The 72,089-nt window shown below is 33.7% G+C and overlaps 1 protein-coding gene across 1 annotated transcript; it reads right to left on the reverse strand.

The window, feature by feature from the left end:
• Positions 1-11,971: 11,971 nt before the first annotated feature.
• Positions 11,972-50,738, reverse strand: LOC117020507 (triadin-like). Its single transcript, XM_033103041.1, has 11 exons — positions 50,713-50,738; positions 45,208-45,267; positions 43,888-43,935; positions 42,613-42,630; positions 38,800-38,820; positions 36,842-36,868; positions 35,799-35,837; positions 30,621-30,644; positions 19,830-19,871; positions 17,667-17,705; positions 11,972-14,829 (listed from the first exon to the last, which is right to left on the reverse strand). The coding sequence occupies exons 2-11, from the start codon at positions 45,245-45,247 to the stop codon at positions 14,690-14,692; spliced, it is 438 nt and encodes a 145-aa protein (XP_032958932.1). The 5' UTR covers positions 45,248-45,267; positions 50,713-50,738; the 3' UTR covers positions 11,972-14,689.
• Positions 50,739-72,089: the final 21,351 nt, after the last annotated feature.

Consider the following 72,089-nt stretch of genomic DNA (forward strand, 5'->3'; position numbering starts at 1 on the left):
GGCTCTAAGATTGAAATTATAGATGGTTAAGAATGGGTTGATTTACGGAATTCTTGAGCTGACTGGAAGTGGTACTGTTTCTAACCTAAACCTGAAGCTGATTACTATACCCTGCTATAAATGTTAAAGTTAAAGTAGGAAAGAGTTAGAGGGATATATTTTGGACTACTTAATTTGTTGGAAAACGATCTTTAAGGCCCAATAAGAATGTGTTTTTGTTGCTCCTTCTCCACATTCCTTTGGTTTTTCACATCAGGAGACTATCTATTGCCAAAGCTTAAGCTCCTTTGAGTACTGTTTTGGAAAGGGTTCTAGATTCTGTGATCTGCTTCCTTGTAAGAAGGAACACTTCCTAGTAACAAGGCCACTTCACGAGAAAGTTGAGAAAGTTGAATAGGTTACACTATTACTGGAACATTGCCTTCATTAAAATGAATTATTCTTCCTGGGCTTGATTTTTAGCAGAGTTCTTAATTCCTTAGCTCTGCAAAACAAATACAAATAATCTCTGAGACCAAATACCTCTGGCATTTTCCTCATTCAAGTCCCCTAAAGTCAAAACAATAATTGTGGAGGGCAGAGTCAAGAAACAACGGTGGTCTGTAGAGAAATGGGCAGGCAGAAGCTCTGGCGAGTCCTAAAGAAACACCTGGAAGGTGATATTAGATGTTGGGAGTCTCATGACCGGCTAAAATCAGAGTGCTTGTGAGAATCATATGGCTAAAGAACATCAGTGGACCAAATAGCAATAAATGGACTGAGACACTGAAGAACAAAGCAGGGTGGGCAGGGCATTAGGACCAATAAGAGGAAATAAACGGTAGGGATACAGAACACTAACCTTTATTAAATATCTATAATGTGCCATACATGTGTTTTCTCATATAATATTCCCTATAAATCAATGGGATGTAAACATTATTGACATGCTTATTTTATATAAGAAAACTATTTTTCAAAAAAATTAAGTAAATTTGCTGAAGTCAAAGGTTAATAAGATTCAAAACCAGTATCCAAAATTTGCAGACTTGAAATAACTTGAAAGCCAAGTTATTTCTGTCATAAACTTTTCTGAAGTATATTTTCTGAAGTACATTGGGATTAGATATTTCTAAGTGGGAAAAAAGCCAATGATGATGTATGACCCATCTCAGGCTTGCAAGTGCAAATGGATACATCCGACCGAAGGAAAAGGAAAAAAAACTGAGTCAGGGTAGATTTAACAATTATGCCCTCATTGTGAATAAGTGATATATCAGGGTTTAGATCAGATACTAGCAGAGGATAGAAGAGCACGAAGATGTTGATAAAGTGATATGTATAAGACATAAAAGACACACACAAACACACACACACACATACACACACACACACACACGTTGAAATAACTGCTGACTTTTCCCAACAAGTGATTGGAACATTAGGAATAGCCTTCTTCCAGATATGGATACATACATATATATCAGTCTCTATCTACCTCTATCTCTTTATCTGTCTATATCTCTATATACAGGAAGCTATGCATTGTATACTTAATAAAATGAATTAGGGATGCATTTAGAATAAAAATGTGTTCTGTAATTTCTGGAAGTGAGATTGTATAAAGAAGGACTTTGTTAATTGATAGATAGTTGAACCCAAAACAAACAGTGACAGGACTGGGAGGGTCCAGGTGGAGGGCCCTTAGTCGTTTTCTTATTAACTAAGAATCACCCCTCTATGTTTTTCCTCAGAAAGCTGAACTTCACATTGCAGCATGAGCCAGTGTGATGCTAGCTCTTTTCTTTAAAAAATGTCCCCAAGGAGGGTCTGCATACTTAGACTCCCAGCCTTTTTCAGCCTGGAGAGGCTGGCCTATTGTTGTATTTGGATTCTGACTTAACAAACAATTCCGGATAGTTGATCAAATCATTTTTCCCCCTGGGCACCTTCCACCTTGTGTGCAAACATAGAAGCATTTTATTACTCAATTTATTACTCCAGAATTAAAATTGCAATGAATACATTGAAAAAATAGTACCACTTAGGAAGTTTTTTCACAAAATTTCATATTCAAACAAATTACTTTTAATTTCTATTACACATTAAATGATAATAAAAAAACATTATGTACTTTTCTTTAGCATTCTAAGCTCTATAAACTCTTGCTAATTAGGCTATTCCCATTAAGTGACTATACTTTTAATAAACAATAAATTCATCTCAGGGTACAGATAGTTATCCCTGAGTGACTTTATACCTAACTTTCTTTTTTCTTTCCTATAAAACATATTTTAAAATGTTTACTTTCATTTTTCCTTCTAGCCCCACTCCTACCACACACTAAAACTTTGGGGTGTTATGTGAATGAGAATCCATTTTTTACCTGGTTTCACTCTTATACCTTAATGATTTACAAGGCTCAGCCTGAGAAACAGGCTACCTTGACTACTTCCCTGGACCTCATGTCTTCTTATACCTCTTCCTTTTTGTGACTCTGTTAACCAAGTCATTATCTCCTGATATGGTTTCATAGGGTTATGACAAAAGAAATTTAGGCCTAAAAAGGCTGGCAGTACTGATACTGTGTTTCCCTGAAAATAAAATCTGGCCAGACCATCAGCACTAATGCGTGTTTTAGAGCAAAAATTAGTATAAGATCTGGTCTTATATAATATAATTATATAATGTAATTATATAATAAATATATTTATTATATAAAACAAATAAATAAAAAATAAATATAATAAATATAATATAATTATATTATATAAGACCAGGTATTATATTATATTATATTGTATTATATTATATTGTATTATATTATATTATATTATATTATATTATATTATACCTGGTCTTATATTATATTAAAATGAGACTGGGTCTTATATTAATTTTTGCTCCAAAAGAAGCATTAGAGCTGATGGTCCAGCTAGGTCTTATTTTGGGGGAAACACAGTAGATATTGTGTAAAAATTGTGAATGCGTTTTTAGATCTTGACTTCTAAATATAATGGAGTAATTGGTATCATATTTGCTCTTGCACCATAAGCAACTAGAAAACTGATGGAAAAAATATGGCATAACTGTCTTTGGAAATGGGAGAACAAGTTGAGCAGAACATGACTCATGACAGAAAGAAAGCAAATCATATAAGAATGATCACCATGTCATTCTGTTTGGAGGAATTTTTCAAACAATGGTTTATAGAGGGAGAACACAGGAAGAATGTCAGGATGCATTAAGGAAAAGAGAGCAGGTCCAGGTAAACTGAAATGACAGAACTTTGCACAGTAGAGCATCTGAGAGGAGGTACAAAGAAAAGGAGTTTCAATAAATGTGCATGGAGTCAGTTGCTGAATACTAATCTATGCTTACCTAGAGTGGCATCCATGATATAAGAAAAATAACAGCTAGAGCATTGTAACCTGAGCGATTCCCTGAGCATTCTCAGTGGATTCTGACCATCCAGAGAAGAGACTCCTCATTGAACATCAGGACATTTAGTGGAGATAACAGTGGGTAAAAAACTAAAGTATGGGTAATGAAGGTTAAGGCTAAGCCTTAAAGGAAAAAAAAAAAATGATTCATAAATAACTTGATTGATTTCCAGAAAAAAACTTGAACACTTTATAGGAAGACACTCAACAATGTAAAATTTATTCAGCATTAATTAAATATTATTCGATAATATAATAAAACAGAAAAATGTGGCCAATGTCAGAAGATCAATCAATAGAAACAGATCCAGAAATGACAGAGATGATTGAGTTAGCAGAAAAGGACTTTAAAATAGCTATTATAAATATGCTAAAGTATTTTTAAAAAGTCATGAGCATAATGGGGAAGAAAATGTGAAAGATAAAAAAATAACAAAAAGGGTGAAGTTAGAGAAAAATTATAAAATATCTGAAATGAAAAATTCACTGGGTGTGCTTAGCAGCAGAATGCATATTGTAGAAGAAGGATCAGTGAACTTGTAAGCACAACAATAGAAAATTTTCAAAAAGAGGCACAGTGAGAAAAAGACCTAAAAGTTATGTGTGGGACAAAAAAAAAAAAAAAAAAGGGAGGGGGTCTAACATAACTATAATTTGGGTCCCAGAAGGACGGAGGACAGCAAAATATCTGAAGAAGCAATGACTAAAATTTTCAAAATTGATCAAAACCATTAACTCACAGATAAATGTCTTCAATAAAACTGAAACATGATAAAAACAATGATCAAGAAGAGAGATCCCAAATGGCAGAGTAGATAAACACTGTGTCTGTGTGCTTCCGTAACCACATTAAAATTACAACTAAATTATGGAACAATAAATCTTGAGAACCATCTGAAGTCTAGCTGAACAGAAGTCTTTTAACTAAAAATATAAAGAAGAAGCCGTGTCGAGACTGGTGGGAGGGGCGGATATGTGGAATGTGCCCCAAACTTCGTTGTGGCAATTGAGAACCAAGAGGAATATTTTGTCTGTGGAGGTTCCCCCTACAGGAGTGAGGGACCCCAACCCCCTGGAGTACTGGTGCCGGGGAAAGGAGCCCCACAACACCTGGCTCTGAAAAATAGTGGGGATTCCAACCATTTGGGTGGGGCAGAAGGCTGCCCAGATATCCTTTTAAACAGGCCACGCACAGACTCATTCACAGGCACTCACCTTGGGTTCTAGCAGAGGGATGGTGACTCAGAGGGCTTCAGAGACATATGGAGGCAAACTGAGGAGTGCGGCTTCAGGGGGAGGACTGGGGGACAGTTGGCATTTTCTCAGTGAGAGGTCTCTCACGGCTACTCCGCAGCCAGCAGGTGAGCATCATCTTTCTGTGTTGAGCCTGCCCCTACAGGCCAAATTTGAATCTGCTTGGCCTGTTGAGCTTCACTGCTACATCCAGCTGACTCAGCTGGGAACTGCCAGAGGCACTTTCTCTATGAGCAGCAGCTCCTCCAGCATTGCACTCTTTCTTAGAAAACCATCAAAGTCCACGAGCCCCAGGTGGGAGGCGACTGGCCTGGGTGTGCTCTGAGACTTTTGCTAAGTAGCTCCAGGCTCAGCACTGGCACTAAACCAGAGTCTACATTAACTTGGTGACCACAACTCTTCCCACTCTAGTCACTCCATGAGACCCTGCCTCACCCAACTTGAATACCGCATGAGATTTTACCAGTGGTTGAACCTTAGGGCAGCCGGCAGGTGGCAGCAGGCCTCCAGGTGTCCTGGCTTTGTGCAGAGTTAACCGAGGCCTGGTATTGGTAGCAGCCATCCTTGGTTTACAGCCTGGCCTTCCCCATGCACCTTCAGATTTAGGCAGTGAACAACTGCAGATCACTTTGTGGCTTTTACCAGGTAGCCCCTGGCCAGTCACAAGCAGTGGGAAACATGGGCCTGTACTGGAGCCCCTCCCAAGAGGCCCCAGAACCAACATACCTGGAGGTTGGCTTCAGATCACAGCAGAGCACTGCCCAATTAGTCTCATGAATGGTACACACAAAGGGTGGTCTCAACAGGCACAAGAACCCACTGGGGCAAATCTCACACAGTGAGGTAAGCGTCCCACACAGCAGCCCATAAGCTGTGGATGTGGCCAAACTCCACAGCCAGTCAGCCTGAGGGTCATTCCCACTCACTGAGATAGCAACAGCAATCAAGGCTCAACTATAACAGGAGAGGACCCACAACCCACACAAGGTACATTCTTGGAGCGCCCTGCTCAGGTGAACAGGGACCTGTGCCACTGGGCCCCAAAGGACACCTACTACATAAGGCCACCTGACCAGGCATAGCAGATGATTGGGAGACATAGCAGATCTACCTAATACATAAAAACAAACACAGAGCAGCAGCCAAAAATAAGGAAACAAAGAAGTATATTCTATGTATTTCAGGAGAAAAATCCAGAAAAAGAACAAAACAAAATAGGGGCCAGCATCCTATCAGAGATAAAGTTCAAAACAGTGGTTATAAGGATGCTCAAGGAACTTAGTGAAAACTTCAACAAAGAGATTGCAAGCATAAAAAAAGGACATAGAAGCCATTTAAAAAAGTCAGAAGTGAAGACTATAACAACTTAAATAAAGAATGCATTAGAAGGAATCACCAGCAGACTAGATGAAGCAGAGGATCCAATCAGTGATTTGGAAGACAAGGTAGCAGCAAACACCCAATTGAAAGAGAAAAGAAAAAAATCCAATAAAATGAGGAGAGCTTAAAAGACCTCTGGGACAACATCAAGCATAACAACATTTGCATCATAGGGATACCAGGAGAAGAGAGAAATCAAGAGATCGAGCACCTATTTGAAGAAATAATGACTGAAAACCGTCCTAACCTGCTAAAGAATATAGACTATAAGTCCAGGAAGTGCAGAGAGTCCCAAACACGATAAATGCAAACAGGCCCACACCAAGACACATTATAATTAGAATGACAAATGTTACAGACAAAGAGAAGATCTTAAAAGCAGCAAAGAAAGGCAAATAATTCCTTACAAGGGAGCTCACATAAAATTGCCAGCTGATTTCTCAACAGAAATTCCGTAGGCCATAAGGGATTGGCAGAAAATATTCAATGTGATGAAAAGCAAGGACCTACACCCAAGACTACTCTACCCAGCAAGGCTATCATTTAAAATTGAAGGACAGATAAAGAGCTCCCCAAACAAGAAAAAGATAAAGAAGTTCAAGCAATATTACAAGGAATGTTAGAGGGCCTTTAAGAGGGAAAGCAAAAATTAAAATTGTGAATATTAAAATGGCAATAGCTACAAAACTATCAACAATTACTTTCAAGGTAAATGGATTAAATGCTCCAATCAAAAGACATAGGAGGGCTGAATGGGTAAGAAAATAAAACCCTTACATATGCCGCCTACAACAGACTCACTTCATATTGAAAGACACATGCAGACAGAAAGCAAAGGGATGGAAAAAAGGTATTTCATGAAAATGGAAATGAAAAAAACAAAAAAAAGTTGGGGTAGCAATACCATACCAGACAAAATAAACTTTAAACAAAGGCTATAAGATGAGATAATGAAGGACCCAGTAATCCACGTCAGGGTATTTATCCGAAGAAACCCCAAATGCTACTTCGAGGGAATGTGTACATCCATATTTTCATTGCAGCATTGTTTACAATGGCCAAACTATGGAGGCAGCCTGGGTGTCTGTTGATGGAAGAATGAACAAAAAGGAGGTGGTACATATATACAATGGAATATTGCTCGGCCACGGAATGGAATGAGTTCTTGCCATCTGAGGTGGCATGGATGGACCTGGAGGGTATTTGCTGAGTGGAGTGTCAGGCAAAGAAAGACAGATGCAATGTGATTTTGTTTGTATGTGGAATCTAAAAACAAAATTAACAAAGAAAACAGAAACAGACTCGTACAGAAAACATTTTGATGGTTGCCAGATGGGAGGGTGGTTGGGTTGTGGGTGAAAGAAGGGGAAGGGATTAAGATGTACAAATAGGTTGTTACAAAGTAGTTATGGGGATCTAGGGTATAGCATAAGGGATATAGTCACTAATATTGTATTAACTATGTATCGGGTCAGATGGGTACTAGATTTGTTGGGGTGATAGATGGGAGGGGATTGAGGGACAGGGTGTATAAAGTGAAGGGATTAAGAAGTACAAATTAGTAGTTGCAAAATAGTCATGGGGATGTAAAGTAAAGCATAGAGAATATAGTCAATGCTATGGTAATAACTATGTATAGTGCCAGGTGGGTACTAAACTAGTCGGGAGATCACTCTCTTAAATTAGATAAATACCAAACCACTATGCTGTACACCTGAATTAATACACAATAACAGTAAATGTCAACTCTAATTGATAGATTTAAAAAGTGGGGGGAAAGGGGAAGGGGAAAAAGAGGTCCAAGTTTTGGGGCATAAAACAACTAACTCATGTACAACATGGGGAATATCGTCAATAATATTGTGATAGCATACTATGGTGTCAGGTGGTTGCTGGAATTATCATGGTGATCACTTCTTTAGGTATATCAATGTTGAATAACTATGGTTTACCCCTGAAACTAATATAATATTGTATGTAGCTATATTTTTTAACAAAATCTTTGGAGAAAACACACAAGATCACCATATCAAGGTATGTGTAAATCAAATTGCTAAAACCAATGATAACAAGAATCTTACAGACAGCCAGAAAATACACATTGCATATACAAAACAAAGATGTGAGTCTGGAGATTTCTCATCAGAAATAACACAAGCCAAAAAAAATGGAATGACATATTTAAAGAAAAAAAGCCAAACTAGAATTCTATATTTAGTGACTACATACATTATTAAAGTAGAACAAATAATTTTTAAAACAAATGAAACCTGAGAGAATTTGTTGCCAGCAGACCAGCACTTAAAGAAAATTCTTCAGACAGAGGAAAAATAATAAGAAACGGAAACTTGTTGATTGTTATTTTATAAAGATAAATGTCACTTTACATATAACCCAGAAATTCCACTAGGTGTTTACTCAAGAGAAATGAAAACATGCCCACACAAAGACTTACTTATGAATGTTCTTAACATCTTTATTCAAAATAGCCTCAAACTTTAAACAACACAAATGTACCTCAAAGGTGAATGGATAAACAAATTGCACCATAGTTAAACAATGGAATATTACAATAAAAAGAAATGGACTGCTGACAAAATATTATGAAAGAACTGTATAAAGCGATCATTCCCAAACTTTCTTATGTCACAGAGCCTGTAGTGTCTGTGATTTTTTTTCATGGCCCTTAGGTCAAAAGAAATACACGAAAGTTTGATTACGTATTTAGGTTGAAACAATTCATAAATATTAATATATTAAAAGTTTAGTGTCTGTTTGAAAAATAATATACATTAATTTAAAGAATATATATATAATATATACACATATTTTATATATATATATACACACACACACACAAACACATAAATATATACATATTTTTATTTCACTCTTTAAAAACACAATTATTTACTAATTGGATTTGTGGACCTGCTGGGCACCACATAACTTTTCATGATAGAATCAGACTGGACAACACCACCCTCACTTCCTCTTGCACATTGATTTTCATGCAGTACTTATTTTTTTTTTATCACAGCTAAAAATCCAGCTTCACAAAGATTTTGTGTCATCAAAAGGAATGTAACTCAATTTTATGTTGAAATCGTGTATGACTTCAAACTAGTAGGCCACACAGCTTTTCTCAGATGTCACCATGTTTCCCTCAAAAAATCTAAATCTGTGATTCTCCTGTGAGTTCTCCAGTCTCCCTGTGCATAGTTTTGCAAATAAGATAAAAAATTATGTCAAATGAAATAAAAACAGCCCAAAGAATGTGCATGTATGCACTGTATAATTCCATATATGTGAATTTCTAGAAAAGGCAAAACTCAACTCTAGTGTCAGGAAGCAGAACACATTTGTGAGGAGCCAAAGCTAGGCAGAGATTTCACAACAAGGAGGCTTTTAAGACAGGTTTTCTATAACTTTACTGATTTTATTTCTATTTTTTAAAAGTATAATTGACATATAATGTTAACATCATGTTAACTTCATGTGTACAACATAATAATTCAATTGTAAATGTTGCAAAATGATCACCACAATAAGTTTTGTTAACATCTGTCACCATACATAGTTACAAAAATTATTTTCTTGTGGTGAGAACTTTAATATGTAGTCTTTTAGCAACTTTCAAATATGCAATACAGTATAATTAACTATAGGCATCATGCTGTACATTATATCGCCATGATTTACTTATTTGATAATTGGACTCAATTTTTAAAATATTTTTCATACCTAAATGTTCCAAAGATAAAAATAATTTATTTGCTATATTGTTTCCTCAAAATGCTGGAGATTAGGGTTATGTTTTTTCTATAAAATATTGTTTCTTTTGGAAAGAATGCATCTTCTGTTCAGATCATCAAAACTCTGTTCATGATGTTATCAAATGTATAGAAATGTAATATGATTTTCATTCCATTCTGAATGTGTGTGTGTGTGTGTGTGTGTGTGTGTGTGTGTGTGTGTATGAGAGAGAGAGAGAGAGAGAGAGAAAGACATATTTCTTATGCTTCAGTTGGTATTTATTTTGACAATATCTTCACTTACATTGCTGAAATGCTTTCAGACCTTCCAATGAATGCTCTGTTCTATGGCAGTGTATTGGAGTACGTGAGTCACTTGGCATTCCATCCTAGCTTTCCATTCAGAGTGTCACTTTTCCATAGGCATCTTACAAGCTTTGTGTGTTCTAATTCAGTGGTTTGAAGGATATTCTGCTGTCATTGATTCATAGAAACTCCATTAAAGTGACACAAAGCTGTGGATTTTTTTTATTTTAAAGCAAAATTGGTTTTGCCAGTGGCAATATTCCCATTTCAGTGTTTGACTCACGCAGACCTGACTTTCATTTGCTGCTTTGGCTCATGCCACTTAGCAACACTAGGTCCTCGGTGCAAGGCATAGCGAGGCATTTAATAACAAAACCAGAGGGACTTTGAATGCTCACAGCAATAGCATCACCTTACAAGGTACTTTCTCATAACCATCCTCCTCAAAGATGAACGTCCTTTTGCCTGTAAGAACTTTTATTTTCACTTACAGATGAAAAACTGAGAGACAGAGAAGCTAAACAACCAGAGTGATTCCTAGAATTAGAGTCTGACCTTGGGTTTGAGGGCTCCTAGTCCACTGGGCTATCAACCACAGCACACTTGTTCTGAAAACACATCTGGCCTGGCAACTCCACTCAGAGGAAAGGAGTATATTCTTGACTTGCTATTAAGCTATTGAAGAGAGCTTTGGAGGTGTTAGGGGGAAAAGTAAAACAGCAATGATGACTTGATGCAAGCAGTTAGTTCTTGCTAAAAGTTCAACGTGGAGCATAGACATAGGAAGTGACGATCTTGCAAAGGGCACATGGCCGGTACCTGGATGTGGCTGTGTAAAAATTTCTTTCTTTGCTATTACCACTTTGCAAACATGTGCTTCTTACTGGAATTTCTCTGACACTTAAATAGTAATATGCATTAATTCACCTCCTTGTTTATTCTGAGCTTTCCTTTAGAGCCTAAATGTGCTTTTATAAGCATTTGTTTTTCTTACCTAATTTATGAAACTATGTCTTTGGATGAGTTGTGATTAAAGAAAATTGGTTTTCGTTTTTTTGTTTGTTTGTTTTATTTGGGGCAAACGTCTGAGGTCTTTCAATAACTTACGCCATTTTTTACAGTTAAATTATATGGGGAAATAAAGTTATTTATTTTTATAACAAAGGAAAGCATCTGCATGTTTTATATTTAGGGTTAATGAGGGGCAAAAAATACAGGGTAGCAGTAGTATAGGTCTGAAAGGAGTGAAACCAAGAGTGTCATCAGAAGGCCAGTTCCTGGAAAGTTGTGCTGAGTTTCCATGCCCTTATGAGTTTGCAAATTAGAGAGAAGCTTATGAAGGTAGAGACATCATATAGAGTTGCCCAGGGTTGGGAATATACCATGGAGTAGAAAACAGAAGATTTGAGTTCTCAGTCTACTTTTGTTACTAACTAGCAACATGACCCTCAGCATGTCACCTAACCTCTCTAACATTCTTGATCTCGAAAGCAAATGAATATGGCACACTTTTAAGGTTCTTTTCAGCTCTCATGCAGAAAAAAAATCAAGTCTTTCTACATAAGGCTACATATCTGACATTGATTATGATTGAAACAAATGGATATGCTGGATAAATTAGCTAAGGCTTATAATAACACCTAGCAATATAGTTAAGGGTATTTGGGAGCTAACAGACCAAGATTCTAGGCCTGGCTTTGACTCATTCAGTAACTTTCAAAAAATGTATGCATTTCTCTAGGGATTATGTTCATTTTTCTATATGTGCCAGTTGGGTTAGATGGTCCATGAGTTTTCTATTAATATTCATTATCTTTTTTTCCCCAATAAAATAACTCAAGGAAATAATCTGAGTCCCTAAATATATGAGTTTCCAAAATATTTCTGTGAGGAGTTTTGACAGGGATATACCAGAATGTATCAATATACAGGTGCTTTTCAAGGGCATTATTCTGGAAAAGCCTTGCCATGTTTGAATGATAATTTGTCAGGTTTTATAGAAACTAAACATGAATCAAAAACCTTAGGTAGTTATTTATTTTCTACAGACCTTCTTCTATTAAGAAGAGGTGAATTATGGGAGAGAGTAGAGTGTTGGGGAGGATGGTTCATACCAATTGAACAAAATGGAGAACTAACACAATTATTAAATGCTTACATATTTATGACAAATATGACATGAATTATAAGTGAGCTACTAGAGACAAAGAGTTTTAACCAACCATTTCCTTTTACAATGGAAAGCACAAACTTGAAAGGACCAGAAATACTTTATTTGGTGGAACCATACAGATAGATGAGACTTTAGTTAATCTTTTTCAAGTGCTACCATCACTGTAACTTTAAGCAGATAAACCTTAACAATTCTTATGAGCAATTAATTATTATTAACAAGTAATCATAATCTGTCTAAATTCTAATTACAATATGTTGTCATATTTTACTTTTTATCAAGTAGTTTTCATGGTAGTAAAAGAAACAATAATATAATGTAGAAAAGCACTCAGAGGGAAGACATCCAAAAGTATTGCTTCAGAAATTAATTTTGATGTCATATCCATAGTAAGAGATTTTATCAGTGTTCACAGTATATCTGTGTATTAGGTTGTTTGTCTTGAAATCCTTATTTTACATGGGAAACAAGCATAGTATGTTTAGTACATTTTCTAAGGTCACACATTGTGTCAGAATAACACTGGGAACAGAATTTGTCTCTGATATTTTTTTTATATTGTCCCATGCCTAGCACAGTGCTCTAGAAAGAGTTAAGTGCTCAGTTATAGCTATCGAATGAAAGAATTAATAGATAAACCATTCTGTTCTATAAAATCTAAAAAAATCTACCACATTTTCTCTCTATGCCTGTACTTATTAAATTGGACAAGCTAGAAGGACAGTTAAGCAATAAAATCTATACACTCTCCTACCCACCAGTTTCCATTGCTACAGGAAGGGGCTTTGCAAGATGGTACCATCTGTTCAGTACTGAAAATACACACTTTCAGGCCCCCAACTCCCATAAGGAGTATCATTGATCTTGGTTCATTGTAATCTTGGCTTTTGCGGTGTGAGTTAGGTCTACCATCATGTGGCCAAGACCAACTTCTTTCACAAAAGTCACTGAAAATCCATTATTAATAATGAGTGTGTTACTGATACCCTAGCTTAGTGATATTTTAATAAAACAGTGTTCTAAATCTTGGACTTAAGAACTTAGTTTCAATACTTGAAAATAAATCACTTGGCTAGTATTGGCTCTGGTTGTCTCACCAAAAGGTAATCATAATGTTAGAAAAGATAACTTTTTATTTCCTGAGTTAATTTGTCACAAGTTGAGTTGCAACTGTTAGCATGAAAATGTCACAGTGGCATGGCTGTTAGAATTGATAGAAAAATGTGATAAAGAGCACAAGTTTATATCACCAGGAGACCAAAAAATGGCAAAACCATAATAGTCATTCCCAATGATGCATCGTCAAGTAAGTTAAAGATTGTCATTCTGTCATTCCTTTCACTGGCACTGATAACCAAGTGCCTATTAAAGATTGTCATTCATTTCATTGGCACTGATAACCAATTGCCTAAAAAACAAGTAAGACATCTCATGGTGCACTTACGTTTCAAATGTATTCCTTCAACTTTGATGACATTCATGTATTTCCTTGTTGAGAAAGAAAACCTAGTTATATCCACAGAAGGATCCTACGAAAGTGAATTGAAAATACTTTTGCCTGTGTCACCCAAATTTAGTAATTGATCTAAAATTTTACCCAGGTGACATTGTCATCAGGGCGCAGTCTAGAGACATCTGAAATTTCTACGTCTCATTTGCTTATATTTTAAACAAATGATTCACCAGACCTCCCTAATTGGATGGTGTATTTCCACTGGAGTGAATGTCCTAATTGTAATTCAAGACAAATCTTAGAGATAAGATTCATCAAACATTTCTATTCCTTCTTGTCATGTCTAAAATTCAGAGATATTTTGAGCTCTAAAAGAGCTCACAAGAAACTTACAGCACTCTTTGGTGCAACTGTAACTCATCCGTAGAGCATAGAAATAGACATAAATAAAATCAAACTATTATAGATCAACTTGCTGCATAAATTGAGTTTATATACCCACATGATGCAGAAGAGTAGCTTTTATATAAGTTCCTATACCCTTTGAACGTAAAGCATAGTCTGTGTTTTCATTTAATAATAAGTGCCTGTCTGACTGATGAGGAATTCATTTTATGATTGTGTCTATTGCATTTAAAAGACCATTACTAAGTAAACTTTAAATTAATTTATGAACAACCCTACAGTGAGTGGAAATCGAAATATATAAGCACCTATGCTCAGCAACAAACACAAATAACAGATTCTTGAGCACCAGACCTTACATCATGTCTGCTTAGCAGTCAATCTATTTGCCCACCTTTTTTTCTCTACATCAGGCAGAAAAGTAAAATATTTTCACAGAAATTCTCTGAATTCCATTATTTCAATTGCCTGTGCCACTGTGGATAAATGGCAGATCCTATTTTTAAAGTCGTAAAGCACTTATCATGACATGCATGTGTGTCTACTGTCCTTGTTCCGTCTGTCCTGGAGAACCTGGTGGGCCAGAGCTCTCTGCAGGGCGGTGTGCAGGAGTGAAAGGAAACTGAAATCCATAGCCATTGTATCCATTCAGGTAGACACATTGAAAGAAACTGATGGGGCCTAAGGAATAGAGCATGATAATTTGTTAAAACGAGCAGAATACTAGCCAGAACGGAGGTAAAACATAACATGGCAGTATAGTCAAATGCATGTGGACATGGTTTGTGCAGCCAGATAGCCTTGGCAATGACTGGCAAGTTATTAAACCTTGCTGTGTTTTGGATTCCTCATGTGAAAAATCAAGACATCAACAAAAACCTTGAAGAAGTTGTGCAGAAATTAAATAAGTAAATAAACATGAAGCACTTGAAATACTAACTGGTACATAATAAAGCCTTAATAAAGGATAATGAAAATGATCTGGTGTAAAAAGTCAAAGTGCATACTTTATAAGAATCTACTGATACGTACAGCCTTCAGAAAAACTGTTATATAATCACGAGGTTCAAACATGAATTTATCAATATGCAAACTAACCAACTTCTTTTTCTTTTTAGCACTTTAATAATACCACAGAGAGCCTTGTGGTCCCCAAAGTTTGGAAGCATTCCAGTTGTCCTTATATTGGAGGCAAGGGCTCCCCTGAGGTGGCATCGTCAATCATTCAGGCCATGCTTCCAGCTAGCAGCTCTGATGTCAGAGCAGAAAGCAATACAGGAAGGGAGTTAACGCTGAGGGAGGCAGTGTACCCAGTGGATACAAGCATGAGTTTTAGGCCCAGGAAGCTGGCGCTCCCATGTAGCAGCTTTGTTCAGAGATAGTGAGTTTAGCTCTCTGCACAGTCAGGGGCAGCTACTGACTCTTTAGTGTTTTCCATCCTGTTCATTTGCAGTCGGTCAACCAACCACAGACATTTTGCCGATGGCCAGGAAAGAGAGTGACAATGAGCCTACTACATAATCTGGAGAATATGGGGAAGCTGGCCAAATCCATATAAACCTAAGGGTTAATGAAGTAGAATAAAGGAAAGCCTGGCTAGAGAGAACCTGAGGGAAGCAATAAAAGATTATCCTGCTGATTTCATCACCCTGGGTATCCGTTGATTTCAATGACTGGGTATTCAATGATGAAAATAGTTTTGGGGAAATCTTGAATTTAGTTTTTTTTTTTTCTTTCCACTTCATCTCATCCAGAATTATTTTCTATTTTGTTCTAGCATCAAGAAGATGCAGTAACACAACTCACAGGTACCCCCAAGGTTGTCGCAGCTTGGGGGTTAGACAGGCTACTGAGACGGCTGGCGATAAAGCTGGACCTGCATTAAAGAGGAATGGTAGCACCACTGCTGAAACTAAAAGAGTCCATTGAAGACAGATCACCTTCCAGCTGAACGTTGTCATATGTAGACTCTGTTCTGACACATTTATTTAGTTGATGTTGAATAGGTTATTAATGAAAATATCACTATAGCTGCAAAGTTTAGAGCTGCAAAGTTAAAATATGAATATCAGACTACAGAACTACTTCACAGTAAGGTGACAACAAGATATGTTGTTCTGCTACAGTAAGTCTTCCAAATGAATTTTGAAATATTTGATACCTTTTTACTAAAAATATTGAATTGTTTTACTCACTGATATTTAATTAATCTTTTTTATTTTAAGGTATTTGCAGATGTTTTTGTATACAATTATAAGAAATAACGCAGAGAGATCCTTTGTACATTCATCCAGTTTACCCCAATTAATATATTTGCAAAATTATAGTACAATATCTCAAGTAGGATATTGGCATTGATACAATCTACCTCTCTTATTGAATTGTTTTAATATTTATTTATAAAATAAAGTACATCAAGTGTTTATGTGATATAACCACAAATTGTTACTAGTAGGTAAAAAATTGGAAAACTGTTGTTCTATATATCAGAAACATGCCTACATTGACTTTTTGGATTTTGCAATAATATCTAAAAGTATTGTTAAGACAGCTTATGTCCCTATGATTCTCACAACCTGATAATTTGAAGGGTTATAATGAGTACCTCTAATATCTAAACAGGGTTTGAAATACAATAAGCACTTAATATTTGTTCAATGAGTCAAGTACTAATACAGAGTAGGAGGCATTTGCTATTATAGAGGACAGTTTTGTAATTTCCTGCAGAAATACATTGAAGAAGCATTGTAGAACCCAGAGACCATTGACAGCATGTCCTCAGGTAAATGCTTGTTCTTCACTTTAAAATCATTATGTGACACAAACTATAGTTATACCTGTTTTAAAAACTGCTTCCTTTATTCTGTCCAGCAATGACTTTGAGGCATACAAGGATGTGAATCCAAAATTGGTATTCAGGTGGTATTGCTTTACCATCTGATGAAAAATGTCTAATTTAGAAATAGTGAAATAATGAGAACCCTGGACATTGAATTTTTAACTGCATATGAATATTGATTGCATTCTAAAATCAATGATCCTCAAAATTGAATATTAAGAGCCCACCGTATATCTAGAAAAATCAAAAGAAACTTTCAATCTTAGAAGTGATTTTCTAAGCAATTGAATTGCTGATACCTATACCTACATCTTTTCTCTTTTTGATATAAAAAAGTTCAGCATACCACTTCAGCTGTTTTTTTATAAAGCAGACAGTAATACTTTTCAGCACAGATACGGTTGAAGTGCTCAGAACCAGAGCTGTGTAGAATGGCTTGCGATAAATGCCACTTCAGTCATTACTTTGTAATTCCTCTAAAGGCGTGCCTCTTGCCTGACACAAAAAGTGATGAACTTCTCTTTGAAATATAAATGACCTACTTTGATGTTATTCTTCATCTCTCGGCTAAATATCTTTTTCTTCTAATGCTGATCTGAAGAGAGCTTAGAGTTTCAATTTATATGTACCATCTCTAATATAGAATGACTTAATAGTTTTAATCTAATTATAAACTTACTTTTTTGCTTCTTTGTGGAAGACACATCTTCAGCTTCTTCTAGTGGATACAAAAATATGAAAGTAAATAACTTGTATGTTCACAGCTATTATACAACAAATCTTTCAGGGACTGAAAATATCTAAACAGGTGCAAAGTATGAAAGACACAGGGGCTACTTGCCCTCCTTGTGATATACTCTAGGTTCTCATTCAGATTCTTTCTATAAAGTTTAGTAGGTAAGAGCCAGTGATAGAAGAGGAGCCAGTGAAAGGAAAGAATGTAGTAGTATGCTAATGGCAAGGGTTCAAACATGAAACTGTTACTGACGTCTTAGATGTTGTTGGATGAGGGCTAGCGGATACACAGTTTTTAGAAGAGGACTTTGATACTTAAGGTTATAATATGGTAAGGGTGGAATCTGGCTATAAGGTGACCATTTTAGTCAAAATAATTCTAAATTAGTGACGGTCATACGTTTTCAGTGATCATCCTCTCCATGAAAGAATACCAGCAGACTGATAGCCTAGATCCTTTCCTTTGCTCATCTGACACAAGGACTTTTGATATAGTGACATGTACCATGTGTTTATCTAACGACAGATGACTTGAAGCTATTCATTTGAACTCTTCTCCTGGGTAGAAGTCCATCTATAGATGGACTTTTGGGGGGTTTCCTGTAAAACTGTGAAATGTTAAGATGTGAATAAGTGTGTGTGTGTGTGTGTGTGTGTGTGTGTGTGTGTACGTGTTTCATCAAAAGTGAGGTTTTCAATTTTATCAAATTCTAAATGAGATCAAGAACCTTCCTCCTTAAGGTGTGATGATCCATGTGCCAGTAGTTTCACCATTATTTGGAAAATTAATATAAATGCAGTTTTTAGGCACCAACCCAGACTTATTTCATTTTACAAGATCACCAGGTGATTCACACTGTGAGAAGCAGTGGTGTAGAAGTCAAAATCATATTAAGAGTTGTTCTTAATAATTAACTTTTTTTCAAATAATTTAAACATTCAGTATTCAAAAATGTATCTTAAGACAAGTGTAAATCGTTTTTCATAAGACTCAGGTACCTGTTTTCTTGTGTCTTTTCTCAGAGCACTATTTTCTACCCTGTTAATTAATTCTGAGCACTGCCACAAAACTTATATTTTGATGGTAAGAACAACTCTTAGGCAAACTCTTACTATCCCTAAGTAAGTTTGGAAGGAGAATACAAAATATTGATTATATAACAAGTCAAACTAGGAAGTCAGGAAACCCTTCAGAGAAAAAGAAACACAAAACAACAAAAAAAAGCAAAACAAATTAGTTGAAACACTTAAAATACAGAAGAAATTTAGTCCTGGAAAGACTCGCTCAAGATCATGCCTCTGGTTGTAATGGATTTTTCTGAGGTTTGAGGCCTTCCTCCTTTCCTCCCTTCCTTCCTTCTTTCCTTCCCTTCTTCCTTCCTACCTTCATGCTATTGTTACTAGTAAAGGTGAATTTTCTCAATTTTTCTTAATTAAAATATGTCAACCTCATATTTGAACATTTTTAAAATTAAATTTATTAGGGTGACAATGGTTAGTAAAGTTATACAGGTCTCAAGTATACAATTCTGTAATACATCATGTATATATCACATTGTGTGTTCACCACGCAGAGACAGTTCTCCTTCCATCACCAGATATTTGAACATTTATGTGGTCCTCCTGCTGTCAAATAACATCCCATTGATCCTTGGTGATATGATAATTTTGAAATACTGCTCTATAAGCAGGTTGACAAATAAATGCATCTAATAATGGCTTATAAATAAACTGGTATCCAACTAGTTCAGTATATATATATATATATATATATATATATATATATATATATATATATATCATTTAGCTGGAATGAATATATATATATATATATTTATATATATATGAATGTATATATGTGTGTGTGTGTATTATATGTGTATATATATATTCATATATATATACATTCAAATATATATATATATACACATATACACATATATTCCAAATAATGTAAAAAAGCTGTTTGTTTAAAAATAAGTCTACTGTATAAACATTGCTTAGGCAAAGGTAAGGGCTAGATCAAGAATAGTTGAATAAATCAGACAGTCAAAATATTACAGTCTTGAGAGAAAACTCATAAGTAAACTTAAAATAATAAGTTTACCTTTAGCTTTCTTTGAAGCTGGTACATCTTCAAAAGCTTCTCCTAGAGAGTAAAAAAAGGACACATTCATTGACAGTCTATTTTCTAGATTCCCCAAAGAAGAAATATTATATTTAAAGGGTTTTAAGAGTCACAGAATCTCTTAATTTAGCATCTAGAGTCTCTACAAACAAGAGCCTTAGAACAAATAAGGTGACTCTCGGACTTGGAGAGATCGTGGGGAAGGGAATGAATGGGTTAGGGTTAGCAAGACAGCAAAGGCTGGCTGAAGCAAGGAGGGCCTACATCAACACCTCCCCTTTCAAATCCCCCAGCAAACATGCCCTTCCTTCTCTGACTGCTAAAACTCTTTCCCAAACCACCACCACTTTGGAATTGAGAGAACTGGAGGTAAATGGATTCACATACACAACATAGGTCAAGAGGAAAATATACATCCACATATTTTATTAACAAACTGATTTCTGACAATTGTAAAGGCAATTAAAAGATATTAATAGTTGAATTAAAGCTGAAATATATAAACAATGACTCTTAGGATGCATTATGTATATTGCTTAGACTTTTGTGCATTCTATTTAAAGGTACATAATAAGAGAATGGGGAAGTGATTTTAAGTCAGAGAAAATTCCAACACAATGTAATTAATCTTTAAATTTTCATTTCAACTTTTTAGCACTTGTAATGATGTGAAAGAGGTTTTGTATTATTTATTCACATTTTGCATACCAGCTGTTCACAAATACATAGAAAAGGAGTAAAATAGGTTAGTATGCAAATTCTCTTGAATAGGAAAGACATGTGACCTTTAGAAAGAGATGTTATGTTAAAAAAATGGAAAAAGAAACAAAATTAGTAGAATTTTTTTTACAGTGAATTATTAAAGTTTTAACCTGGTGTTTAAAAGGTTTAAATACAATCTTAACTCAAATAAATACTGGATTAAGTGACCACGGTCTTCAACTGAGAAATCAACACCTATAAATAAAGGTATGGTATAAATGGTTACATGTATTTTGAAGTAATTAATACCTATATTTAAAAAATAATGTCAGACTTGTAGATAAATCAAATAATTTTAATTACACAATAAGAATCTGCTAATATCCATGGAAGATGTTTACAAAATTAAAATGATGTAAGGTCCTGTACACAAGTAATACATATTTTATTTTTGTAGATTATAGCACACTAGAAACTAAGACTCTAAATCAATTTGTTACCCCTGGGGAAATAAATGTGAGTAGATAAAAACATTAGCTTCTTCTCTTTCCCAAATCCTAGTTTCACAGTCGAGACGAAGATTAAGTTTTCCTGTAATATGTTCATTTAAGATATAGTTACTTTTTTCAGCAATAATGATAATTACAATGAGCTCTCTTCTTATGCCATGTACTCTTCTAAGTACTTTATATATCTTTTCATGTAAGCCTCACAATAGACTTATGTAATAGGTAGAACAATATCTGTTTTACAAGAGAAGATTGAGACTTGAGACTCAGCGAGTTTAAAAAAGAACTTCCCTCAAACAACACATTTTATAAAGTGCTAGAAGAGGGTCTGAAGCTAACTTTCTTCAACTTCTAGACTCTCATGATTTTAACTAAACTATTCTATCTCTGCTAGCAAAGCACTTTGCTATGTGCCCTGGAAGAACCCAAAGGAAACAATGCTACTTGGAAGTAATTGCAGTCAAGTAGAGAAAATGGACATATTCTCAAACAAATATAAGATACTATAGACCTCAAGGTAGTATGTGACAATTGTTGAGATAAGTGCAAGATGTTTTCAAGGATGGAATGGTCACTTCTTCTTATGGAGATTAAAGAAGTTCTTTTTGAAGCTATCCATTGGAGATAGACTTTGAAGGATCATAAAGAATTAGAGATAGACTTTGAAGGTTCATATAGTCAGAGGTGGGAAGAATATTCCAGGAAAAGAAAATGACAGGACCAAAGATTTGGATGCAGGAATATTAGGAAAACAGAAATTTGAAGTAGGTTGGAACCTGTGATAGGTATAAAAAATGATTAGAGAAAACATGTTTAAAATGTAGTTTAAGCCTAGATCATAGAAGCTCTAGACCCTCAGGTTAAGAAATGTAGGATTTATTTTAAATTTGCCTTGAAGAAATATTGAACATTTGTTATATAAACAGCCTAATCAATTTGAAAGATTAAAAAACTTTATGCTAGTAAAAATGGAAAGGAAGAATGACAGAAACCAGAACGAAGCCTACTGAAGAGTGACTACAATGGTTCAGAGGAGAAATAGTAAAAGCCAGTATGACTTTGCAACTGGATTAGGGCCAGAGACAAAGAATAGTGAGTCATCAAAGTAGAATTTTAAGTTTTACGTTTAAGTTCCTAAAAAGAATGGAAATCAGGTGCCGATAGAAGAATTTCCCTTTGGGGTTTGCAGAGGGTAGAGAGAGAAGTGAAAGACGAGGAGCAAGATAGGAAAGTCAGTTATAAATTTGTGCCAACAAAAAGTGAAGTTGGGAGTTAAAAATGTGGGACAAGAGCTGATAAGGTAGGTTAGGCTTCGAAAAAGTTGGAGTCTTATCCACAAAGAGGTAGATAGTAAGTTTGGATGACCCCACTGAGGAAGAGTGCTGAAGAGTACAAATGAGGGTAAACAATGGAAGAACTCAACCTGTGGAAAAAAGCAGCAGAATCCAAATATATTCAGATTGGAAAAAAAAAAAAAAGTCAGATAATATTAAAGCCAATAGAAGGAAACACTTCAAAAAGGATGGGAGACCAACAACGCTGAGTGCACTAGTGTGGCTGAGAATGGAGAAGTGAGAAACGGTAATTAAGCTTTGCACTTTGGAGGTCTGAGTGGAATTTTAAGTACACTATTTGAGGGAAGTGTCAGGGCATAATATTCAGGTTTCCTAAAGTTAAAGCTTGTAAAGGTGGTGAAGAATTGGTGGGAGGCTTATTTCAGAAATGTACTGTAAATGAAAGCAGAGTAAAAGCACAACAGCTTCAGGAAGCACAAAGGGTAAGGGGAATTATATATGAGAAAATCATCCGAAGATATTTGTAGGCAAAGAGAGGAGGATTTCTTAGAGTAGGAATTTAAGATGCATGATTGAAGAGCAAGTATCAGGGAAGGCAAGAAGGGATGGAGTCAAGGAGGACATGAGTTTTGAAGAAGCAATGCTTCATCTGAAAATGGGAGGATAGTGTTGGGTAAAATAATGGCAAAGATGAAAAGAAATTATAATTTGGAGAGATGAAAAAGATTAAATAATCCACATTGGATTGTGGCATAGATTGTTGATTTAATTTTTTTTTTATTTTGTAACATAAAATATCCTGTGTAGTGCCCAATCTGTTCTGCATATTCTTAGCAAAAATGATAAATAAATAAAAACTACCTAAATAATGCATGTGTGTGTACCAGCAGTTATTGCATGTTTGTTCATATTAGCAGTCTATCCTGACTTGTGCAGTGTCAAGAAATACTCATAGGGAAACATCTGGGGTCCTCATGCACAGACACAAAGGTAACCTAGCATGGATTTTTGTGTTCATCCTTATATCCTTTTTCTTTATCTAATTCACTGCACCACTTCGTCTTTGCAGAAATACTGAAAACTTCAATTAATTTTTTTCAACTGATTTGCTGGACTATGTATACATAGTTTAATGGGCTATTATATTCTAAGGGTACATTTTTCTAAGGAATCCTAAGAATCCATGGTAGTTCAAAGCTACAGTTGACAGCCAGTTTACTTTTGCTCTCAGGTGTGAAAGTCTTCTATACATGTTATTATTTTAAATGAGCATTTGTTTTAAAGAAAATTAACCGGCACACTGAGCCATATCGCCAGAATTCTTGAAATTGACCCCAGGGGGTAATAAAGTATGCAGAGACAGTTCACATTTGGAAATTTGCACACAGTGAAGCCAAGTGTATTCAATAAACGTGTGCAGTCCTTCATGAGTGTCTGTCCTGTCGCTCTGAGCATAAAACACGACTGACTGTCTTAAGGGCAATGTCAGGACAACTTAACATCACCAATAAATGAATGTGGCCACATTGCTAGAACCAAAAGACTAATAATGAACAGTGACACACATTTCACCAAATGTGCCTTCTACACAGGTTTTCTCTGGGGTCTAGCAAAAGAAGTGAACAGAGAGAGTCAGCATGGCAGCCGGTACCTACTTAGCAGACCTCAGCCAAATGTAACTGCTCCATTTTTTTTTCCTCCTGGAGCAAAATCTCCATGAATTTAATCACCCTTGCTCTAAAAAGTGGGATTTTTTAAAAATCCATCTCCAAAATAAATGAGACGCTTTTTCTTATTATGATTTGATCTCATTGTTTTATCCATTTTGACACAAAAGCTTAATAAGTGAAATGTGTCCCAAACTAAGGAAGTAACCCAGTATTATGCCACAATTATCACCATCACCATCATTATCATCGTCATCCTCATGGTACCAATTAATAATCACTTATTATACACCAATCATTACTTATGTACCCTACTATATCATCTTACTTAATCTGTCCCAAATTTCTTACTATAATCCACATTTAAAAAATAAGGCTACTAGGCACACAGATGTTAAGTAATTTTCTAAATTTTCCACAGCTTTTAAGTCATGACTGGAACCCCGCCCCTCTGAAGCCAGTGTCCCTATCAACTACTACCTTAAGATAGCGTTTGTATTTCTACCATGAATTTGGTGCTAATTTGTTTTTAGTAAAAACTACATTGATGTTAGTATTCATCCACATTCTATTCCTACAAGTGACCTGTAAAAATATTCCATCCAGCAAGGAACCTCTAACAAAACCAACCAACTAAACAAACAGAAACCAGCCATTTTATAAAACAAACAATAGTAGTTTTTAGGAGATATATATACATATATATATATATATATATATATATATATATATATATATATATATATATGTATATATATACAATTCTGAAATCACATTTAATTTATGTACTACAAAAAGGCATATCTTCAAAGGTTTGTTCATATATATATTAATTGAGAATTGTTTTGTCTAAAGAAGATTAAATTTAGAATTGTATGCTGAAGGGCTGTCTAAAGTTTTAATAACACATTTAATTTGATACAATTACCTGGAAGTAGGACAACAGATAGTTTGCTCTTTAATTTACAAGAGTAAGGCATGCATCTTGGTTAAAACAAGATTTGTGAACAACATTTAAAAAACTATTGGACACTCATACTTCTGATAATGTAATAAACAACAACAATTACAAAATCAGACTTTTTATAGTAGTGCTGGGCTTAGAGGAGGTAAAGGAAATCTTCAAAATTCTCCCTCCTGCCTGGAAGGGGAAAACACCCTTTTGACACAAGAAAGGTGAAGTCACCCTGAGGACAAGTACTTATCTTAAAACTGGAATTCAGAAACTAAGTGTTCAAGGAGAAAAGTTGGGGAGGAGACATCCCTTGTTATGTCAGGGCTGGTGGGATGAAAATAAAACTGCTAGGTGACTCAGAGAAGATCGTAACAACATAATACGTAAATATCCTCCAAATGTCCCATAAAATAGGTAGAAAAACCCATGGATAATTTTTATAACAAAATGAAATTAAGTCTAAAATACATGTGGATTAAGATAAACGAAGAGTCAAAAATATACCAGGTCTGCAGAGAAGGAAGCAATGGGGAGACTGAGAGACTGGAGAACAGGGAACCCCAAATAGCCAATAGGTATTTTCTGAAAAGTGAGTCAGGGCAACTTGAAATCATCAGCTGAGACTGGAAGGGACATTAACCAGTCCACAGCGGGTGAGCGTTCAGGGCCTGCTATCACGTCTGAGTGCTGGTACCAGTGGCTACCCTAGGACCTCAGGAAATTAATGAGCCAGGCTCACTCCTAGGAAGTACTCCACAGATGGTAAGAAACTGGTAGTTGTGAAACAAAATTTGAGCAGAGCAGGGACAGTAGAGACAAAGAAAGATAAGGTGAGATAAAGTGAGGGAAAGAAAAAAAAATGAGGTCACAATCAAAGTTTCAGTCACAGAAGGCAAAATGCCATCATGAGTGTTGAGTCTGAAGAAACAATAAACAACAAATTGATATTACAAAGTACTCCTGATGTTGAAATGTTTACACTCAAAGTTTTAAATGTGCATGAAATGTTTTAAGAAATACGATATGAATTCATAAATAAGGGAAAGCAGCAGGAGATTATAAAAATAACCAATAAAATTTGAAAATTAGCTATTATGATAAAAAATAAATTATATAAAATCTCATTGGATGAGTCAAATAACATATTACATAGAGCTGAAGAAATCGTGAATATATAGTCTTTATATAATAACTTCTATATTTTATAGACTTTAGCTCAATTCTGATATCTATTCACTTTAATATTTATGCAAACTGTTTATTAATTTGCCATATTTATATAAGAAGAAATAATGTGGAACGAGAAAAAGAATGAGTAGTGTAAAAGTTAGAAAGCTTTAAAAAGCAAATCACAAATGTAAGCTATACAGGAAGTTGTGTAAAAACTGTAGAACCATATGGTTTCACTTGTATGTGGGATATAAAACTGAAAGCAACAAAGGGACAATACAAACCAACAAACAAAAACTCATAGACACAGAAAACAGTAGTGGTTACCAGAGGGTAAGGGCAGAGGCAGTAGAAGTGGGTAAAGGGGGTGATGGAAGGAGAACTGACACTGGGTGGTGAACACACAATACAATATATAGATGATGTATTATAGATTGTACACTTGAAACCTATGTAATTTTACTAACCGATGTCACTCTAATAAATTTAATAAAAAACGGAAATCCTGGCTAATCCTCTGCTGGGCTTGTTTGAAGTTTAAAAAGTAATTAACTTCTTGAAAGATTGAGTTTTATTAGTATAATCTTACAAAATTAAATTCATTATCTCTGATATCAAAATTAGATCTCATAGATTTTATAATGATCCCAACCTGTCTAAGTAGCTAATGTTGGTAAGGTGCTAATGGCAAAATGCTCACTATTCACGATCAAGAAAAATGTTACAGAGAAAGATGCCAAAGTTAAATTTCCACATAGAATTATCTCAAGAAATGTTCTTACTGCATTAATCCTTTTTAAAATATGCATTCTGAGGGGAAAGCTAACCATGCTTTACTTAAATATTGACTACTAGACAGTAAGAAGAACTTACAAGAACTACAGGTTTCTATAAAATATTTTTTCTTGAAAACTCAACACCCATTGTTCTACCTATATTATCAATGTCTCAGCTATATCAAGAGCCTTGTCACTCCTCTAGGTGCAGGTCTTCCCTTGGCACCACTTGCCATTTAATAATGTATTTTTAAAATTTATTTATTTTATTTCATGTTTTGCTTTTGGGCAAGTTCCTGGGGAGACATGTTTTAGGATGTACAGTTTGTTTGTTTGTTTGTTTTTTCAGAGAAAAAGATTTCAAAAGTCTTAAAACATTAATACCAGGGAAGAAATGGTTGCTCTATTTGAAATCCAATAATGTATTTATTTTGATTTTTAATTTTTAAACTAACAGATCTGAAATGTAATAAAATCTAACACTCCTTGATGTGTTTTTCCAAACTCCATGGAAAGTAAATTATTCACTAGATATTTACCATATATACAAAGAAAAAAGATACAGAATCAAAATCAAATGAATATTTAAAAGTTGGAAAACTACGTCCTTTAAAAAAAAAAAAAGGTCCACAAAACAAGAAGTGATTAAACCTCAATCGTTTGTGAATCATCGCAAATTTGATTTTGCAATGTTACTTTCACTGATGTAATAGAGACATATTAGTGCATTGCTGATTCTTATCAGCACCTTCCTTATTCCTGAAATAAAACCCCAGATATTTGAGAATCCAGTACAGTGGGATGGTTTCAACAAACTCAATCAGCGTGAACCATTAGTATTCAGAAAGAGATACATCCATTCTATTTTAGACCAGTCATATTCCACATATTAACATTCCCCCTTCCCAACCAAAACTTTGGAATGAAGGATGGTATCTGTGCATCCAGCAGAAAAGCATAAAAAGTGGCCTATCAGAGGTAGAGAACCTGGTCCCGTCCAAAACACAACAAATGCAGGCACAACAAAAATTAGAGAATGTTGGCAGATCAATGACTTCAAAGCAGAAGGTATGTTGTGAACCTTCTTTAGTAAAAGACAATTAATGACTAAAAAATAAATACAAAGTTTAACCCCTACCCCCAAATTATACATGTATATAATGTTGAAAAGTTTTCAGAAAAGGAGCAGTGGTTCTTTAGTTTAAATTATCTTTAGTATGTTCTATTTGCTAAATATATGAGGTAGCCTCTGAGGATTGCATCTAAAAAGGCATTCATTGTTAAAAAGAAATGTGCAATAGAGAATATAATCTTCATATACTTAGAAACCAACTTATGAAATGCATTATTCCATGATGACCCTGGACATTTATTTCATATGATCCATAAGAAACAATACGAGTATGCATTTTCCCTTGTATTTTTCTGTTAACTACTCTTACTCTTAACTGCTTACACTACTACTGTTCCTGTGAATTTAGACTTCCCAACAATTCCTTCATATTTTACTACCTTAAGAAAGTAAACCATAACTTTCTGAGGGCAGTGAAGTCTAAATCCTTTGGCCTACAAGTTCTCTGCCTCATCGTTTCACCCTACGTGTCCTTACCTCCCACTGCTTTCTAACACTAATCCTCAACTCCAGCCAACTCTTCTTTTGATTGTCTCTATATACTAGGCTTGTTTGGTCACCCACTGTGAAATAATGGAAAATATAATGTACCAATCTCTGCCCCCAGTTTCTGGCAGAGTTCTCAAATCCCTTGTAATTTCCAAGGGAATTAGAGGAGAGTGTTTTGTTCTAATGAGGCAATGCTCGGTGGACTCCTGGATAAGGGTTAATAAACAGAAAGACCAAGCCACGATTAGAAGCTTGGAACACTCAGGCCTCCCACCCATCTTTCAGGAAGGGATGAAGGGCTGGAGACTGAGTTAATGATTGATTATGCTTATGTGAAGAAGCCTCCATAAATGTCTCAAAAACATGGGGGTCAAGGAACTTCTTGGTTGGTGAACACATCTACATGGCCCCAACTCCACAGACACAGAAGCTCCTGAATTTGGGATCTTTCTGGACCACGCCCTATGCATCTCTTAATATGGCTCTTTATCTGTATCATTTCATCATATCCTTTATTATATAATAAACAAGTAATCATAAGTAAGTGTTTCTCTGAATTCTGTGAGCTGTTCTAGCAAATATTTGAACTCAAGGGAAGGGTTCAAGAGAACCTCTGATTTGTAGCCAAATCAGACAGAAGTTTTGGATAACCTGGGGACCTAATACTTGCAATTGGCATCTGAACTGGGGACAGTCTCAAGGGATTGAGGCCTTCACCTATGGTGTCTGCGCTAAATCTAGTTAGTTTCAGAATTGAATTGAATTGTAGAAAAACCAGCTTGTGTCACAGAGAATTACTTGATGTGGAAAAAAAATCCACACATCTTGTGTCAGAAATGTTGGGAGTGTGGTAGTAGTGTGAGAGTAAAGGAGAAGCACACTTGGGTAAGTTTTTTTTTTACATCCACTTTTATTGTTTTCCAGTTATCGAATCCTAACCATTCTTCAAGGTATGTGGAATTACTTCCTTGATGAAATCTGCCCTAACCACCTTTGACTGTCGTGGAAGGGTGTGGAGTGGGAAAGATTCAGAGGGCTTTCCTGAGGATCAACTCCAAGATTTGCCTTTGCAATAGTGATGCATTTCTGTGCCCGTGTAATAAAATTCCTAAAGCAAGTCCATGTGGGGTTTCATTATTTGCAATCAAAGAACTTGGAATGAGATGCATGGCTTTGAAGAATTGAAATGTGACTAGTACAAACTGAAACGTTTTGTAAGTATAAAATACACACATAATTTCAAAGGCTCAATATAAATAATAAGGTAAACTATTGATACATTTACATATTGAATATATATTGGCATGGCATTTTTATGTATAGAGTTAAATAACATTATTAAAATTATTTTACCTGTTTCTTTTTACTCTTTTAATATGTCAACTAGAAAGTTTAAAATTACATGGTAGTCTCACATGATATTGCATTAGGCAGCACTGATTTAAAATGATTTGTTTTTCTTAATTTGGAAACATAGAAAGAAAAATTGCTATTTCCTCACATTTTAGGAACTTATAGGAAAACTTACAGTTGCACCGTGTATAGTTAGAACTCTTATCTGTACCTAGATCTTGATATTTTAGAGTATTTTCTGAGAGCTTTATCTGGTCATGCTATATAAAATTAGATCCATTCTTAACTATGTTATTCTTCTCAGATATACATTTATATTTAAGTTAATGAACATTAGGAAACAACAACAAATAATTAATCGACCATATGTGCTCTATAGCAAATTTTTAGTGATTGAAAGTTCAAAGTAGAAACAAGGTTATTTTGTTTCATTCTACTTCAATCACGGAAAAAAATTATGTATTTGAATGTAAGTCACTGTAATCTTTAGGCTCAAGAAGATGATACGGTATTTCTGTTACAAGTTATCATTTCAAATAGTGCAGTTTTATTTTTTAACTTTCAGCATAAGTAAGATTAAAAGTTAACAAATTCCTGTCAGAAGGCTTAGTATGGAATTACTCATTCTCTTAGCATTAAATATATAAATATTTTATGAATTTCAGCTTGAAATTCATACTGTGTGCCAAAGAGAATTTATCATCAAAACAAGCAGTACTTACTTGATACTCTTGCAGGTTTCTCTACTAAAGAAAAAAAGAAAACAAGTTGTGTTTAACACAGATAAAATGCAAAGAAATTATACACCAATGGACTATATAAAATTCTCTAATATCTTTTGATTTTCTCATTGTCTAAGAGTTAATGAAAAAACATAGCTCTCTATTGCCTGAAAACATGGGTCTTTGAATATCTTAATTGCTTTTATGTGAGACATCAAAAAAAGCTATTAAGCATTTCAGGTATCACAACATATTTATGCTTTTTAAACATTCTTACAAAAATCAACAGGGTCTTTCTTAAATTAAATGTTTGGTTTAACTGTAATTATACTTAATTTCCATAAATTTACTTTGTCTAATATAATTAATCTAAATATTTGCTTTACAGTTTCCAAATTCCATAAAATATATCAATGAGAATTATTTTCATTTCCAAGATGAATAAAAACAAATAACTACCAACTGAACTGAAAAATATAAACCTTAAGAAGCAACATACAAAATCAGTTTAATGTTTCATAATTATTTGTTTCAATGAGAGATTATAATTCTTTAAAGTAGTAGGTTTTTCCATTAAACTTTATGTATGTAGGACAAAGATATAAAAATGAGATGATTGTCTTAAATACCATGACAGACAATTTTAACTTTTTGAAAAAGACGATTGTTAACATTTACATTCCACCAACATTAGCCTAATTCAAAGCGCTAGAACTGAAAATGTTATTTTTTTAAGGAAACTACGTGATTTACTTTGAGACTTGTAGAGTTTCTCCTATAATCTTAATTCTGAAGTTTCTAAGAATTACAAACTTACAAATATTAGGGTAATGCCAACTGAAAATTTTTTCTAACATTTTCACTTGGTGTAATTATGTTTTTGGTGATATTACAGCAGCACACCTAATGTATAAAATTGCAAAACAAATAAAACAATTCAGAAAAATGCTTCAGTAAGTCTAATGTGTTATTATTATTTTTTTTCCTTTAAAAGTCCTAGGATTGTCTAAAAAGACAGGAAATTAGAAAGGAATCAAACATTTACTGAAATATAATGAACTATCTATTGAATGAATGATTAATAAAAATGTGCCTACACTCTCACCTGTCTCTAGGTTGGATTTACTTGTATGCTTTTATATATAACAATTCTTCCCTATTGTATATTCATAACATAAAAAGATCTTTGAAATGATAGAGTCACAGGATGGGGTAAGAAGGGAGTATCCATCCAATGTCTGAATTCTTTGTACAGCTTTCTACTCATAGTTTTAATAGACCATCTCCTTGTTAAAAAAATGGGGTACATTTTATCTTTAGGCTGCTCAGATTGGTAGAAAGATTTCCCTTATATTTGCCACAGTGTGATAGGAGAGTAAAATGTGATTGAATGAGCATAACTGTTAAGTCTTTGGCGTCATACTGACTTGGAGTCAATTTCCTGTCTCTACCATGTAAACATACTGAGATGTTAGACTTTCCTTCATCACACTTACTTCATCTTCAAACTAGACATAATAACTGGTTCTGTACTAAGGCTTAAGTAAACTAATAGTAGGAAAGGGTATAACTATGCGTTTTCTAAGTAATTGATTTCTTCTATTTTTCTCGCTGGTTATCTTAGAAAATATTGAATACTATTTTGGAGAAAGTTTCAATATAAAAGTTGCTCCTTTATCTAGCTTTGTACAAATTTGGTTTGCTCTCTTATTCTAAAATTTACCCCTTAATATTACTGATAATTATGTCTAAATCACTAATAATTTTATGTCTGTTATATTTTTAAATATGTCCCATCATTTCAGGTGTACATGCTACAGTGAGCAGCAAGACGGAACGGGTGAAAAACAAGATACCTCACCCCCCGACCCAGCACCCATACAGACACACACACACACATACACACATACTGGAGGTTTATGTATGTACTATGAATGAAAATACTTGCTCAATTATAGCACTTTTACTTGGCTCCTTAGAATTTAAAGCATTTACATTCATATATATATATATATATATATATATATATTTGGTGGTTATTCTTTTTTTTTTTTTTTTTAGTTTCAGGTGCACAAAACAAAGTAATAGCTAGACATTTATCATTTATATTCCTCACACTGTGACAACCCACATTCCATTATATTTTGAATTTATTGGATTTACCTAAAATGGTATCATCCAGACTACATAATTCATTGATAACCTTATAGTTTTATGATAATCAATATCACCAAAATAGGTCATTCTCATTTTAGGTAAAGCACATCTGTTTGCTGTGAGTATTTGCTCTCTACCATTCACTTTGTGTCTGGGTTGAATTAATTTAAAGGACCAATTTATAAATGATCAAAAATATATTCATGATATTAGCTATATTTTATGCAGCGATAGATAAAATAAATCTCATCTCTATCTGTTTTTACTACTATGTCATTTTTTACTATACTCATGATACAAAAGTCTTTTAAAATAGAGAACTTTGTCTTCTGATGTGTACTGGAATACTTTATTGAATGTTCATACTGTTCATAGTTTCAATTTTTCCACATTTCTAGTTTTTCATTGAAATTTAAGCTTCTCGCTAGATATCCTACCTGCCCACTTCCTCTGCTATCAGCAGAAGTGTATGCCTGCTAGACATCCTTGCTTTCAAATAATTTAGTGTTAATATTATGCCAATATAATTCAAGTATCTCAATATCAACATAGCATTTGATCAAAATTCAATATTATCTTTTGTCACATTGTGTGACTGATGACTTTCTTTTCTAGTTGGGACTGTTTGTAAAGATAATGCAAATTAAAGACAAAGAGAATCTGAAAAGCAGCAAGAGAAAAGCAGTTAGTTACCTACAAGGGAGCTCCTATAAGATTGTCAGCTGAGTTTTCAACAGGAACTTTGCAGGCCAGAAGGGATTGGCACAAAATATTTAAAGTGATGAAAAGCAAGCACCTACAACCAAGATTATTCTACCAAGCGAAGCTAACATTTAGAATTGAAAGGCAGATATGGAGCTTCCCAGACAAGAAAAAGCTAAAGGAGTTCATCACTACTAAACCAGTTTTACAAGAAATGTTAAAGGAAATTCTCTAAGAAGAAAAATAAAAAAAAAGATACAAAATATGAATAATAAAATGGCAAAACTATATAATTATCAATACTTACTTTAGATGTAAATGTATTAAATGCTCCAATCAAAAGACATAGGGTGACAGAATGAATAAGAAAACAAACCCCATACATATGCTGCTAACAAGAGACCCACTTCAGATTGAAAGACACACAAAGAAAGTAACGGGATGGAAAAAGACATTTCATGCAAATAGAAATGAAAAAAAGCTAGGTAGCAATACTCACATCAGACAAAATAGACTTTAGAAAAAAAGGCTATATTAAGAGACAAAGAAGGACCCAGCTATTCCACTTCTGGGTATTTAGATGAAGAAACTCAAAACAATAACTTGGAAAGACATGTGTATCTTTGTGTTAATTGCAACATTATTTACAATAGCCAAGATCTGAAAGCAACTTAAGTGTCCATAAATGAATGAATGTGGTATATATATTAAAATACAATGGAATATTAGTCAGCCATAAAAAAGAATGAAATCTTGCCATTTGTGAAGATATGGAAGAACTTAGAAAGTATTATGCTAAGTGAAATATGTCAGGCAGAGGCAGAGAGATACTATATGATTTCACTTGCATATGAAATCTAAAAAACAAAATAAATGAACAAAACAGAAACAAACTCATAGATACAAAGAACATTTTGATGGTTCCCAGATGGGAAAGGGGTGGGCGGATAGGTGAAAAATGGGAAGATAGTAATATGTGCAAATTGCCAGTTACAAATCAGTCACAGGGATATAAAGTACAGCATAGGAAATATAGTCAATACTCTTGCAATAATTATGTACGGTGTCAGATAGGTACTAGATGTATTGAGGTAATCATCTTGTAAGTTATATAAATGTCTAATCACTATGTTTCACACCTGAGACTAATATAATATTGCATGCCAACTGTAATTAAAATATTTAAAAAAAGAAAATATTAATTAAAATAACAATTTTTAAAGCAATTTTCATAAAAAATTCAGTTCACTTTAACTCTAAATTTTATCAACATAGGAATAATTAAAATGTTGTAAATCAGGGTGTTTTTTAAATCAGGGTGATTTAAAAAAATTATTTGTTACTAACCCTTAACAAACACAAATGTTAGCAGTAGAGATTTTTTGATTTGCACAAAACAGATATAACATGTATATGGCAATTACAGGGGATTTAAAGTAATTAGAATCCATGGACAATGTGTTGTTCATATAACTGAATTTGGGGGTAAACCAAAAGAACGTGTCTTCTTTTGTTATTAGTAATCTTTTGATATGTCTAAGAATGCTTTCTTCCTGGTTTAATAGTATATTTCTTTGATGATTAAGACCTTTATAAGTTTCTCAGATAACTACGTTGATTATCACATGCCATTGTGTACTTTACTAAATAAATAAATCCAGTGTTAATGAAAAAGCAACACTGCGATTCAGCTTTTCATTTGTTGCTCACCAGTGGCACAACACATGGGTGCATACTTGTAGGGACTGGCCTGCCATCCATTGCTCCTTTGACATTACTACACATCCAATAATTATTTACCACATATCTTCTTTTAATAAAACCAGCACTCATCACATACCTAAATGAAAGTTTTATACAGATAAAAATGATATAAATAAAATTGGACTCAAATATTTTGGCTCAGGGCTTTTAAGCTTTTAAAAATATTTTTTTCTTCTTTAAGATGCTTCATTTCTGCTGTTTCTATAGAGAAAAATGGTCATTAGAGTCATGTATTATATTTATTCAAAGCTCTTGCTAAGGTTTGGAGTTGCATTTTGTTTGGTCAATATTGACAATTTAGGCGTTATATGAAAAGAACTCTGAGGTGTTAATTTAGCAGTAACAGGTAGAGTTTGCTTTAGTATCTAAATTTCTATTCTTTTTAGGTATCTAATAATAATTCAATACCTACACCTCTTGTGTGGGTAATCCTACAATGAGCAGCAATTCTGATGCATGCTTTAAAATCATAAATTGCTTTTAAGTGATAACATTTGTATAATTATATATTTTTATCCCTATATTTTTATCACTAATTTGATGTTCATGTCTTACCTTTACTTTCCTTTTCAGATTTTTCAATTTTCTTCTTCCCTAGGAGAAAGGAAAAAAAAAACAACAGAAATCACTGGCTTAAAAAACATAAATTTTTTTACTCAATCATGGAACAAGCATTTGGAAATGAGACTTAATCCCATAAGTGAAGCGGGAGGGATCAGCTTTTTCAAGATGTGAAGAAAGAGTCTCTCTCTTGTGAGAACATATATACAGAGGGTGTCAAAAAAAGTATACACATTTTAAGAAAGGGAAAAAAAACTATTAAAATTGTAATTCTCAATATATACCAATAGCAAAAGATGAATACAAGTCACATTTGACTTCTGCAATTACAAGAGGTGCTCAAAATGTTTACCATCAGTGTGCAGACACTTCTGATTACGGCAGACTACTGCTTAAGCAACGCTGACCAAAGTGTCCACTTGTATACATTTTTTTGGCACCCCTGGTATTTTTCTTATGCTTGGTTACTTGGCTTATATTCATTAAGTCACCAGTATGGCAAAGCCCCACCGCTTTGTTTGTGTGCTTACATGCTTTGAAGTAAAACTATAGTAAGCCATGTATTATTAACATATTTAAACTAGTAACAACCAGGGAAAAAAATCTACATTTACAGCTTTTGTCTTTAGGAAACAAGAATTTGACTGGTGTTATAGATGCTCAATAAATAAACTAATGAATAAAAATAACGAACGTCACAAAATATCTCCAAGCAAAATGTGGACACTTGCTTTTCAAAACAGAGTTTCAGTTGATTGATGATATTGTTCAACTATATTTATCAGACAACAGTGAAAAGGAAACTGATATTTAATGAGTGACAGCGAAGTATGTAGTGGAGAGGTTATGTATATTATTTCATTTAATACTTATAACAAGCCTTTGGAGAAGTTATTATGCCTGTTCTATAGGTGAGGAAACTGGGAATGTGAGCAGATAAGGGTTTTCCCCAAATATTGCCCAGCTACATAGAGGTTCACATTTATATACTATGTCCACAGATCTTTGTTACCTCCTCTTGGGAAGGAAATATTTACCTGATTCTTTGATTTCTGATGTTTCCTCTTTAGAAAAGAAGAATATAATAGGGAAAAAAAGAAAGAAAAATAAAAGGAAGGAGCAGTTTTATATTTCAGTAGCAGAAAATTGAGCTTCATCTGCAGATATTTCTTATTGAATTCCAACAGTAATGACAATAGACACATGTATATAAAATGCCACAGAAACATACTGATAACTAATATTTCTGAAAACTGTAACTAGGAATCTGTTTTGAAAATAGAACCAATCTAGAGACTAATCTTTTTTTTAATTAAAATTTATAGGATTGACAATGAATAGTAAAATTACATAGGTTTCAAGTATACAATTCTGTGATACATCATCAATATATCACAGTGTGTATTCACCACCCAGAGTCAATTCTCCTTCCGTCACCGTATTTTTAACTCCAATTATCCTCTTCCTCTAATCTTAAACTCTCTTCACACATAGTAGAATTAATGAATTCTAAGTCCTTTGGTTTGTTCTGTTAATTATAATTTACAAATTATAAATCTCCATTACATAAACTTTTAACATGATTCTCATATATCCAGGCATGCATGCATTCATTGAATATTTATAAGGCAACTTCATGCATAAGATGCACTAAAAATAAAGGATGGGTTTGTGGGATGAGGTTGAAAATATCACTGAAATAAACTCAACTCGTTGTGACTACAGTTGGAGTAGTGAAACAAGCTATAAAATGTTATTTGTCCATAGACTATAATAATGCAGAACCACTTTCATTTTGTTCTTTAAAGAAATTCGTAGACTAACAATATTTTAAAATATAACATACCAGGTTTCTGAAAATATATATTTCCTCACAAATCAGTTGAAGTGATAACGTCTTCTCTAAACCTGATACATTTAACTATCAGTCTTATATAACTTTTTTGGAAGCTATTTTCAAATTCAAGAAAATTGGATTAAAATATTTTATTATAATGAAGATAGAAAATGAATAATGTTTCATCAAGAAAACAGTATTTGCAAATGATTATATTTTATACTAGCATTCTAGTTTTGACTATCAACACTTAATTTTTATTATATTCTTCACATTAGTAGTAATAATACAAACTAAATGGACTAGAGATTTTCTCCAACCCAAAGGCAACATTTAATGTTTTAACATTGGCATGGAATCCATTCAGAAGAAAACTGTAACTGCACTTGTAAGAATCTGTCATAACATTCGTAAGGAACCACATGAATCCTTGTCATCTAAAAACGTTGGGTATAACTTCTAGATACACTCTTGACTGAAATGCACATATTTTTACCCCAGGGTAAAGCCTGGGTCATGATTTAACAGTATTAAGTAATTTCATTTTTATAAAATTTCATAAATTTTCAAAATGTCATAAATGGTTGCATTTTTAATATTGTTTGAAACATTAAAATAAAACAGTAACTCTGATATACTAAAAACAACTTACCTGCAAGTTTTGAAAAAATAAGAAAACAAAAAGCTAATATGTTAAAATTAAATAATTGAAGGCAGGTATGACGTGTTCTGAATTTTTCTTGACCTAGTAGTGATTATTAGTGTATCTCCGTACTGTGTTTATTCAATACAAATTAACAAACAACTGAAAGTACATAAATGAGAAATGCTACCACTTTTTTTACCCACAGGTATTAGTTGTCATGGTAAATGAGTTAATTACACAGCTATGACAACAGAAATGATTTTAGGTGTTCCTTCGTATATCCCGGTACAGTGTAATATACCTAATAAATGCTCAATAACTACTTGTTCAAGGATTAATACATTCAATAAATAGAATATTCTGTCAATCTGAATCATTTATATAGTTAATGGCATGATGGCTATTGCATTAATAAATATACTATACATTGTTTCTGCATGTACAATTCAAAGAAATTATAAAATTAAATTAATTAAATACCAAGTTCTTAAATTCTAAAATGGTACACTTACTTGAAGCTGGTTTTGGTTGGTCTAAAAAGTAAAAAGGAAAAAAAAAATCAGTGATAATTTTCTACCTGTAGGTAAAATATTAGCTATTTATATTTCCTATTTCTTTTTGTTCAAATTAAATTAGGAATAAGATAACTTACACTGAAATGAGCAATAGGCAATGCATTTTGAGTAATTTTTAAGTCATATTCCCAATGTAGTCCCGAAAGATGAAGTCGTAAAGCTTCAAAGTATAGATTCTTCTTGGTTTCCTCTTTATTCCTATAAAATCTCATCTTGGATTTGAGGCACTATGAATGCTCACAATAACCTGAACTTCTTTTTCTGAATGGCATAAAATGCATATTCTACCATGCTCCTTTTAGAATACATATGAATATTAATTAACATTAACTATTCAAACTCCCCCAATTTAGTTTGTGAATGAAGAAGCTGACGTTATAAAGTCTCAGGAAGATTAAATGAATGGTAGGTGATAAACACAAAAATATACCATCTAAAGAAATGATCTCTTTCTCCAATATACCTTGTCTTCTGAAGTCATTAATTAAAAGCTTTAATTATTCAGTCTTACACCTCAAGATATATTTATTTATTAAAAAGTAGGAAACATTTGTTCATGATTGCGAAGAATTTGAATCATCCAAAATTATGTCAACTAACTAATTCATTAACAGCGGGGAATACAAAATAATACTCTTTTAGAGAACAATTAAGAATATCTATAAACTTACATTGAATATACAATTTTATTACAATATTGCTTTAATAAATTTTATCCCAAAGATAAATTCACAAAACTAGACAGGTAGATATATTTATTATTGTGTATCATTAAAGAAACCTTGTTAATCACATGTAAATCAAAGACTAGTTAATTGTGTACAATTATATAAGAATACTATTAATGAGGAAATGTTTTATCTACTGATATAAAAAAATCTTCAAAATACACTATTGAATAGAAAAATATAGGGAAAGGGCTATTTATACAATGTCATGATTTGTGTAAAAAAAAGTGGGAATATATATATATTTGTATATACGTATGTATATATGCATTTATGTATATTGGTAGAAGGATACTTTAAGAAATAAAAATGTTTATATATTAGATATTATTAGATATTTTGGGAATTGGTACTGATAGAATAGGTAATAAAAAGGAAAAGGAGGAATATTTTTTCAGTTAGCATCATATATGTTTGAACCATGCAAAATATTATATATTTTAAAAATGGATATATATCCTTAAAAGAACTAAACTAACTATAATAGAATGGGATAATTTCTATTTTAAGAAAATATATTATGTTGAAATTCAGATTAGTTTTGAGTAAAATGTAGTAAGTGCAATTTGATAGAATATTGAACAATACTATCAACAGTGAATCAATGTCATCAGTATGATAAATGACATTAACACTGACAACAGTGAAATACGGAATATTTTGAAAGGTTCAAGTGAGTATGAAAGAAAATGCTATTTTGTTAATACTGCTGCATTATAGTAATATTTTTGGCAATCCACATATATTGGTTATAATATTTAGCAAAATGTTTCATTGTCAATAATACCACAGCTCCATGTCAGATAAACTAGATCTTACCACAAAACCACAGGACTAAACACGATCAGAAAATAAAATGAAAAGCCATTTTATGCTTTGCTTTAATTTTCAAATTTAGTTAAAGTAGTGAATTAAGATAATGTAAGCCAAAAATGCAATAACACCTGTTTTGATAGGTGGAGATTTTTTTTCTTGATATTTACCTTTTTCTAGAGAAAAAAATCAAAATTAACTGACAATCTGTGGATTGTTTGTGTAGGAAGCATTTCTTATTTATATATTTACAGGCTACTCTCATTTACATGGGAAGCATGGCCCCAAAGTCATTTGCATATAATTGGAACACAGAAAGCATATAGTCATAGAAACACAGTAAAAACAAGGTCAGGTTGATTCTCAGGGCATCCTGTAAGACAGTTACAAACCTACTAACCCTCTTGGGGACATGTGGTATAAAAAGAGAATAGAATATGACAAAGTGGGGAATAATAAGAAGAGGATTTTTCTCTTTGGTAAAGGTTGACTCATCCCTTGGGGATATTTTAAAGCAGATGACAAATTACCTTTGGCATTTTACAAGCTCTCTCTTTACCTCTTTGACTCTTTCTAGTTCCTTCATTGCTGGGTCTGAAGCATTTTGGTGCTAGACATTAGCTTCTTGTTGAAAATTTAACCCAGACCTGCCTTATTCCAGAAAATACCACATTTGTATTTTTATTTCACTGAACCACCTTCTCTTTCCAGGTCCAGTTAGATTTCTCACAGATGTATGTAAACTAAGTAAAGGAGTCTACAAATGAAATCAAAATTTGTAATTGATATCTGTTAGTCTTCTGAAAAATATTTGAATTAAAAAACAAAAAATAGGATTTCTCTCTCTTTCATCAAATTGGAATTTCAAATGAAGCCACATAGGGTAGGATATTTTGAATGAAGTTGAGAATACTTTGAAATAGAGAAGATCACTGTCAAGCATTAATTCTTTTTAATCACTTCCAGGGTTAGTGCTCCTGAGCTTTTATTGATATTTAACTGGCTTTGCTTATCTCACTCCGGAATTTGGAGATTCTCTTAAGTACTACAATTTTCCCCCAACATGGTGCATCAGCAGTGAAGTAGGTGAGAAGATGTGGGACCCATGTTGTCAAAAGATTAAATTGGATATATGTAAATTAGGGATTGACAGCATTCAAGAATGAACTTCTATGAACTTAATTTGCATAAATGTTAATATTAAATAAGCATGCAAAATAAAAAGAAATTAAGTAGCTAATATTCAAGTTATTAAACTGTCGTAATCATAGCAATACCAAAGTATAATGAATTATAGTAACAATAATATTATTCAAATGTTTATTCAAAATATTTGCAACAGGTTTTTTGATTTGAATATATATTCCATTTAGGCCCCATACGTTTGCACCATATCTCCTGAACAACTTATGTAGCTTCCTAACTAGATTTACCAAATTGATCTTTGTACCTTGTCAATCCATTTTCATAAAGACCCAGAGAATATTTGACCAATAGCTACTCATGACTTCATCTAAGTTTCCATTTCACAAATACAGATCATTCAAGGATCATCATGACAATTTTGACACAATTTTGGATATATTTCCTACCTTTGTGATAATGGGCAAATGTTCATGTCTTCCTGAGCCCAATAATCACCTTTTAAACTCTACAACTGTAATAATCTTTGTATCACTCCTAAACAATAAAATGTCTGGTCTCTAAAGTCCATACTCATGAGAAAATTCCATGATTTTAATAAACAAATGGCAAAATGTTTATAATTCTGTGGATTTCTAAATACCAACAAGTACCTACAGTATAATTAATAGTTCTTAAAGCAAACACATTAAAAATAATATGTTGTTCATATTGCCAGCAATTGTATACCATTTCTTATTTTTTATTATTCATTATGAAGGTTTAAAAGATTCTCATCACACTAGCTTCTTAGTGTTATTTTATAGCCTATATGGACTCACTCTTTTAATATTGATAACAGTGATATAACTTCCAGAGATTTATGCTGTATAATTATAGTTAACTATTAATTAGTAGAGAAAGATAAGGATGTTAAATCAAAGCCATAGCAAAAACATTAATTTATCACCTTTATAGGTATTTTAGTCTTAGGCAACACTAAAAATAATAATTAAAAAAAAAGCAAATTGTTAAAGTTGAAATGACCAAGCAATATTATTGAAATTTTATTCTTTTCATCTCTTACTTGCTGGTTTGGGCTTGACTGTGGAGAATGGAGGAAAATAAATGTCATATTGATGAATATAAACCATGGGGAAAAACAACTCTTTAGCATTTATACTTATCCTTCTTAGTTTTAGATTCTCTTTTTATCAGAAGCGTAATCCATTTTCTCTGAGCACTATTATTTCACTGTCAGTGACTACATTAATCACATTGCTAAAAAAAACTAAGACACATGAAATGTATGCAAAATTTTAAACTAGTATATATTTGAAACACAGATACATTGGGCTAGTTTCTTCATAATCTCCAAATACCTATATAACTAAATGAGATACTCAGAGGATCGTATTAACAACTTACCGTGAAAATTAGAGGAACATTAACTAAAATTATGAGCTTAGGCAATGGTTGGAATAGAGTAAAATGGTCATAGGAGACAACGTGAAATGGCCTTATGGAGTTTCTTTCTTCCTCACGTAATAATAGTCTATAATTTCTGTAAAAAATTAGTTCTTTCCTGAATTTTATTATACTTTCCTCTGAGAAACTGTATTTAAATCCTTATTATCATGATTATCTCTGTTGAAAGAAATTACTTTTCAGACTTTTTCTATTGTATTTACTTTTAATAAGAGATTTACTATTCATGACTAAGGTGGGTAGGATTTCTGTCTTGGAATCAAATGGAAGAGATTCAGTGGTTACAGATGTCAGCAGAGATAAAGACTCAGTTTTGTTCATCCTTACAGAAAAGAGCTCTAGAACTGCAAGAGTGTGTGTACGTCCTTGTTTTTCTCACATGAAACAATGAGGGATGGACTGTTTTGCTTTAATATTATACATTCTGTTGATCTTTAACTGGGGCAGCTCCGTGTAACTGTCTGTGGATCTCTCATGAGAGGAAATTATTCCATAGAATACATAAATAACAGAAAGTTTCAGATTTTTGTGACTTTAAAATTTGAGAAAATATGCTTTGAAAATAAGACTAAACACCTAATAGCACATGGTAATCAGTGCATAATATGGATTTCCTCATGAATTATATGTAAGTTTAGGTCAATCACACTTTTAAAAACTAAAGTTATGTCATTCTAATTTTCCAGTGTTAATTTTTATTGAGTATATCTTTTAGTCATTTATAAGAATTCATAATCTTTGAATATATGGCACTAAAAGTATGCAAACCAGTGAAGATGTGTGTGTGTGTGCATGTGTGTGTGTGTGTGTGTGTGTGTGTACCCACAGAACATAAAACTGATACATAGAAGAAAAATATGAAATATCTACTAACCTGTTTTTTCTGTTGTGGTAGCTTTTACCTGCTTGACAACTTTTTCTTCTGTGATAGGAAAAAAATGTTGTCACAAGTAGAAATTTTAAATGTGTCAGTACAAAACAATGACATATTTCAACCTTGATATTTTGTATTCACTTTGAAATAACACCAATATTGACATAAACGTAGCTGTTTCCTTAATAAAATAGCAAGTGATGACTTCTATTCAAATTGGATGGGAGCACAAAAAAACTTGTTCATCTGCAGATGTCCTTTGAAGTTTTCTTGCTATAAGAGTTTTCCTAATTCAAATCATCCCCTAACCTGCCAAGCCACAACCTATCCCTTGCCTTCACTATATTTCCCTGTATTTTTCTACACAGAAGTATTGTTTTATAAAACATGTATCCTCTTTTCATTATTGAATTAGAATAGGAAGAAGACATTTTTTTATCTTTCTTGTGCAAGATACCTCCCTGGGAACCTAGGGTTAGCAGGAAAACTTAAGTTTTTGTTTGTTTGTTTTTTTTATGGTGTAAAGCTAGGGCAGGGCAAAAGTGGTACATATACAGAATGTCTTCTGTTCCCTATATTTTTATCGACATAGTTAAAGATTTGAGTCAAGGAGATTATTATAATGATCCTATATAAAGTTAAAGTTTTCAAGTATTCAGCATGGGTGTCAATCAGCTGGTCAAACATCCTAATGGAAAAGCTTTATTGGGAAACCGAATTTAAAGAGTATGAGTGTTATTATTGAAATAAAAGAAAGGTGTAGCTAGAGGAGAACATATTTTCTATATATTCAAAGACTAAAATCTTTCGTTTTTTCTGTAATTTCACCTCAAAATGACTGACATCTGGAACAATGAAGAAATAACAGGTTTTCATTATTCTTTAAATTAGGAGGTTCTAAAAATTGTTTCTAAGGTTCTGCTTATGTCGACATAGACAGCTATTCTCTATTCTCCAGCTCCGCTTTCTTTATTCCTAGGGTTTCTGCTGTTAATGTCTCATGTTTTTGAAAGCATAGGCAAATAAAATCAACCTGACTCACACCCATTGTAAACAGATTCTCTAAAGTAAAATTTTAAAAATTATAAGCAAAAGGTTTCCTAAGATATGTTTAAAGAAAGTATGTTTTAACTTTTTAAAGATTCTGTACTAACCATATTCACAACACTGGATAAATCATTTATCCTAGAATAAAGGAAAAAATTCTACAGAATAGTTGAGGTTTGGGACTGCCTCAAAATTAAATTCTTATTAAAGTAGCTTAAACTGAAACTTGAATAAAGTTGCTCGTCTGAAATAAAAACCAATTATTAAACTCACCTTGGTAAATTCTGTGTTTCTCTTTATTAGTGGAACACATTGGCTTACCTCTACTTTTTCCTAAATTTAAAACAAGGAATAAAAAGGAAGGAAGGAAGACAAAGACGGAGTAAAGAAGAAAGGAGGAAAAGTAGAGAGAAATGTGTATATCCTTTTTCTTGTTTTGGAGTCTAAAATGGTCACGTTTGAATGAGCCAATCTGAATTACAAATGTTTTCTAAGGATGTCTCCCAAACAGAACAAAATAAAATAACATATAGAGCCCATTCATCTGAATGCTGGGGATGATTGTGCTAAATTAAGCCTCTGATGGGAAAGGAGGACTAGTTGTGTAGTAACATAGGACTGGTCAAGTCATCAGTACAAAAAACACTGTGAAGATGACAAAAACTGGAGATGTTCTAGACCTGGATGGCTTAAGACATGAATCCTAACTAAGAACTTTAGAATAGACTCTAAGCTCTTTATTCTGCTAAAACTAGAAAATTGAGAGATAATTTGATACTACAAATACTACCTATACAATACGTAGTTTACATTGAGAAACAGTCTTTTCTTGTTTCATTATTTCTTCTGAAAATAATAAAAATGAAGTCTTTTCAGGTGTCTAGCTTTATAAAGTAAGACAGTGAATTTCTTCTGTGAGTTAGGCCATTGTTAAGTAGAAAATAATGTAGATTCACCAATTGTGCCCATGAAAAAAAAACCTATTCCTAAATTTTCATGTCATCGTAGTTTATATAAAAAGGTTTGGTTGCATGAAAACAATATACCAAGAATTCTTATTTACATTTAAGCACCTGTAACATCCAAAAAGTAGGCTATAATGAAGTATCAATACTGAAACAGAAATTGCAAATTTATATTATTGAAAATATTTTAAAATTTTCTTGCTAAAAATTCTATATAACATTATAGATAAAGTTCATATATACACTGTGCTTTGAGCTTTTTCAGATGAAGCTAAAAAATATTTATTTATAGAAATAAATAACATTCAATTAAATCACTACACAACCACACTATTTAACAATAATAAATAAAAGTTTTAAATGGTAGTAGGCCTAACTAGAGGTTTTAAATAGTATTAGGTTTCTGGTGAGGAATGAATATTGTAGGTGATATGCAAAGTATTTATGTCCAGTAATACACACTCATCTGCAGCAAATAAATATAAATAAGTCATGAGATAATAGGCATCTATGAGCCTTGTTAAAATATATTATTTATGAGAACAACTAGACTCAAGCTTATGATTAGTTGCTAAGATCTGGTGAGAATAAAGGAATAATATAATATTGCATATACATCTAGGCTTCAATTCTTGAATTTGGTGATATTGAAGAATCCTGATAAGTAATTTTTATAATGAAATAATTGTTTCCACAGAAACTAAGGGTTTTTGTCACTTGCCTCAAGTCAATAGCTAGTTGGTACCAGAGCTAAGATATCAGCACTAAATAGCAATGCAAACTTAGAAAGGTTATCCTGACTTTAGGTCAATGTTTCCTCTTAATAAAATGATTGCTAGTCTAAGACAATCTCTTAGGGAGAGAACCCAGGATTTTGAGTAAATCAGACATGGGCAGAATCCTAGCTCCAATATTTAACTTGACAATCTTGGAAAAATAGTTTAATTTCTGAAGCTAGTCTATTGGATTGTTTTCATAGATATTAAGTACAACTAATAATTGTCATGTTTCATGTCTCTCATAGTGATATGACAAAACTAAAAATCTTATGTTATTCTTTAAGTTATAGCAGATGCCAAATAATTATTAATTATATGTAATTATATATAATAATAATTCTTGTCCTCTTTCTCTTCTAATCTCAGTAACCTATGATTTTTATGACTCGTGTGAGTTATCAGAAAGAAACTGACAAGTTAAACATGATCACATTTGTTTTCAAAAACCCCCAGAAATGTTTCTTGAAAACTGGAGTGTGCTGAGGCCCACTTAAAGCCAAATAATGAGGATCTGGGCGGCTCTGTGTAAACTCTCCCCTGGTGAGGGGTAAGCCTCTTTTAATTCTAAAATGAAGGTAATGTCAGCTCTATCAATTTAAGAATAAAAATATTGTTATTTGATTTTGTTTCCCTTTTAACTTGTGACTCTGAAGGGAAAACCCAAAGTAGAAAATTTTAAATCTGAATAACAGTTAACTAGAGCACAAATTCAGTTTTGGAAATTATTTTATTTTGTTTACCATCATTGAAAAGCAAAATTGTACTAAAAATTATTCCAGTTTCATGCTGGTTTGTCAATGCTGGACTATTAAACAGACAGTAGTTAGAATCATGCCACATGCTTGTCGGTCATTAAGTTGTTGCTACTGCTAATTGATTTCAACCCGAATTTTATGTTTTCCAAAGATGTTTGTTGTGTAGAATAGTTCTGGCTTGAATTGTGTCCCACTCAAAAAAGGTATCTTGAGGTCATAACCCCCAGTACCCCACAATGTGACTGTAATGCAGGGACTCAGCTCCTGTTCCCCACACAAGAACGCAGGATATGGTGAGGTCAAAAAGGAACACCCAGAGCCATAGATAGGGGAGTCATACCACTATATTCTCGCTGGAGGCTGGGTGGGAGACACATGATCAGCAACCTGCCGTCCGCTTCTTTGCCAACCAACCCCCTAGTGTAGCCACGGCAGTTATATTAGTGGCTAATGGCTAACTGGTTACAGCTGATGGCCAACTAGTCACAGCTGATGGCCACCTACTACCGGAGCCAGCACCTTTCCACAGGAGGCCCAGAGCCTGGAAACTGCTCTCTGGGACTCTGACCCCACAGTGACCTTATTTGGAAATAGGATGGTTGCAGATGTGATTAGATAAGATAAAATGAGGTCATACTGGAGTAGGGTGGGTCCTTAGTCCAATCTGACTGGTGTCCTTATAAAAAGAGGAAAAGAGAAACAAGGATAGAGACACACAGGAAGAAGATGACTATGTGATGATGGAGGCAGAAATTGGAGTGATGCTTCTACAAGCCCAGGGACACAACGATTGCTGGCAAATGCCTGAGGCTACAACAAGCAAGGAAAGGTTCTCCTATATAGGCTTCAAAGAGAGTGTGGCTCTGCTGACATCCTAATTTTGGACTTGTAGCCTCTAGAACTATGAAAGAATAAATTTTTGTTGTTTTAACCTACCCAATTTTGTGGTACTTTATTCCAGGCATCCTGGGAATGGTACTGGGAAGTGGGATGCTGCTGTAATAAATATCTATAAATATGGAAGTGTCTTTGGAATTAGGTAATGGGTTGAGGCTCGAAGATTTTTGAGGCACTTGATATAAAAAGACTAGATGCCTTGAAAAGACAATTGGCAGAAATATTGACATTAAAGGCTATTCTGATGAGTATTCATAAAGAATTGAGGAGAGCTATAAAGAAAGCTTCTGTCATCTTAGAGAATACATGTGTCATCATGAACACGATGTTAGAAATAAGAATGTTAAATGTGTTTCTGTTGAGGTCTCAGAAGGAAATAAGGAGCATGTTACTATATACTAGATGAAGGGTGATTTTTGTTATGAAGGAGCAGAGAAGTTGGCTGAATTGTATTCTTCTATTGGGTGGAAGGTAGAACTTACAAGCGAAGAACATGAGTATTTAGCTGAGGAAGTTTCCAAGCAAAGTGTGAAAGATTCAGCCTGGTTTCTCCTTGCTGCTCATAATAAAATGGGAAAGGGAAAATAAACTGAGGAATGAACTGTTAAGCAAAAGGAACAAGCACATGGTTTAGATAGAGTGGTCAATAATATGGCTGGACAAATTTTGGTAAAGTGAGTAAAGAATAAATGTGTGACTCATAGATCCAATCCACCATCTCAGCAGAAGGCAGGAATAGAGATGTGGTGATCCAGGAAAGATCTGTGGAGGGCCTTCTTGTCCAATGGCTTGGACACCCTTTAACTGAATGCAAGACTGGTCATGTTTTTGAGAATATTATACAGATAGAAGCAATGGCAGCCTGGGAAAAAGGGACAGAGATGGGATAAAATGAAAGAATAACATTGTCGATGGCAGAACCATGGATTCAAACTTGAGCTAATAGGACCTCCTCAGGTAGACAGAGCATGACTGCCACCTAGATGGGCCAAGAGGGCAGAGCCACCACCCTACCAGGCCCAGAGGGCAAGAACTGAGCCAATGAGAATTTTCTCCGGATTTGAGATCTAACGGAATTTTCCCTGCTATGTTGTGGATTTACTTGGAACGTGTGACCTCTTTGTTTTTCTTTCCAATTTCTCCCTTTAGGAATGGCAATGTCTATCTTGTGACTATCTCACTATTTTATTTTGGAAGCAGTAATTTGTTTTCTGGTGTTATAGTTTCACAGAGGGAAATTTTCTGCAGGAAGAATTATACCCTCAGTTTCACCCATAATTGATTTACATAATGAGATTTGGGACTTTGAATTGATGAAATTTTGAACTTAGAGTTGATGTTAAAATGGATCAGACTTAAGGACTGCAGAATGGGGTGAATATGTTTTGCACCATACGAAGGACATGAATGGGGGGGGGCGGAATGCAGAGAGCAGACCTCTATGGATTGAATTGTGTTCTCCAAAAAGACACGCTGAAGTCCTAACCTCCACTAACTCAGAATGTCACCTTATTTGGAAATAGGGTCATTGTAGATGGAATTAGTTAAGAATTTGTCATATGGGAGTAGGGTAGGTCCTTAATCCAATATAACTATTGTCCATATAAGAAGAGGAGAAAAGGTATGATGATAGAGACACAAAGAGAGATGATGTCCATGTGACAACAGAGGCTGAGATTGGAGTGATGCTTGTATAATCCAAGGAACACCAAAGATTGCTGGCAAATACCAGAAGCAAGAAGATGCAAGTATTGATTCTTCTCTGCAGGTTTCAAGGGACACATGGCCCTACTGACACCTCGAGTTTGGACGTCTAGCTTCCAGAACTATGAGAGACTAAATCTCTGTGTTTTAGTCATCGAGTTTATGGTATTTTATTACAGCAGATCTACAATCCTAATACAGTTAGGGAACACGAACCAAAATTCTAAGGATTTTGGGAATTTGATTGCTCTTTGTTTTTCTAAAAAAGATTCTGCTGACTACTACAGCCCTCAAAAATATTCATTCACTCAGGAGCCCCCAAAAAGGAGAAAAGTGAGAGCAGTTGTTTTTCTGACAATATTTATGTCCTATAATCAGCAAATATAATCAGCAAAAGTAGTTTTTTTGTAAAACTGAGCTCTATTAGTCGATTGTTTTCTTCTGAACCATATAAATTTCTGAGCAGTTTCACCTATATAAGTAGTTTGTTTTTCCCCCCTAGAAACACATAGTACAAAATATGTAGTATGTTCGCTTTATTTTGAAAAGGTGATGAAGGATAAAATTTTGGTATAATATTTACACTAGGACCCAACATTTGCAAAGATACACTCATATTATGCTATTCATTATAAATATGGAATTGCAAGTATGAATCTATACATAAAATTCACATACCTGGCTTCTCTTCCTTCTTTACTTGCGGCTCTAAAAATATAGATAAATAATAATAATGTTGATTATATAAAGATAAATTTCCTGTACTCATGAATATTTCATTTACATATTATTCATTGTTTTTTAATAAGCCATATTAATTTTCTTCTTATAATTGCAGAAAATTAATACAAACAGACAAATAATGGTTCTTCATTTTCAATCACAATAGGAGTAATTTTGAGAAAAAAGTAACAATCTGAACTAAGATTTTTAATGAAAAGTTAATTAAAGGTACTTATTTGTACCTCCAGTGAATAAAGGATGAAGGAAAATTTTAGCATAGCATGTTCTCAGAAATACACTTAGGAAATAAGCACATTGTCTACACAAAATGGTTAAGCTCTGACTTTAAGCAAAATACTCAACAATGGAATCATAGAATGATTAAAGCATGCATTTAAGATTTGTTTTATTTATTTATTTATTTATTTATTTATTTATTTATTTATTTATACACACAACATACGTGGCGGCTTAGGCTTGACTTCTTTACCTAGATAAAGTTAAAAAATTATTAAAGACTTAGTCATTCAATTCTTATTTAATTGACATTGAATATGATAGAACATTATAAATTTGAATATCAAAATCAAACCATATAAACCCTACCGTGTTTCCCGGAAAATAAGACCTAGCTGGACAATCAGCTCTAATGCGTCTTTTGGAGCAAAAATTAATACAAGACCCGGTCTTATTTTACTATACTATAAGACTGGGTCTATATGATATAATATAATATAATATAATATAATATAATATAATATAATATAATACACATAATACTGGGTCTTATATTAATTTTTGTTCTAAAAGACGCATTAGAGCTGATTGTCCAGCTAGGTCTTATTTTCTGGGAAACACAGTAGCTATTATTCTTTATTGAAATTCTACAAGATATATGATTAATGGCCATGCCAACTTACCAATTGAAAAATTATTTTAAATAATAAAGCTTAGTTTAATTTTATTACACCATTAAACATAATTTGTTCATGTGTGCAATGTTAACGTTTTAATCTAATATTAAGAAAGGACTCATAGTTTTATTTGGACACATTATTTTTAACCCTTCATTACACAAGATGAAAGAATGTGAGACTATTATTTTCCATTAACATTATTAATATGCTATTTGTCCCAGTATAATATATTAAAAGTGATTGCTGCTGAATTTGAAATTCCTTATGACTAGGAATATATCATGTTTTCATGGCATGCTGTGACACTAGTGCAGAGGTTGGTACATGCACTGTAAAAGATCAGATAGTATATATTTTTTAATTTGGGGCCATAATAATCTCTGTTGCAATTATTGCACTTTATTGTTGTAGCATGAAAGTAGCCATAAACAATAAGTAAATGAATAGGAATAGCTGTGTTCCTGTAAAACTTTATTTACAGAAACTGGTTTCTAGTCTATAGGCCATTGTTTGCCAATCTCTGCCATATCCATAGTCAGTTTTAATTTTATTTCTTTTCTTATCTCTACTAAGATTTTGGCAGTAAAAATAAAAATTTAAAAAAAAATCTTCCTTTGATTCTGTATTCTCTTAGAATGCCATCCAATACCCTTCCATCACTGCTCAACTCAGCTTCTTAAGAATGTAAGTTTCATGTGCCCTTTTTCACTTCTTGAATCCCATTTAATCATTGATTCACTAATCTAGTTACTATTCCCACCATTCCATTCATCAGGACACTCTGATCATCAATTCTCCCCTACTTTCCAAGACCAATGAACATATCTAACTATACCGATTGCTTTCTCCTTTCTAAATCTCTGTTCATTTGGCTTCTCATACAGATGCACATAACATATTCTATTATTATAGAATAAATATTAATATGCCCTCTTTATTCTTAAACTGTCCTGGCATCTTCTACTTCTAGTGGAATAGACTTGATTAATCTTCTCATTTGAAACTATAGAAAACAGACAAAAGTACATAAAACAATGGTTGTAAAGATATGAACATCGTACAACAAAGAATAGTGATCCTTAAATTATGGATAACAAATGAATTGTGCCCCATTACTGTTCTAGCTTAATGCCTTGAGAAAGTTACCAGGAGAATGGAGCTGAGTTGATTAGATGGATCTGGGAATCTGGAAAGGCCAAGACAACTAGAGAACATAAGTCTGAGTAATGTAAAGTAGAGAGCAGCATGAAGAAGAAAGAGAGAGATAAAGAAAGTTCTGGATATTTTTGGAAGACCTCTTTAAGTCTTCAGATGAACACTGACAAGCATATGCATGGTAGAAAACTGCCTGAGGTCAGGGAAAGAAATAATGGAAAGAATAGTATAGCTCTTTATAGTAGGTATTGAAGTTAGGTAGTGTTAGTTCTCCAACTTTGTTTTTTTTGTTCAGTATTGTGTTGGTTATTCTAGATTGTTCCCATTCCATATAAACTTTAGAATCAGTGAATATCCACAAAATGACTTGCAAGAATTTTATGGAGATTTCATTGAATCTATAGGTCAATTTGAAGAACTGACATCTTAAGTAATACTGCATCTACAAAAATGGAATCTGTCTCCATTTATTTACATTTTTGATTGTTTTCATCAGAGTTTTGTTTTCTTTCTTTTTTATTTGGCTAATTTTTACTTAGGGCTCAGCTCAGCTACCTGTTTTTTAAAACAGGTAGCTGTTCCTTATCTGATGTTCCTTGAATTGCTTTTCTCTTTATGTGACATTATTTTTTTGATCTTTTGATCACTATATTAATCATAATCTAGTGTAAATATTAACTTAAGAGAAAGCTTCCTCTTCTAGACTGTGAGATATTTGTGAAGAGAGAGAATTTGTATCCATCACTGAATCCAGAGAATTGCTACAATGCCTAATACATGGTCACATGGTAGGAACTCAAATATTATTTGTTCATTCAATAAATAAATAAAATAATTGATGAAAACAAAAGAAAGTAAATGAATAAAGAAATGGATTAACGAAAAATGAAGGTAGGAAAACATATGAATTCAGGAATTACATTTGAATACAAAATGCATGTTAAAATTACTGCATACTATCTTTGACTTAACAAAACAATTCGCCTCTCAGGCAAAGATAAAAAGTGCAATCAGTTATATAATTCACAATGTTTTAATATATAAACACATAAGTTGTTTAAGAGAAGCATAACAATCGCTGGCAATGATATCTAAGACGAAAATCTTTTATGGATTCTGGGGGTTGGGCGGTGGGGGAAGACTGTATAATATAGTAAACAACATCTTGAACAATATTCCTACCCTAAATATGTAATAGTTTTCACAGAAATCCACCTATTGCTCTCAACATATACCAATGACACCATACCAAGTAAGTTCAATAACAGAAATGTTACTTTGGATCCAATCAATGTGGCACATTTATATAGTTATGTACTCTGTCTAAATGTAAGAATAAAAATCAGTTATTGAAACTCTATACAATGATATTTGGAGGATTGACCAATCATGTTTCTTTTCCAGAATTTAATAAATATACGGACATAATCCTAAGAAACAGGTACAACACACACACACACACACACACACACACACAACACACAAACATACCAACACAAGTTGTGTGCAAATATAAGGGTGTTTAATTATGCTCTTGAAGCACAGTCTGGTTAAAAAAAATCTTGACTTAAATGTTCTACACTTTTCTATCATTGGGTTGTGATAAATACTAGACAACTATGTATTCTCACGAAGCTTCCTAATTCTAATGTCTAGGTTTCAGAGTTGGTTCTTCACATGCCCTATCCCATAGTCACTTATTTCCAAATTGAATTTCAACTGTGGTCCCATAACAGCTCTCTAATTATTCTGCTGTTCTCTTTACATTCTGTGTTATGGGTTTTTTTATTGTGTTCTTGCAAAATATATGCTGAAGTCCTCACATTCAGTACTTTATAAATGTGAACTTATTTGGAAATAGGGTCTTTGCAAATAAGTGAAGACAAGGTCATTAGTGTGGGCGCTACCCCAATGTGACTGGTGTCATTAAAAAAGGAGAAGAGACACAGAAATTGAATGTACAGAGGGAAAGTTATGTAAGGAAACACAGGGAGAACACCCTGTGATGACAGAGGCAGAGATTGGAATGATGCATCTACAATCCAAGGAGCACCAAGGATTGCTGGCGATACAAGAAACTAAGAGCAAGACGTGGAACACGTTATCTTCTAGAACCTTCAAAGAGAGCAGGGTCCTGCCCACACCTTGATTTTAGACTTTTGTATGTAAAACTGTGAGAGAATAAATGTTTATTGTTTGAAAGCATTCAGTTTGTGGCACTTGTTACCATAGACAGACCTAGGAAATTACAACACTGCGCCAGTCCACCACTGCATCTCGCCATAATTACCAAGAACATTCAAACTGCTCACGAAAACACACGCTTTCTCCCATCACTCTTCTTTCAACTCAGTAGCCAGAAAGATTTTCGAGAAAATATTGTCTAGTCATTTCACATATCACATCTCAACCTAAAGCATGTACCTTCATTATTAACTCCAACTGCCTCTGTTTGGTCAGTGAGGTTATTGATGAACCTAATTGCTGCTTATCTCATCACCTTCTTCTCTCTGTTCGCCGTTTTATATTCTACATTCAAGCCATACTGAAGTATTATATTTGTAAAAACCAGCATATGGTCTCTTTTGCCTTTGGGCTGTCTCATATATATATAGAACATTCTTCTTCCTTCTTCATCTGGCTAAATCTCATTTGTTTTTTAGATCTTCTCAGCCAAATAAACAGTTTTCTCTTAATCCCTCAATTCACCTTTCATATCGCTATAGTATTCTTTCCTTATCTTTACCTTAGAACTAGAAATACTGTCTTTAAATATCTGTTTGCTTTAGTGTCACCTCTAATATCTTGTAACTTCCATATAAGCAGGGATTGTGGTGTTTCCAACACTTAGCATGGCTCCTGGCTTATCACAATTTATCAACAACATATGTTGACTGAATTAAACAAATCCCTACTATGCAAATATTGTATGTTAGCGATTGAGTGCAAATTTGGACTAGAAGCTTTTCACTAGAATCTTGCTGGGGTATATGCCTCATTCTAAGGCCAGGGGATCCTTGCTGTTGATAGGGCACGTGTTGAAGTCAGGAAGGACCGTTATTCAGCTCCAGTACACGGGTAAATTAATAACTGAGGAAACAAAGTTATATATATATCTTAGCAAGATATCCTAAACTTGAAAAATAAAGTAAATGGATATATAAAGTCCTAGTAAACAGAATTGTTAACTTTAAGTATACGTTGTTCTAATATTCTCTTCTAAGTTTAACTTGTTACTTTTAAATTATTGAGGTGGTTGCAGTGAAGGCTTTTAGTGTAATCCTGTTAAATATTGAATTGGATTTGAATAATAAATCTTAACATATTCCTGCAACAATTAGGCAACTGTCTCAATTACCTCTGGCATTTAGTTCTAGTTCATGACCCTGGAACTATGTCACTTGCATTATTATCATTTGTTTTCTCTGACTTTTTTTTACAGTGAGTAATAAGCACGTCTTACTCAACTGATATCAACTCACTACGCTCCAGGCAAAAAATACAAATAAAACCAAAGTAAAAAGCAATACACCTCTCTGTGTTATGCCACTAGACATTTTACTTTTCTGATGTATCAAATTATTATTTGATCTGCTAATAAATTATTTCAGATACAGTAATAAATTATCTAATATACTAATAAATGATTTATACAGATTTTTGACTGTCAAAGTAACATTAAATTTCCGATTTTATATATGTACCAACAGCCAGAGGTCTATACTGAACATAGATCTACATAGCTAAGCCGGGTAATAATTTTGGTCCAGGAATTGTTAAAGTGAGTGGTGTCAATAAAGGATTAAAACAAATTTCTTTCTAAAGTGATTGTTTAACACTGATCATAGTGGAATAATTTCATTTAATAACCTTGGTGATTCACATGCCCACAGATAGCTTTAACAGATTTTAAACATATATAAATATTTATAAAATTACTATATTAATTTATTAATGAAGTAACCTTATCTGTTTACTGTATTTGTCTTACACTTTCTAACTACCTCTACAAGATGACAGACATGTGCCAGAAACCAATCAAGAGTTCCTTAAAGCATAGTATTCATTATGAGGTTATTTTGACTTTGAATTTTAACACTAGGAAAAGGAAAATTCAAAAGTAGAGTAGGAAACTGAACTTTCATGAAATGTGTTCAAAAATTCATAATCTGGTTCATTATATCACAGAATCTGCTTCATATTGCATCTAATGAACAAATCAGTTCCCTCCATAAAGATTTGTTATACTTTAATCTTGTCAAGACAATTCAGATGATTATCATAAATTTGAATTTTGTAAAATTCATAAGTGTCACATTATTTTAGGCATATAATACATATAAAGACATTGTGAAAAATTTTACTTAGGTAATTTAATACAGAGTATCATTAGATAAATCTATTAAATTTTAACACAAGGTAAGAATCTGATATAGGAGCAGTAAGACCATACAAAGGATACAGGAGATTTTGATAATTGAGGGGATTTTTAAATTGAAGGGATTTTGAAAATCATCTGAATGGTTCCTTATATTCCAAAATAAAGACATCAGTCTTTACAAACCACCCAGGGTATATATGTGTATTATGTCTTTAAATGTTTTCCCTCTGAAATATTCTTGTCAGTTAAGGTCCTAGACCAAGGTTTCCCAGAGCAGCAGCAGCAGCAGTGTCACCTGGGAAGTTGTTAGAAATGCAAATTCTTGGGCTTTATCCCATATCTACTGAATCAGAAACTTTGAGGGTGAGGTCTAGCAATTCATTTTTTAACAGCTTTCTTAGGTGCTTCTGATGACCACTTAAGTGTGAAAAGTATTGTCCTAGAGGGATAAAATAAACATTTGCATGATACAGTGCGTGTAAAGCAGAATTTGTAATGCTTTGTTAACAATCAGTGGATAAAAAGCACATAAACAGGAGTGCTAAGAGGTCCACAATAGTGACATTTTACCACTAAAATCTAAATATTCTATTCCTCAAGTTTTACTGAGATATAATTAAGATACGGCATATGTAAGTTTAAGGTGTACATCTTAAGATGATTTTATACATGTATATATTACAAAATGATTACAATAAGATTACTTAACACATCCATTACCTCACATATGTAGCATTTCTTTGTACTGATAACATTTAAAATCTACTCTCTTAGTAACTGAAATATACAGTACAGTTTTTTTTAACTCACCATTCTGCTCATAAGATCCCCAGAAAGTATTAATTTTATATCTGAGAGTTTGTACCCTTTGACCAGTATCACCCCATTTTCCACACTCCCCAGCCCCTGGCAACCACCATTCTGTCTCTATTTCTATGAGCTTGGATTTTTTTGATTGTACATATATGTGAGAACATGCAGAATTTGCTTTTCTCTTGTTTATTTCATTTAGAATAATGCCTTCAAAGACCATCTATGTTATCCTAAAAGTCAGTATTCCCTTCTTTCTCATGGGTGAATTAAATTCCATTGTATATACATTGTATATATATACCACATTTTTTGTCCACTCATCCACTGATGGACACTTAGGTTGTTTCAATATCTTGGTTCTTATGAATAATGCTAAAATGAACATGGATGTACAGATATCTTCACCAGATAGTTTTGTAAGGCAAGTCTAATGGTGATAACTCTCTCAATTTTTGTTTGGGAAAGTATCTCTCCTCATTTCTGAAAGATAACTTTGCTGGGCAAAGTATTCTTAGTTGGCACTTCTTATTTCAGCACTTTGAATATGTCATCTCAATTTCTTCTGGTCTGGAAATTTCTACTAAGAAATTCACTTACAGACTTATGGGGGTTCTCATATGTAATTTTTTTTCTCTTTCTGCTTTTAAAAATCTTTTTGTCTTTGATTTTAGACAGTTTTATTGTAATGTGCTTTGGGGAAGCTTGTTATGGAGTGAAACTTTGATATGATCTATAAGCTTCATGAACTTGGATATCCAAATCTCTCCTCAGAATGGGATGTTCTCACTAATGAGTGAGAACTACTACTTTACTACTTTATAAAAGTTTTTCTCCTTTCTTTCTCTCTTATCCTTCTGCATAATCTTTTTTTAAATAGTATTCCATAATTCACATAGGCTTTCTTTAATTTTTTTCTTTTTTTCTTTTTGCTCCTCGGACTGGATGATTTCAAATGACCTATAATCCAATTCATTAATTCTTTCTTCTTCTTGGTCAAGTCTGTTAAAGCTCTATCAAATTCTTCAGTTTAATCATCATATTCTCAACTCTAGAATTTCTTTTTTTTAATGGTTCCTATTTTTTTGTTGAAATTCTCATTTTGTTTATGCATTATTTTCCTAATTTTATTTAGATTTCTCTCTGTGTTCTCTTGTAGTTCACTCAATTTCTTTAAGAAGATTATTCTGAATTCTTTGACAGTTCATAGATCTTCATTTCTTTTGGGTCAACCACTGAAGCTTAGTTTCCTATGGTGGTGTCATGATACCTATGTCTCTGTACTGGTGCCTGCATATTTGAGGAAGTAAATACTTTGACAGTCTCTATAGAGTGGCTTTGGCAGTCAAAGCCTTTCACCAGTCAACCTATCCAGAGATTCTGAGAGGGCTGTCTAGTGGTATCCATGGGTGGTTTGCTGCTGGCATCCTTGGGCAGGCAGATCTTGTGCCTGCATCAGTAGGTAAGTAGACCTGGTGTGGTCTGTGGGGGTGGATACGGAGCCTGGGTTTACTAGGGCAAGTACTTAAGTCTGCAGTGATGGACCTGGAACTTAGCTCCATATGAGCGGACCTGGATCCTCTGTCCACAGTGGCAAAACATGTGCTGGAGACCACTGGGGTGGACCTGGCATCCAGGTCACAGGGGCCAGGCCATTACTGGGCTACTTTAGGAGGCTGGTTCCACAGGAGACAACCTAGAGGCTGGGGCTGCAGGGGACAACCAGATGTTAGGGTGAGCCAGTAGTCTGGGTCGGTGGGAGCCAGCCTACAGTCTTGAGTCTTGGGGGCCAGTCTAAAGGTTAGGTCTGCGGGAGCCACCCAGTGCCAGGATGAGCCAATGGCCTGGGTTTGTGAGAGCCTTCCAGAAGTCTAGTGACACAGAATCCACCTAGGGACTCAAGCATTGGCCTGGTTCTGGGACAGGTGAGCACTGGCATTTGTGGTGAAGTGAGGTACACACTTCACTCTCCTTCGCCTACAGGGATGGTGTGTCTTTCTGTGTTGGGATGCCTGGGTTTGGGTTGGGGTGCTGAGGGTAATATGAATTATTACCTCAATGCATCTTTTCATATTTTGGTACCTTATCCAGGTAAAATCTGATGAAACTTCACAGGTAAACACATCTGCAGATACATGAATGAATGAAGCATATGTATATGTCTGTCTTTGCATGGTCTAAGTTCCCTAAGGCCCATATTTAGTCAATAATAAGGACAAATGTAGATTGTTTGTTGGAGGAGACTTCTGCAAGGCAGTGGTTGTCATCTGGAAACTTGTCAGAAATGTAAATTCTCAGCCTCACTTCACATCTCCACAATTGGAAACTCTAGGAGTGGACTCAGTTTTTCAGGTCTATCTAACGTGTTGAATTTTGAGAACCACTATTTAATAACCATGGCTACATTTGTTACCATTCGTTAAAAAAAAAACATGCTATGGCTATTTTACAGCTAATTGTGTATATTATATATCAGCAGATAAGGCATAATTAGAGTCAGAGAGAAAGCTTTCAATTTACTGAGACAAATGGATAAAGCTAAAAATAGAATATGCTGGTGTTGATTATAGTGTATCAACTTTTCAATATAGATGACAGTAATATTCTCTTTAAATGTTTGTTATTGAGATATATAAAGGGTGTGATGTGAAATCAAATTCGTATAACACAATAATTTCTTTCTCTCTACAAAGGAAACCAAGTCATTGTAATTTTGATCTTTTCATAGATGTAGTAATTGTCTGTATATCATAGAATATGTTTCAAATAGTAAGTAGAAATATAACAATGATGTATATCCATACATATATACAAACATATATATATTTACTTATAGGAATTACAGTTTTTCTATGTTTTTGTTATAGCTTTTATATTTTTTTGTATTTGCTTAAAGTTTCTTGAAATTGTATTAAAAAACAAACTGTTAATATCATATTTTCTATTTCTATCCCTACAATTCATAGCCTTTTAAAAATGGTCATATCTGATGAATAAAAAAGGAAGTAAAAAGAAAAAGAAATTAAGAGTAAAAACTTCTAAAATATAATGATAAAAATCATAACAGTTTAAAATTGTGTATATAAAAGAATAGCCTGTATCCCTCTCTCTCTCTCTCTGTCTCTCCATATATATATATATAAAGAAAATTTCAAAATAATGTGGCAAAATACAAGAAAAATTTGACCCACTATAATCAGAAGTTATTTATTGCGTAGTATGCAAGGACAAGCAATAGATAAGAGATCTTGGTTGGGTCTGGTTCTTACTTGGACATTCATTTGCTGTGGAACCTTGACATAGCCATTAAACTTGCTTGATTCTTTTCCAAAAAGAAAAGAAATGGAGGAAGTTAGATAATTTCTAAGATCTTGTCCAGGTCTAAAATTATATAATTTGTGATAAATATTAATTTAAACCTAAATAATAGATCATTTATTAGGGAGACACAAGTTTAGATAAAAACCAACCTCAAATACTGCAGCATTAATTCTTTTTGCCTTTATTGCTCTTTAGTAAGTCTCTTTACTCAACTCCAGATAGATTTTTCTGTTGTGGAAGCATATTTAAATCTAAGGGCAGATTAACAAATCTTGTTCTTAAGACCAGTGAGTCTGTTCCAAATATAATATATCTATTTATACAGCTATTTAGTACAGAGCGGATGTTAGGTCTACTGTAGATATACATCTTAGCAAGAAAAAACTATTTAACAGGCATTCTACTATTTAAATCAACTTGAAGATTAAAAACTAAATTTTGTATCATGTGTACTGAAGCAAGCCATTTGGAGGAAGAAAGAAAATATCATAAAGACTTTTATGGGATGCTTGAATCAGATCAGAAATCTTATTATATTTTACTAAATGCCATTATTACTCAGCTACACGTTTATGCATTTTTCTAAACTTTTAGTTATCAAAATTAAATTCAATTACCTATTAATTGAAATTTAATTCTTATGGACAAATTTAATTTTGGTCACAGTCATAAAAATTAGATTTGGTTAAAATGCCATGCTAGGAGCATCTCCTTCAAAGGGCATAGAAAAGGATATCAATTTCAGATATCATATATATCCTTTGAAAAAATGGGGAAAACATAATATAAAAGGATACATGGGTTTATCTCACCATTGACCCTTGTATCTAACTTCATAAAGAAAAATAGATACAGCACAAGAAATTCAAACTTAATAAATCTAAAATTGAACTCATGAGCTATCATTATCTGCTCCAAACACATTCCCTATATTGGTAAATAATATCACAGTCTGCCTACAATTCTAAACAGGAAGCTGGAAGTCATTTAAAAGTATTCTCCATGCTTTGCTGTCCCTATTCAATTGTTCACAGAGTCCTGTTGATTATATGTCCTAAATATATCTTGAGTGTACATACAGTTGTCCACTTGTATTTCATTTCCTCCTCAGTTTCTGCCTACATTATAGCCTCAAATATATAATTTTTATTTCCCTATTTCCTCTCTCACTTGACGTCTTTTTCCCGTTCTTACGACTCTTTACCATACCATGTTCATTCACTGGGTAGTAAACACACAATGCAATAAATAGGTGATGTATTATAGAATTGTACTTTTGAAACCTATATAATTTTACTAACCAATATCACCCCAATAAATTTAATGGAAAAAAAATTGGGGGGGGCGGATCAGCTCAGCTGTTGTCTCCTTCTGGAAGCCTTTCCTGAGATCCTTCCAGCCTCTACTCTCAGCTTCCTATGTAAGCCATTATCCCTGTACATTGTAATTATTTGCAATACTTTGTAATTATTTACTCATTTGTCTTCTCTAAATAAGTTCTGGATTTCACTAGGCATGGACCGTAACAGTCATCTTAGTATTCTAATCACTGTTCATTGTCTCACACATAGACTACAATAATTGTCTTTAATGAAAAAGTGGACTCTATATACATGGAGGGTTCCTTTATTGAGTCATGCATACACTAAACACACTCCCACTAACTACGCATTAAAGATGCTGCTCATGTATTTGAGAAGGGGTTGCAAAAAAGAGTTATTTTAGCTCTGTGGCCCTTCATTCAAAGAGATTGACAGAAATCTTCCTTTTTTTTTTCTACATATAGGATTTTCAAAATCGTGTTGTGCTCACCTTGCTCTGATATATGTAAAATAAAACACGCCTAAGTTTGTATATGGGATTTCTCATTAATATCGGTATGTTTATTTCATCAAAGAAGAGGAGAAAATTATCCCATGTTTAGGTATGACTATTGAATAGTTTTGGTCAAGAATATCAAATTCATTGAAGATCATTTTCAATTGATTAGCACCACCTGAAATAGTATATCTTAATTATTAAGATATACTAAACTATAGTACCCTAACCCTCTCACCATCACATTGTGACCCTCTGAATGGGCAATGAAATGAGGCGATGAAAAATGAGCCCTACTGTAATATAAGCCCAATTAAAGTTTAAGGTATTGGTTAGGGCAGGGAGTGAGGAGGGAGAGTTTTTGAGGAGAAGAGCAAGGTAAAATGTTTGAACCTTGACGAGCTTGTCTAAAGTGGCAGTAGGGATGCCCCCAACTATACTTCTTTTTCTGCTATGTTTTGTTTTTGGCCACATCAATCTCAATTCCTGAGCTTGAGAGTATTTTGTTCTGAAACCAGGGATATGAAAATAGAAGAGATGGTAGTTAATATTTTTCTTTTCTACTACATCCAAATAAATGGTCACATTTTCCTTTCTTAAGCTGTTTCATGTTATTAAGAGCTAAAGTTGAATAGCATATGAAAGGGAAGATTTCTCATGTTTGTCCAAAAGAGGGATTTGAAATACTTTTCTGTGGAATATGACTTAATTTTTAAATACCAAGCCTCTGTTAAGCATCACAAATGTGAAAGACTTCATGACAGGCTTGTAAAATATTTCCATATATTAATATAAATATCATTGTCTTGATCCACTAAGTCGAAAAACAAAAATGAATACCTGAGCTAAGAGCATTATTTTAAAAACTGGATGATCTACTGAGTGTTGCAAATAACATAAGAGCAGGTTTAGTCATAAGAGCCAGAAAAAAATGGAGATTGAAAATAGATTTAAACAATTAATGAAACTAGCATATTTTAGAATAGCAAAGAAGATATAAAGTAGCAATACGTAAACATGGGAAAACTAATTTCTTGTAAATTTTGGGATATTCTATTAGGTTAAGTCACAAATTAGCCTGCAAACGGAAACCTCTGAACGAGTTGACCTCTTCACAGGCAAGCGTCTTTAAAAGCTTCTGAGTTTTTCTCTTATTTCAGAAAAGCCAGACCATCAACTTCCTCTGTGGTAAATAATAAAGCCTTCTCTAGTGCATTGCTTTTGCCACCCTGAAAGATCTCAATTCAAATCTCATTACTACCACCTTTCTCAATTAGTTTTGAAATAGAGTTACAATTAGGAAGGAGGATTTTCAATGAAAATTTTATTAAAAGGGCACAAAAGACCATTTTTGTTTGATTCCCATAAACTACAGAAGGAAGAAAATCATTCTGAGAAAAGCATGAAAACTAAAAATTATGACTTTTCAGAGTCTGAAATATATCCATTAAAGAAATAGTAAGATGAACTATCTATATATTGGCTAGTAATACTTTGTTTACACTAATGCATGCATAGAGTTTATTAATTTTAAATGAAGCTATCCTTCTTCTTTTTTTCTCTTAATGAAGAGGAATTTCCTAGAATCTCCAGAGCATATATCTCTATTTTCAACCAGCTGAGAAAAATTGTACCTGTCATAGACTGATTCAGAAGCTACTAATGGGACTGTATGTGATGGACTGATTGAATGGGCTAAGAAATATTTCATTTCTCAATCTCTGGAAGATACATTTTTCAGAAAAAATTTCAAGACTACAGTACTGAAGTCACCATTAGAAATAAAAAAGAGAAGATTTTAATACAGAAGGGGTTAACGTTCAAAGGTTCAAAATAAAAACGGTTATACCTTTTTTTGTTTCCATTTTCACAAGCCAAATTGCCAAAGTGGGTCTCTTTCAGATTGTAAAGACTGCACAATATTTTAATTCTGTCAAGTTGTTATTTCATATACTTACTAGTATCCTTTATACCTAACATGTTAAATATTTATTTTGCGCCCAGAACCATGAGAAGCATTTTAAATGAAATATTTTAACTCTTACAGTATCCCTCATAAGGCCAATTCCCTCATTTAACAGATTAAGAAACACTCCATCTTTTATTCTGAGAATAGAATGGTAATAATATATTTGAGGTTCTATCTTTGGTAATAAACTATATTCAGGATACGTTGGCAAGAGGAAGGTACACTACATTTAAGGTTACTTTGAAGTTAAAGAGGACACTTTGCAACATCGTAAGTCTTTTGCTCAGTGCCTTACAAATCAAATTGAGTATGTGAGTGACATTATTGATATGTTGAAAGAAGTCAGGTCATACTGTGAATTTTGTAAACTTGGGATCCATTTGATCTTTATTTCTGGCATTTCTTTCATGTTTTTATTGCCTTTTATAGATACTGTAACACTGTGAACTTGTAAAGACAGTTGTTATTATATTTCTGTTTGACAGATCAGGAAACATTTGACCTATAATCTGTGATGTCACTCACATCTCCCACTCTTTATTTTGTCTTGCTATTTTCCTAACTAAATGCACTCTTCCCTTTCAGACAAGATTTTAAAATAATAGCCTATTATTAGTAGGCTATTAGTAGGCTATAAAGTATATTAGTAGGCTATAAAGTACATTATTAGTAGGCTACAAAGTATATAAAGCGTATTTTCTGGCCCTGATTCCTGATGTCCAACTAAATGCTTCAAACTATAGTAAATACAGTAAAACTAAATGGGTCTTCCTCTAATTTAGCTCCACTGAAACTGCTCAAAAGATCGTCAACGGCTCCATATTACATATTCCAATAAGTGTTGTTCAGTCTTTATTTTACCGTACACTTCTGCTACAATTTAGCACTTTGACAGCTTTCTCTTACTTGGAATTTTTTCCTCCCTGGTTTCTCTAGCTTCTACGAGAATTTCCCCTTGTTTTTGTTTGTTTGTTTTTTAATTTCTCAGGGTCTTCTTCTCCTCTATCGACTCATTAAATATTAGTGTTCTTCTTGGTTTGCTTCTCAGTCCTTTGCCTTTTCCTTCGTCACACTTCCCTTGGTACACGTCAATAGTTCTCATCATTTTAGCCAGCGCATCTTGGCTGGGAACTCCCAAATCTACTAAGTTTTGTCCCCAGGTGCCTGATGAACATTCCTAAATGCACATCCCACAGGTAGCTCTAATGCAAAATGTCACTCCCCCCACACCCCAATTAGATTATAAACTCTAGGATAGGAACTTGACTGTGTTTACCAATGTGTGTTTGCACTTAGCATACTGCCTAGCATATTATAAGTGCACAGTAAAAATTTGTATTCTCAAAAATTTACCTAACAGATTTAGCTTCCTTTTTCTAAATCTGCCACTTTTTTTTTTTTTTTTGACAACTTCAATCACAGCATATGACACTACTGTCCACACACTACTCCAAAACAGAAACCTGGGAGTTACCCTGGATTTTTCTGATCCTCTCCACAAATTATAGCAATTTTACCTCCTAAATATTTCTCTAATAGCTCTCTTCCTTGTGTTCTTACTGATGCTCTTAAAGATCTTCTACTAACCCTAGAGGTTTCAGTGCAATAATCTAATGCCCCAGAACTGAGTTCCTGAAGCTATTAGCATCCTCTTTATTTTCAATCTCTGTGATTAGCCAGAATGAACAATTTATAATTCTAATTTAAGATGTATCTCATTTTGCTTAAAGACTTTTAAATGTTCCCAATTTCCTTTAGGAAAAGGACATGATCCTTTCTCGGGAAGCCATGGCTTTCTGTTGCTGTTGCCCTCTGGCCTTACCTACTCCTATCCTCCATTCACACTACACTGAAGTGAAGGTGAAATCCTTGCAGCTCTCAGTGCTCCTCACTGTTTCCCATCTCCAGCTATGGCTTGTGCTGTGCTGTCTGTCTGTCTGGAACCCCCATCCAGACTTTCTTCAACTGGCTAATCTTCACCCAACTAATCTTTACTGAACCTCTAAGACTACTCTTTTGTCTTCTTCCTTGGGATTTTTTCCCCTGAACCAAAATTCTGGAGAACTATAACTTTCCTCTGTGTTCTCAAAGCACACTGTGTACAACTTTTCTTTGTTTGGTTGATTTTAATTACTTTTTCCTTGTTTGTTGATATTAGCTCTTTATCTAGTGATCTCTGCTTTGATACAATATATTTCTCGAGAGTTTAAGTCATTTATCTTTATGGTCTTTAAAATCTGGCAAAGTGTTTAATATATGGTAGGAATTCAATAATTACTTATTGAACTCAACTTAATCATTGATTCTACTGTAATGTAGTTTGGTTAATGAAACTGAGATTTAATTATTTTTGCAATTTATAGAAGCCTTGCATATTCAATGCATTCTGGTTAATGTAAAGATTTTATATATATATATATATATATATATATATATATATATATATATGGTATTTAGGTAGAATTTGTGAGTGATTGTGTGTATGTGTGTGTGTGTGTGTGTGTGTGCAAAAGGAGAGAGAAAATATATACTCTCTCCTATTTATCTATCTATTCTGTTAAAAGATCCAGTTAATAAACTTTATATATATATATATATATATATATATATATATATATATATATATATATATATTTCTCTTGCAGGATTACTATGGTAACTTTTAAATAGATATTGCAGTGCATTAATTCTAACTGACAGACATAAACTGAATTAAGTAACCAATTAAAACAAATTCCTTAAGTAATAGGAGCCAAAGATACTTAGATAATTGATAGGTATGAGTACATACTATTCTTTTTTGGCTAAGTCACTCACCCATTGTATCAATAGCCTAGACAATTGGTAAAAATATAAAGACAGTTTACCCTTGACATACACATTCTAGCAAAATATGGGCTTCTTTCTCTCTTTTAAGCTCGAATGAATGCACCGGTAAGACCAGTGCCCATTTGCCTCTGCTGTCAGGAGAAAGGAAGGATTGTTTCCTCAGTAATTTATGGGATGAACCAAGTCCAGAAATCACTCTTCAAGTAAGACAGTGGAAGGGCGATGCCAACCAGTGCTCGGAAGGTGTGAAGACCCCCCTGCTAGTTAGAAAGCATTCAAAAATCTGTGTTCGCTTTAAATTAGCCAAGTTTGTGGTAAGAGAGAAGCTTGATCTTTTCTTTTCCTGGAGATACAACAAGATACATGTCTATGAATTCTACAGTAGTACTTCTTAAATTTGAGTGTGCAAACTAATTACTTGGTCATCCTGTTAAAACCCAAATTCTTCTTCAGCAGTTCTTGATGAGACCTAAAATTCTACCAGACATTTCTACCATGAAACTACACGATGCTGATGCTGTGGTATTGAGGACCTCGCTTGGAATATAGCAAGGGTATAGATCCTAATCTTTCATGTTTTGTTTGTTTTCATAATACTTGAAAACACTTTTACATACATTATCTCATATGATTCTCACAAGCTTATTAGATTGGCATGGAGAGTATTGGTGGTGACAATTTTATAGATAAAGAGAGACTCAGAACTTCAGTAATTTGTTGCAAATCACTCCATATCTATTGTCCTAAATTTCCTCCCTCTATACCAGACTGTCTCCATTTACCTTCTACATTAAAAAATATATATATATGCCTCTGTATGTGCTACATCTCAAAACCAAGGTATGTGTCAAAAAATAGATTTAAAACATTATTTTATTTTATTTTTTTACTTGACAATTGTTAGTAAAATTACATAGATTTCAGGTGTGCAATTCTGTATCACATCATCCATAAATCACACTGTGTGTTCACCACCCAGAGTCAGCTCCCCTTCCATCACCATACATTTGATTCCCCTCACCCTCATCCCCCACCCCCAACCCCCTTACCCTCTGGTAACCACCAAATTACGTTCCCCAGATTAATTTTCAAACCCGTGGCCATCCTGTGGTCACCGACTGCCCTCCAATCCCCTCACCCTCCCCCCCCACCCCCCACCCCTCCCGCCCATCTAGCAACCCTCAGTTTTTCCTCTTTGTCTCCAAAACTGTTTCTGATTAGTTTCTCATAAGGATAATTTTGTTGACCTGTTGTGGCTATGGTGGCTTTTGAGTGATTTTCTGCCTCAGAAATTAGAGAAGACTACACAGCTCACAGCAGAGATAATAAAGGAACTTAGACACAAAGTTAGAAGAAACCCATTCAACAAACATAAATACCACATGATATGCTAGACAAAAAGATGTGTAGAGATCAAGGCTGGAGAACTCACAGCGTTTGTTTATAGCTAAAGAACAGGGAGTGTTTGGGAAAGTAAGTTGCTAAGATTTGAGGCAAGGTAAAGAGGTAAGATGCTTTTGGTCTGGACCTAAAGTAAAAGGAAAATATTCTAAAGACACCAAATATACAGAGAATTCTTAAAACTGAATATCTTATAATGTCTATGTATGTGTGGGGGAGGGGTGGTAGTGGTGCATTTGACAAAAGGAAACCACGCGGAGAAATATACGGGGGGCAGTGTCGTGCAGTGGAGGTAAACCTAGCACTGTTCCCTGCAGATACCTAGTCAGAAAAGATAACTAGCATAGGCTTGTGCTGGGTCTTTGAAAAGGAGCTGGAAGCAAGGTGATTGATTAAGTCATGAGTTTGTATATTTATTCAGGCAAGTGATGATGAGAACTAGAACTAGAGTCTTACCAGGAGAGAAAAGAAAATGTAGAGAACAAATTCGGGAGATACATAAATTGGCACCTACTTGGATATTGGGTTCTGAAAGAGAATCTGTAAATGACTCAGGAGTGGAAGTCAGTGTAACTAAATGGTGAGTCATGAGTTCCATTTCTTGAGATAAGGAACAAAAGAAAAAGACAATGGAAAAGATACTGAGCTCAATTTTAAATAAAATGAGATGCAGGAAGAATAACCATGTGAAGATGTTGATTACGCAGTTAGAAATCCAGTTATGGAACTCTGAAGAATTTGTTTAAGATTATTAATTTTCTTGATAAAAAGTAAATTATTGCTTATTACTTACACAAGTCTTTTTGGTTTGTTTTTAATTACATTACTACGTATAATTAATGTCCATTGCTTCCCGAAAAGAACACTTAGCTATTCTCCAATTACCTAATGAAATTCATGTGCTATTTGTCATCATTTTCACTGGGGGTAAAAACAAAGGAAGTTAGCACCCAATAATATGCTATGTCAAAAATAAATAATTGTTGTAATGTTGCTCCAGTATTTAAAAATGTAGTCATATGTTGTTGTTTTATTTTTAACAGTGTGTGTTAAATGGTTTAGTTTTTGCCCGCAAAAATGATTTTTTATTTTTGAGAAATAAGAGATGCTGAATATGGTCAAATATCATTGCAGGTAAGCATAATATGAAGGAGAAAAAGTATCCCCTGAGTCTGGCAACAAACATGTTAGTGGTTACCTTCACAGGAAAGATTTTAGGAGAAAAGATCACATAGCAGGAGTGTCTTATTTATTATACACTCAGCTTTAATTTAATCTATCCTTTCATTATTCTCTCAGAGCTCAGGGGAAATATTTTCTTCCTCATAATTAAGCTAATTCCCTCCATCTATATTGTGTATCACAACACTTCTCATATTTGGGGCAGTTCTTTCCTAGTTAACATCTCCCTTTTGATTTCTTGCTCTTTCTCTCCCTTGAGTACCCTATCACAAAGATGAAAACAACAAACATTTTTTACTCTACCTGGGATAAAACATGTTGCATCCTTTTAACAACAAACTACTGAAAAATGTAGTTTGTGCTTTGCCTTCACTTACTACGGATAAATTCCTTTGTTAATTTCTACAAACTGGTTTCTACTTCCACCACGCTACTGAAAATGCTCTCCAAAAGGAAACAAAATGACAGGTTTTTGTCAGATATAATGGCTTTTTCTCGATCATCATGTCCCTTGACCTTTCTGAGACAATGTTACTGCTGACTTTTCCACTTTTTCTTGAAAGTGTCTGGCTTTGGGATGCTGATACCCTATATCTCCTGATCTTTCAAGTAACACACTTTCCTTGTCTTTACCAGTGCTTTATCTTTTCCAAAAAGCTGCCCTTCATTTCCTTTTCTTTCTCCATGTTTCTTATATTTTTTCTGATGTTTAGTAATTTTAAAAAAAAATTATTAAATTTATTGGGATGACATTGGTTAGCAAAATTGTATTGGTTTCAAGTGTACAATTGTGTAATACATCATCTACATATCACATTGTGTGTTCAACACCCAGTCAGTTCTTCCACCATCATATATTTGATCCCCTTTACCCTCTTCTATGACCTCTTTATCCCCCTTACCTCTGGTAACCACTAAACTATTGTCTACGAGTTGTTTTCTTTTTTCCTTTGTTTGTCTTGTTCCTTTGTTGCATTAAGTTTTATATTCCACATATCAGTAAAGTCATATGGTTCTTGACTTTTTCTGTCTGACTTATTTCACTTAGCATGATAATCTCAACATCCATCCATGCTGTTGCAAATGGCAGTATTTCATCTTTTCTTATGGCTGAGCAATATCCCATTGTGTTTATGTACCACATCTTCTTTACCCAATCATCTATTAGACACTTTGGTTGTTTTCATACCTTGACCACCATGAATAATGCTACAGTGAACATGGGAGTACATATATCTTCATGGATAAATGATTTTAGATTTTTGTGGTAGCTAGCCAGAAGAGAGATTGCTGGGTTGTATGGTAATTCTATTCTTAATATTTTGAGGACCTTCATACTGTGTTCCTTTTTCTTGAAGAACTCTTTTTCCCCCCTTGGTTTCCACTTGAAACCTCTAAACATATGGATACAAAATCTAGTATGAGGATTCAAAGTGAATGTTCCCGATTTCCAAGTATCTCTAGGATATCTCTATGTGTATGTCTCACTAGTATGTCCATATTACCTGCATTCCCTTTCAACTTCTATATTTGATCACCTTCTCCATCC

The sequence above is a fragment of the Rhinolophus ferrumequinum genome, chromosome 3 (genome assembly GCF_004115265.2).
Source record: "Rhinolophus ferrumequinum isolate MPI-CBG mRhiFer1 chromosome 3, mRhiFer1_v1.p, whole genome shotgun sequence".
Lineage (NCBI taxonomy): Eukaryota > Metazoa > Chordata > Mammalia > Chiroptera > Rhinolophidae > Rhinolophus > Rhinolophus ferrumequinum.

Coding starts and splice junctions, on each gene's coding strand:
- LOC117020507 (XM_033103041.1), bottom strand. CDS start 45,247: ATGTGTTCCACTAATAAAGAGAAACACAGAATTTACCAAG. Junction 43,936..45,207: donor GAAACACAGAATTTACCAAG/GTGAGTTTAATA, acceptor TTCCTATCACAG/AAGAAAAAGTTGTCAAGCAG. Junction 30,645..35,798: donor ATCTGAAAAGGAAAGTAAAG/GTAAGACATGAA, acceptor TTTTTTCTTTAG/TAGAGAAACCTGCAAGAGTA.